This window comes from Dasypus novemcinctus, chromosome 7, assembly GCF_030445035.2.
Source record: "Dasypus novemcinctus isolate mDasNov1 chromosome 7, mDasNov1.1.hap2, whole genome shotgun sequence".
Lineage (NCBI taxonomy): Eukaryota > Metazoa > Chordata > Mammalia > Cingulata > Dasypodidae > Dasypus > Dasypus novemcinctus.
In genome coordinates this window covers 132965303-133036067 of record NC_080679.1, presented here as the reverse complement: position 1 = coordinate 133036067, position 70765 = coordinate 132965303, and the positions used below count along the sequence as shown (strand labels likewise).

Sequence of the window (70765 nt, the reverse complement as noted above, 5' to 3'; positions counted from 1 at the left end):
TGACGCAACAAAAAGAAACACAGATTCCCGTGCTGCTGACAACAACAGAAGCGGACAAAGAAGAACATGCAGCAAATAGACACAGAGAACAGACAACTGGGGTGGGGGGGGGAAGGGGATAGAAATAAATACATAAATAAATCTTTTTAAAAAATGCTCTAGCAGATCCCACTGATTACAGAGCAAAGTGGAAACTTTGTAACTTGTCCCTGGAGGCCACCAGTGAGCAGCCTCCTGTTTACCTCTCTAGGCTGGGCTCCTGCCACGCTTTCTGAACATGTCAATCACCCACTTACTCAGAGGATGCTAGACATGACATATCTTCACTCACCTCTTCCTGAAATTCTCCATTTGTTCTTGAGTATCTCATTAATTCCTGCATATTCTTCCAGACCTGCAGATGGAGTTACTTTCTTCAAGAAACTTTGCTTACCAATCCCTCTTTCTCCTTCCAGCAATTATCTTCCCCATCCCACCCCTTCTTGGCCATGTGTGGAAGCATCCTGTGGTTCCCTCTATTCTTCCACTCAACAACCCACCCTGCTGTAGTGTCTGTCTCTGCGACTTCTCTGACGACAGACACCCCTCTCTGCAGACCCAGGGAGCAGCCCAAGGCAGGGCACACGGCAGGCTCTCAGCACACGTTTAGTGACTTGGAATGAGCGTGGTCTATCAGTGGTGCTCTGCCTTCTCAGGGACCTGCTCTGCCTTGGCTGTGAACGAGTTCCAGACATGACTCCCAGGCAATCTCAGGGCTTTCCCCTGTCCTGCCCAAGGGCAGGGCATTTCTAGAAGGGAGTACCTCCCCCCTCCACTGCCCCATCACGACAAGACTTCCCCAGTGACGCACGGACTCCAGAAGAACAGATACCTCGTAGGGTGTCTGAGATCGTAACTGCCCTTGCCTTTGAGGGTTTCTTTGGGAAAAGCACTTCATCTAGGGATGCTTCATTAAGTCAGGGTTCTAGAGGAGCCCATTCACTTTTAGCCAGACAAAATGGGTACCTGGGAACTCTTTGAACAATTCTCCTGGTAAGCCCACAAACCCCAGGTTTCCAGAAACTCAGCATAGCTCTTCTGTTTCCAAACCAGCCATTTCTGAACCATTATGTAGAGATGAGGCACACAGGGTTAAGCCTGGGTACAAATCCTGGCTGGGTCACTTGGTGCTGGGCAATCGGGATGCATTTTTTCATGTCTCTGGTTCTCAGTTAACCTATCTGTAAAACGGGGAGAAACCTTCTGGGACTGTGGTGAACAAGTTAATAGGTGATACCCAGTCCAGGTTGAATGATCAATGAACTTAGAAATGTTAAATCATTGTGCAACATCAGAGAAGCCCTTAGCCACCTGTTTTAGTTTGCTAGGCTGCCATAATGCAATATACCCGAAAAAGGTTGGCTTTTATAACGGAGATTTATTTGCTTGCAAGCTTGCAGTTCTGAAGCTGAGGAAAATGTCCAAATCAAGGCATCATCAAGTGATGCTCTTTCCTGAAGACCAGCTGCTGTCCTGCACTCCTCTGTCACATGGCAAGGCACATGGCGGTGCCTGCTGGACTCGCCCCTCTCTTCCAGGTTTCTTTGTTTCAGCTTCTGGCTTCCCCTGGCTCTCACCCTGTTTCTCTCTGTATTCATCTAGTTTATAAAGGACTCCAGTAGCAGGATTAAGACACACCCTGGGCCACAACTAAAGTGAAGTTACCTAATCGAAAGGTCCCATCTACAATAGGTTCATAGCCACAGGGATGGATTAGTGCTAAGGACATAATATTTCTGGGGTCCGTTAAAACCTCCAACCACTACACCCCCGCTCTGAGAGCGTAGGGCTATAGACCTCTTCCATGCCTCCTGACTGTTGGGGCTCCCTGGCTCTCTCTGGCTGCATGTTCCTGGCCCCAAGACCCCTCAACTTCTAAACATGGGGGGGGGGGTATGAACAGAGCCGCGTGGCAAGGCCCAGGCTTGAAATCACTTTCCATAAAGCATCCTTTGTCCTTTGGGTGATAATCAGATGATTAGCTTCCTCTGTCTGGTCAGCCTTAGGAAGACCGGCCTTACTAAGGCAATTCACCCTGGGATTCACAGCCCCAGGGCTTTGGGTGGGGATGGGGAGGGTGTTAACCCTCTCATAGCCATGCTGGTCAGTGACTTGAGCCAAGCCTCACCTCTCCTAACCCAAGGCTCCAAATCCCAAGGACTAACCTGAATCCCACCAGCGGGACTGTTCCTAGGTGACTCTTGGAAAGAGTCAGAGGAAAGGGAGAAGGAGCTACTTTCGTTTTCTTTTTGATGGAGAGCTCTGGCTTAGCCAGGCAGCTGGTGGTGGACACAGCCTGGCAATGACCCAGTGACCCGTGTCCCATTCTTTTCCCCACCGCCAACGCCAACCCCCGTTCTTAGGTCTTGCCTGCGGTTATGACATCTCTGTGCCTTAGAGCCTTCTTGTTATAATTAGTAGGCTATGCTCCCAGGAGACTGAAGATGGATCTCTGCTCAGTCCCTCTCTTTTGGCCCTTGGCTGACCTATCACCTTGCGGCCCACTCTTGGACACTGCTGGATACTTCCTCTGGGGCTGGCCAGTTCTTCCTGTTCTTGTGTTTTTTCAAAACCTCTGACTTATTTACAGTTTCCTGAGTCTACTCCTTCCAACTTATGCACATGGAAAGAAAAACATGTCTCTGCTTTCTTTGTGCAGAAGAAGAAACGTCACACTTGCAGATGCCTGCAAAGCTCAGGGTAGGTTGCAAACAGCTCAGCTCAACCCATTAATTGTTTGGATTCAAACTCCTGAATGCCAGGTGGGCTGCTTGAGGGAAATGACACTTGGTAGGCTCTGATTTAGAGAAAGCATTTGTTTTCCTCTAGAGGCTCTCTGCACATGCCATTGGGTCTTTGATATGTTGGTCCAGCGGCCTAGCCCCTCCGGGCTTTGCTCGTCTCACCTTCGCATGGGGTTGCAGGGGTAATGTGTGTATGTGTCTGGCATGAAGCTTGCACGAGGGACACACTCCTTTGTTGCCCTGCCCCTTCCTTCTGCTAGACTCTATTGGGGATGTCACTTCTCCAAACAACATCCCCCTGGCATGAGAATATGGGTCACTAATAGCTACTTACAGCAAATGTAAAGTATTTTACAAACTTTGCTGTGCATTTTAGCATTATGCTGCTTGCAGATGAGGGATGGGGTCAAGATCTCAAAGGCAGAGTGGGACCCAGGGCAGTTTGGCGTGAGATGGTGGAGGAGCTCCTGGGTCATTTGCCTCCATACCCAAGCACCACTGTGGGAGTGTCAAACCCTCACGGCACATCCCCACTTCTCGGCAGCAGAGGCGAGCCCAGCTGCGCCAGCACCTCAGACCTCCCTGGCCCTCTAGGCTTCTCAGGACCAGCTGGGCCCTTGGAGGGTAGGCCTCTGGGAAGAGGCACCTGAGGATGTCCCATCCCAAGCAAGGAAGCAACCAATACCCAGGAGGATGGTGTTTGCTCTGCATTTAGAAGTGTGAATTCTTGGAGGGGCTCAATGAATTCATACTACTTTTTTCTGATGGTATATATATATTTAATATATTTTTAAAAATATAATAAAATTTACAAAACAATCATGGAGATGTGGAATGCCCATACAACAGCCCCCCACCAACATACTACATTGTAGTGAACATTTGTTACAAATTATGAGATATCATCATCAGACTATTACCACTAACTATGGTCCGTAGTGTACATTTGGTATATTTTTTCCATACCCCCAATTATTAACGCATTACATCTTTGGCATTGATGCAAGGATATTACAGTATTGTTGTTGACCATAGCCCACAGGTTACATTAATTCTATTTTTCCCATGCCTCTTCACATTCCTACCACCTTGCAAACAGTGGTGCGCATTTGTTCTAGTTCATAGAAGGTATTCTTGTGTTTGTACTATTAACCACAGTTCCCATCCACTTCTGGGTTCACTGTGTTGTTCAGTCCCCAGGTCACTCTCCAGCTTTCCTTCAACTGACCTTTACATCCCTAGACTACCCTCTTTAGCCACAGTCCCATTTATAAACCAGCTGTCCTAGTTCTGCTCACTATAATGTGTCATCTGATGGTATATTTTTGGCAGAAGATTTGGAAAAGAACTTGCGAGGCTGAAAGTATCAGGAAAAAATCACTCATCGTCTACCTGCTAGGTCTTCTGCAGAACAAATGGGGCAAAGCTGGAGACGGGAGTAGTCTGCAGGATCTTAGGATAATGCTGGGGCCAGTTTGACAGAAGATAAATAGCAGAGTGAGGAACCCCAGAGAGCTCTGACCTGGAGGGCAAGGAGGGAAGATGCCTGCTCTGAAGTTCCTTGCCTTGGCCTCTGAAGGGGAGAAGTCTCAGAAAAGCAGGGCAAGCTTCTCTCAACGAGCTCTGCATCCTGAGCGGCTACTGCCCGTGAGCAGGCAGGCTTTGCCAACCTTTTCTGTGACGTTTTAGCGTACAACTTGAACTTATACTGGGTATATTGCGTATTTTGCTGCTTTTCACTTAACAGTAGATCAAGCATTCTCCCAACTCACGAAAAATTCTTTGCCACCTCATTTTATTGGCTGCAGAATATCTAATTGTTAAGCCTGCATCACAATTTTCTTAACATTCCCCTAATGATGAACACTTAAATGGTTCTGCATTTTATCTTCTGTGAATAGAGCTATTATGAGCAATTTTTTAAACTGAAATTTTGGTCTGTATTTCAGCATATTTTCTCAAGATAGACTCCCAGAAATTGAATTCCTGGATGGAAAAAAAAAAAAAGCAAACATTTCCAAGACTCTTGGCACACTGCCAAATGCACTGCCCGAGAGGAAAGGCCGAAGCCCACACTCTCCGGAGCAGGACCAGCTTTGGTGGGCTGCTTTAAAATAATCTCCGCTTTAATTAAATGGTTAAAATTGTGTGTGGGTGTATGCATATCTATAATTTGTTTATATTATTTGTGCCTACCTATATTAAAACATAGTAGCGTATCTTAATTTTCATATTTCTTTAATTAGTATCGCAGCTGCACATTTTTTCCTGTTAGAATCATTTTCAACAGGGGGCAGGTGATTGATAGTGGGTGGAATAAACAAGTTAGAGACCTTCCTTCTTCCTCCCTGGGGGTAGCTGCTGTTAGCCGCCAGAAATTCCAGTCCGGCTCGGCTGTTGAAAATCTCCAGCCTTTTTTTTCCCTGAAAATCAAGCATGTCCACCATAAATAGCCCCCAAATATCTTTCTGATGGTATATTTCAAAAGAATAGTGAAAGGAATGGAAAAACACTAGCGCTATTGGGCTTTCTCCCCTCCAGAGTTCCTGCGTCTCGCGGCGCTGGCTGATTCTCACAGTTCCACAAGGCAGGGAGGGGTGGGGCTCAGCAACCCCTTTTCACAGCTGAGGGAGCCAGGCGCACGGAGGAGAGGCGTCCACTCTGCACCGTGTGACCTCCCGGGAACCAGCTGGGCCTCCCTGAGACAACCAGCTGCCGAGCTCGGGCGGGTGCACCTCAGGTGCCAGCCCCAGGTGACGGGCACTGGCTGCCTGGGGCGGGTGTGGGGAGGACGGCCAGGCCCAGCCTGCCACGGCGGGAGAAGGTGGAGAGGGCCAGCCAGGCCAGCCAGGGACTCAGGGATGGGGAGAGCGCCGCAGGGGCGCGGGTGCCCCGCGTTGCCCCCGTGCCCCGTGTGGCCCAGTTTTCCTCAGTGTTATCCAGTGCTCCCCAGAGTTGCCCAGCATTGCCCAGGTGCCCAGTGTTGTCAGGTGCCCAGTGTTGCCCAGGTGCCCAGTGTTGCCCAGGTGCCCAGTGTTGTCAGGTGCCCAGTGTTGCCCAGGTGCCCAGTGTTGCCCAGGTGCCCAGTGTTGTCAGGTGCCCAGTGTTGCCCAGGTGCCCAGTGTTGCCCAGGTGCCCAGTGTTGTCAGGTGCCCAGTGTTGCCCAGGTGCCCAGTGTTGCCCAGGTGCTCATTGCTGTCCAGTGTTGCCTCGCATTGCTCATTGTTGTTCAGCATTGCCCAGGTGCCCAGTGTTGCCCAGGTGCCCAGTGTTGTCAGGTGCCCAGTGTTGCCCAGGTGCCCAGTGTTGCCCAGGTGCTCATTGCTGTCCAGTGTTGCCTCGCATTGCTCATTGTTGTTCAGCATTGCCCAGGTGCCCAGTGTTGCCCAGGTGCCCAGTGTTGCCCAGGTGCCCAGCGTTGCCCAGGTGCTCATTGCTGTCCAGTGTTGCCTCGCGTTGCTCATTGTTGTTCAGCATTGCCCAGGTGCCCAGTGTTGCCCAGGTGTCCAGTGTTGCCCAGGTGCTCATTGCTGTCCAGCGTTGCCTCGCGTTGCTCACTGTTGTTCAGCATTGCCCAGGTGCCCAGTGTTGCCCAGGTGCTCATTGCTGTCCAGTGTTGCCTCGCGTTGCTCATTGTTGTTCAGCATTGCCCAGGTGCCCAGCGTTGCCCAGGTGCCCAGTGTTGCCCGGTTGCTCATTGCTATTCAGTGTTGCCCAGCATTGCCCAGGTGTCCAGTGTTGCCCAGGTGCTCATTGCTGTCCAGCGTTGCCCAGATCCTCAGGTTTTATGACACACTTGGAGCTTGCTTCCTCTGGAGTCTCCCAAGACCCCCTTTCTTTGTCTCCTGGGAGTCTCCCAAGACCCCCATTCTTTGTCCCCTGGGAAAGTGGGAATTTCGGACTTTAAGCTCCACCTTGGTTCTGGAGAACTTTTCTGGACATTCCTGTCTATTTGGCCACTTTCCGTCACAGTCCCACGTGGGGAAGGGGGGTTGCCTTCTCACAGTATTGGGAAGTCTCCCTTCCGAGGCCCCCTCTCCCCCCCTCCCCCCTGCTCCATGCAAACACGCCCGGCACCCCCGTCCTGCTCTCCCTCCTCCAGGCCCTGGCTGTCCTGAGTTGCTCTGAGCTTCACTTTGCCCACTCCGTCCCCATGCCTGGAAGGGCATGTGGGAACAGAAGACTTTGCAAGCCTTCACCCCCAGGAATGTAGCCTGGATTATGGAATTTCTTGCTTACTTGGGGTTGCAAGGTTGGGTAGAATGGCCTTCCCTGGGCATCTCTGATGCCACCCTGGGGCAGGCCTTGAGGGCAGCCCTTCTGGGTCCTTTGCCTGACTTTCCCCTCTGGATTTCTAGGTAGGCATTTTTTGTCCCAGAAAACCTGGCAACATGGTTATAGGAAGCTGAAGAAGTTGGCTCATTCCACGAAGATTTTAGTTACAAAGGCAGAGGAGCAGACTTCATCTACAAACCCTCGACAGGGCTGTAGTGTTGGAACTCATGGAGCCCCGTAACCAACACAGGGTCAGGCTCCTCCACACTTGTGCCCAGGGAGGCTTTGGCCTCCTTTTGGATTTATTATGTGGTGCTTTTCCCTCTTCAGGCCTCCACAGCCTGCCTTCCTTCCCAGACTAAACCTCCTAATTCCACTTCAGCTGCCAAAGTTATCAGCAAAACTGACCATATCTGCACGCCATTCCCTCTCTCTGTGCCCATCAGGGCCCTGAAGCATCTCCAAGGAAACATCCAGGCTCTGCAGCAAGACCCCATGGCCCCTCATGACCTGCAGTCTCCAGAGCCAGCCTGTGCTCCTGGAAAACAAGACACTCGAAGATTCTGAACTTGTCCTGGTCTCTCTGCATTTGCCATCCTTCACTTGGCTAATTCACCAGGGCTGCTGTAAGAGACTACTACAGACTAGTTGGCTTAAACAATAGGAATTTATTGTTCTGAAGGCCAGAAGCTTGAAACCATGGTGTCAACCAGACCATGCTTCCTCTGAAGCCATGGAGTTGTGGTGGCCCTTGCCAGCAATCGGTGACATTCTTCAGCTTGTGGCATAATTCATTCTCTGCTTCCATCACATGACCATCTCCCCCCCCGCCCCATGTCTAAATTTTCTTTCCTTATAAGGGTCACAGTCCTACTGGGTTAGGGCACACACACTAATCCAGTTTGGCCTCATCATAACTGATGACAACTTCCAAGATCCTATTTTCAAATAGATTACATTTGCTGGCCAGGACTTGAACGTGTCTTTTGGAGGCAACATGGTTCAATCCCTAAAGCTGGCTAAATGTCTTCCTCCCAGAATCCTTCCCTGGCCTCCCCGCCCAGCCCCTTCTTCTCCGCAGATCCTCAGCTAACTGAGATACTCTAACATGTTTCCTATTCTGGAGATGTTCTCTAGGGCAGCACGGGGCCTTGCTCAGCACTAGTTCTCAGGCTTTGAGTCGCCACAGTGTATGAAGTCAACGGACATCTGCAGCAGGAAGGCAGGAATGAATGAATGAATGCGTGTCAGTGCCTGCCTGCTGGGGTCCGGGTGGTCATGATAATTTTTTCCTAATATCATTACGCTCAAGAAGGTGATGTCTGATAGACAACAGCTGTGAGCTTCATGGTCCTTTCTGGGGGAAGGAGCAGCCTTACCACCTGGGGCATCTAAGCATGACCACAAAATGCTTCATCTGGAGAGGGCTGGATATAGAACATTTTCCTAAGTACTTTTTGCCTTGGAAAGAAACAGAATAATAAGTTTATTTGAGAAATAAAAGGCAGCCGATGTATTTGGCTAACATTAGTGACTGGGAAGTCTGTTATGTTGGCATTACAGGATGACCTTAGAAAGAGTTTGGCAAATTTCTCCCAGCTTCACTGCCAGGGCTCTGGATTTATGAATCCACCCCTGAACGAAGACATTCCCACCATTGTATGCCTCTATTTGTCCTGTGATAGCAAACCAATACAAACAACCAGAGCTGCAGACCTGGCCCCAGCCATCTCTCTCACGAGCAAAGGGGATGGAGAGAAATGTTCTGCTTTAAACTCCCGGATGCACCTTAAGAAGCAGAAGATGCATTTAGAGGCATGACCGTAGAACCTGTGTGTCTCCGTTGCCCTCAGGAGCAACAGTACCTGGGGTTGTATCTACTTTGGCTGTCTCTGGGATCCTCCTGAGGCGTGTGTCAGCGTGACCCCTCTGATGACCTCCTGACTCTTTTTTGAAGACTTTTAGCCATATAAACTCATTTGTCTTTACCAGTTCCCCCTTTTATTCAAGGTCTTTTTCTAGTTGATAGTAATCCCTCGGCGCCAGGGAGGCTCTTTCCCATCCTGCCATAACATTGAAAGTACTGGGGGAGAGTGTAAATTACAATGTAAACTATCATCCATGCGGTGCAGCAGTGCTCCAAACTGTATTCACCAAATGTGCCACAATGATGAAAGAAGTTGATGTGGGAGGAGTGGCATGGGGTGGGGTGTGGGGTATATGGGAACCTCTTATATTTTTTAATGTAACATTTTTTTATGATCTATGTACATCCAAAAAAAGCCAATAAAAAATTAAAAAAAAAGATTTATCTTAGCTCTGTGACATCAATTTTTTGACATGGTGAGTAAATTTTGAGAATTTGCAGTTTACAAAACAAAACAGAACAAAAAGAAGATGCAGTTAGAGTGGATGCTGAGAATGCTGGGGGACTTTAAAGTGTCCCACGTCACTAGAACTTAATGTATGTGCTCACTCAAGCACTCAGTGGGTAGCAGGCACTATTTTAGGTGGTGCCTATCTTTTGGGAAGACAGTTGTCTATGGGACTCTGGTGTTTCTCACATCTTGAGAGTAATACTAACTGTCCTTCGTTCTGGAATGACAATCAAGCATGTTGGCACAGCAGAGCATGACTACTGCTCTGTAAAAGGGATTCTGGTTCCCTGGACTCAGGGCTCCTCTTCTGTAACTCAACCCTCTGTGTTTGCAGGCATTCATCTCAGTCTACCCACTTTGCCCCAGGGGAACTGGGGGCTAGAGGAGCTGGTGCAGATATGCTGATGGCCATGTTGTTTGCTGAGCTGTGAGTAACCAAGTCCTTGGTCACTGACCTCGGAGTCTTGTGTCTTCTGTCAACATTGATAAAACTGTTCCAGGCTACCTTGCCCCCTTGAAAGTAGGGTAAAATCTCAGATCCTTCACGTTTCTTAACAAACCTCTCCAAGCATATGTCCTTAGAATTAAATTAATAATTTTTAAGACACCCTAAAATCCAAATGTTTTAAATTCTCATTTTGTTGATAAGAAGACTGAAGCATAGCGAGGTTAAGTAACCCTTCCAGTTAATGCCAGGGTGAGATTTCTGTCTGACTCTGTCCAATTCCAGAACCACCCTCGTTTCTCAACATCATGCTGACAAGTGAAATTGCAAACATTAAAACGCCTGCCCTTCTATTTGTGGCACTGGCTGGTTAAAGTCATACCCGTTGCTAGGATGATAAAAAATATTCAGGCAAGGAATGGAAAACAATTCAGCGGCTTCTCCTCCAAAGAACATAAACAAGATAAGATCATCAGGAGTTCCTTCCACTAAAAAAAAAACACAAGAAAGTTTTCCTGAAATATTTACCTAACGGTTGGCTGGAAGTCCTGACCTGTTACCTTTTCTTCTGGTGAATGGATGAGATCTATTTCCCACCAGCAGGATGGCCTAGTCATGTGCAATCCAGACTAAACAAGTGGAAAGCTAGGGCCATGGGCGTGCCCCAAATACGGAGGGGTCTACAGCCCTCTGAGCAGAGTCCAGGCCTGTACAATGTTCCCCTTTAAAATTTCTAGGGTGTAAGTTTATCTTGCATCCTGTGCATTTGATGACTGCAGTGCCCTTGTGACTGGGACAGAGCCGTCCCTTTAGTGGGATAAATCAAGATTTTTTAGCATGGGCCCAAGCCCCTCCACAGTTCAGCCCCCTCAGCATGGGGGGCTCCCTTGAGCTGCCCTTCCTTTTTTTTAAAAAAAAAGATTTATTTATTTATTTATGCCCGCTCCCCCCCCCCCCCCGGTTTCTGTTCTCTGTGTCCATTTGCTGCATCTTTTCCTTGTCCACTTCTGTTGTTGTCAGCAGCATGGGAATCTGTCTCTTTTTTTGTTGTTTTTGTTGCGTCATCTTGCTGTGTCAGCCCTCCGTGTGTGCGGCGCCATTCCTGGGCAGGCTGCACTTTCTTTTGTGCTGGGCGGCTCCCCCTACGGGGCGGGCTCCCTGTGCGTGGGGCTCCCCTACGTGGGGGACACCCCTGCATGGCAGGGCACTCCCTGCGTGCATCAGCACTGCTGCATGGGCCAGCTCCACGCAATGCTGGAGCCAAGGAGGCCCGGGGTTTGAACCACAGACCTCCCATGTGGTAGGCGGACGCCCTAACCACTGGGCCAAGTCCATTGCCTGCCCTTCCTTTCTGAAGCCTCCTCACCTCATTGCTCTTGTCGAACCTGCTCCTTCCTCCTGGGTGTTCCTAATTGACCTGTATCACTTCTCTCACAACACCTTTAACACTTTGGGGCCACTGTACATTTACAGGATTATCATCTCCATAAGGCTGGGGACCCCTTAAGGCAGGAGTTGTTGCAATCTCCAAACTTATGCAAGTGCTTAGTAACTGCTGAGGGTGGCCTCTGTGCACTCTCTCTCTCACACACACACAATCTACCTGTCTCACTAAATGCCCTGAGGCTGGTGCAGAACACTTCTCCAAAGCAGAAATCACCCAAGGAGGTCAGTGTGGCCGTTCTGGCCTGATGTAGCCCAGCTGATTACCCTCCTCTTTGACAGAGTGACCTGGAAGGCAAGACTCTTGGGTGCTTGAGGTGTGGATGAGATGGGCTGGACTTGAAAGTAAACACTATCCTGACCTTCCTAAGCAGCCCCCTGACTCCTCGCAATCCTCTCCGGTCACCCTCAGAGGTGCCTCTCCTACCAGGGCAGGCTTTCACACGAGATGGAGACAATGGCCGGATGGCGCTCCCTGGCCTGGGATGCTCTGACCCCAGCACTGAGGAGTCCTGGTGGCTCTTGCTTCTCTCCCTGGAAGAACCCCTGTTTTCTGTCTCACTCTGCTGGGTGCTCGAGGTGCCTTTCCCCGGCGTGCTGCTTGGAAGGCCTGGATTGCCCTGCTCCCTCTGATATTGCAGATTGGGTGACCTGCAGCAAGTCCTTCAACCCTTGACCTCAGGTTCCACAGGCCTACAAGGAGGGTGAGAATATCCCCTTGCCAGAGTGATTGTGAGGACTGAGGGGGGCTGCATGCAAAGAGCTGGAACTTGGCTCGGAACACACTCTTCCTCCAGCCCTTTCTTTCCCCACCTCTCCTCTCCTCTCCTCTCCCCTACATCCCCCTTCCACAGTTTGGCCAGACTTTGCTGTGTGCATATGTGTGCCTATTTCTCCCAAGCAACATTTGCTCCAGACCTGCCACATAATGACTCTGTTCGTTGTTGGAGACGGCTCATGGCTGGTAAGGGCGTGGCACCTGGCCTGAGGGGGCATTCTGTGTTTGCACATGGGGGTGCACTGGATGGGCACGCACGTGTGCACATGTGTTTGCATGCACACTTGCATCGTCTCATCACGCCGCCGGGCTCCTTGGCGTGGTGGGCTCACCTCTACGGTGAGCCTGGAGGAAAGCTTCTTTGGGTTCAATCTCAGTCTGACACAGACTGGGGAGGGGAGGACGTCCTGCCACCGCCTGTGTGTGTGTGAAGGGACAGCCCTCTCGCTTGGGGACATGTGGGCTGAGCCACCTTGGATGGCCTGATCCTGTGGCTTCCATGTCCCCTGCTGCTGACACTGTCTGGGGTCCAGGGACCAGAGGTGGAGAGCCAGACAGTTTCCCAGGACACTGGCTAGGCAAGGAGGTTAGCACAAGAGATGGAGAGGCCCCAGGGAGCAGAGGCCCCCTCTGCCAGTTCTCAGTAGAGACGGTGCTCCAAGGAAGGGTCACTGGCATTCCTTCTCCCACAGGCACCCGCCCTAGGGTGGCTCAGCCAGACAGCTCTCGGCCTGGGTTCTTACCACTTTTAGGGGTCTGGGGGCCTTCTCTGAGGGACAGTGATTTGTTCTCAGAGACCTTTAAAGCATGACCATGCAGTCTCATTAAAGCTGAAGCAATCTCCGAGCAAGAAGCAATGGGAAGAGTTGTCTGGTGTGTGTTTCCCGATGTATTCCAAGGAACACTGGTCCATGAGTTTGTAACAGGTATTCTGAGAAGAAAATGTGTTTCTGGCCAAACATGAGGCTTCTGGCCAAATGTGTTCGGAAAATGCTTCAAGCTCCCTAGTAGGCACTAGAATTGGCTGAATACCATTGATTTCCTAACTTATTTGCACATGGAAGACCCTTTTTGTTGTGTCATCCCCTGGCTGGGCAGGTGTTTTATAGACCACAACATGGGGCATTTGGAAAGAGGTTTTGCAGATAAGGAAATGGGGGTCCCAGCCGGGGTGGACTCCACAGGACAAGATCCCACCTTTTGACCGGCTCCTTGCACGCCCCAGCATCCAACGAGCCTTCCTGCTCCTCTCCCCCATCTCAGCACCTTGATTTGTCTCCTTTGGTTTGTGCCCATTCCCAACTTAGCGTGGATCCCCATCATTCTCCCCAGGAGACTTTGCTGACTCCCAGGTGGAGATGGAACGGCCTCAAGAGACTGAGCCCCAGGATTTCCTGGAGCTCCCCTGACACCCCGAGATGCAGTCTTTCTGTCTTGGAGCTGCAGGACTCTGAGTGATTGCTGAGCTGTTAGGAGTCTTGGGAACACTACCATGGAGGGGTTATCGCACATTTTAAATTGTGGCTATTCCTTTAGAAGCATTTAGAAGTGATGGCAACGGGTAATTGTTGCTAAACGATACATAATCAGTTTACGTAAAGCGCCGGTTCTTGGCACTGGGGTGTAGTCAAGGCTGAGCTCTCTGCATTTCTGTTCCTGCCATCAACCCAGTTAGTCAGGAACCATCAACATCATCATCTCCATTCTGGGGGTGAGTACATAGTAGCCAGAGAGACCAAGCAAGTAGTTGAGGCCCCAGAACCAGAAAAGGGTGGAGGTAGGATCCAAGCCTAGGGAATACGGCCCTCGGGTCTCTGCTTGCCACCACTGGAGCCACCAATGACTATTATGTGTTTGCCTTGCTAACGTTCATATCTATCAGGAAGGATACGCTCAACATGTCTATTGTACCCAACACCATTTGTCAGATAATCAATGTTTCGGCCAGTGCCCTGGGTGCCTGGACAACCCATATCTAGAAGGATATTTCCTTCTTACATTTGTTTCATGAAAGCCTCTGGGCTAGAAATGGCTCCCCTTCCCCGCCCCCATCAATATCTGAAAACAAAAATCTCAGGGGTCAAAAGAAACTTCTGGTGGCATTTTTCTCTTTCCCAAGACAACTGTAGTCATGCCATTTGATTCTAAAGGCTTGGTTACAATTCAAATTTATTTCCAAACATTTGGAGCTGGGTCAATGGGAGCCAAGGTACCTTTAAGCTCCAGGACCCGCTGCTCCCCCCAGATGTCAAGGACTGACATTTGAGGCCAGCATCCTCAGTCAGCTTAGGGATGACTCACTTCCCCGCGTCCCCCAGTCCCCTGGCCCACCCACCCACTCCGGTCCTGCGAGCTCCTTCATGTTGACAAGGGCAGCTGGGACTTCCCAGGCCCCCTGTGCCTGGCAGAGCACAGGAAGGCCCCACGCGGTCCCTGATAGAGCCTCCAGCAGCTGGAGCCCTCCTCCTCTCCACTCCGGGCAGGTGCCTGCTGTCCCGGGCTGCATCTTGGTGCTGCTGGGGCAGGGGCAGTGGGCGCACCTCCCCTCATGGGCTTGGGGGGGGGACTGGGGAGCTGAGGCGGGCCGCCCTTAGATAAAGTACTCCTTCCTGCTGCTGTCGTCCCCCAGGGCCACGTCCGCGTCCTCGGCAAACTTGCTGCCCTTGCCCTCGTTGGTGTAGTACACGCCCTTGTGCCGGCACTGGTAGCACAGCAGGACGAAGAGGAGGCAGACCAGGACGAAGGCCACCGCTGCGATCACACCTGCGGCGGGAGGAGGGCGGGGTCTGCCTGGGGCCGGGCACCACCCGGCCTGGGCCTCTGCTTGGACCCCCGGGGGTGCTGCCAAGGGCAGACATGTCACTCTAACAAACTCCAGCACCAAAGGCATTGGTGCAGCCCGGCTGACTTTCCTCTCGACGGAGGATCCTCCTCCTCTAAGACTAGCCCAGGGCAGAGCTTCCCTTCTCTCTCTCCCCTTCTCTCCCTTCTTTTGTATTCTCTCTCTTTGTCCCCTTCTTCTCCTTCTCACCTTCCTTCTTAAACCTCCCTCCCTCCCTCCCTTTTTTCCTTCGTTCCTCTCTCCCTCCCCATTTCCCCCCTCCATTCCTCCCTCTCAACCTTCTTCTCTCCCTCCTTTCGTCTTCTCTCTTCCTCCCCTTTCTCTCCTTCCCACCTTCCTTCTTTAAGCCTCTCTCCCTCTTTTCCTTCGTTCCTCTCTCCCTCTCCATTTCCCCCTCCATCCCTCTCAACCTTCTTCTCTCCCTTTCTTTTGCCTTCTCTCCCTTCCTCCCCTTCTCCTTCCCACTTTCCTTCTTTATTCCCTCCCTCCCTCCCTACTTTCCTCCTTTCTTTCCTTCCTCTCTCCCTCCCTCTCCCTCCCTCTCAACCTCCTTCCCTCCCTCCTTTTGTCTTCTCTCCCTTTCTCCTCTTCTCCTTCCCACTTTCCTTCTTTATTCCCTCCCTCCCTCCCTTCTTCCTATCCTTTCCTTCTCCCGGTCCCTTCTTCCACCAAAGTCTCTGCAGACTGAGTCTAGAATAGCTCCCCAGGATTGACCACCACTGGCAGGCTCGCCCGGGAGGCCACATGCGCGTGGATTACCGCAACGTGCACATGATTTGCACAAGGCAAGTAGGTTTGCCGGGGATGGAGCACATTCCCAGGTCTCGGGATTACCAGATTTAAAACCGGCACAATCCCACCTGGGGGAGGGAGGACGGCCCGGGCCCCTCTCCACAGGGGGTCTCAGACCCCCTCCCACCTGCCCAGCTGTGGGCGGGACCCAGACAGGCACAGCTCACCTGAAATGACCGCGATGTCCGTCTGGGAGGTGATCCCCGAGTCGGACTCTGTGGACAGAACAGAGCGGCCAAGGTGAGGCCGGGATGCGCTCAGCGCCCGCCACCCGCCGTGCCCACGGGGGGGCCGGGACGGGGTTCCTCTGGCGAGGTGGGCGCACACCCGGCCCACAGGCTGTACTTGGCCGCTGGCCAAGGTGGGGAGCGCGGTGCGAACCCCAGAGCCAGCCCGGCTCACGGCAGCCTGAGGCTGACCCGGGCTGCTGAGCGCCGCGCTCCGGCCGTATCCGCCCGCACAGGGCGCCCGCACCTGGGGACGCCCGTTCCTGCCCGGGGCCGAAGGCAGCCTCGCTGCGGTTAGCACCGGGACCCGCGTCTCAACTGATGGTGACAACGACCGTGTTCCTGCCAGGAGCTGGGGCAGTCGCCTGCCACGTGTCCTTCCTGTCATTTGCACGTCTGTCCTCCCGGGAGGTGGAGGAGTCATGAGCCCATTTCGCAGGTGGGGACACTGAGGCTCCAGGGGTACACCTTCCTGCAGAGCGGGGCTGGGACCCAGCCCTGGCGCTCACCTCGACTCTGTGGGGCACCTGTCCCCTGCCTGGCCGAAAGCCCCTCCTGAGTACCCCCAGCGGGCAGGGACCCCAGGGGGAGCGGCATCCGCGCGCTGACCTCCGCGGCTGCGCAAACACCTCCGCGCTCCGCTGGGAGAGCAGCGAGGATTTATCAGACCGGGGAAAGAGGGGCTGTTCCATTACTACCTCGACGCACGGTCAAACGAGAAGGCTGCTTCCTAACAGTCATTTCCGCCCAGAGAATCACTGTAATTAGAGTGCTGTGAGGTCACTCGATGCCTCTTCCTGATAAGCAGCCGCTGGAGGGGAGGGGGGGGAAGCACAAACAGCCAGTCCGGGGGTTCCCCGGGGAGGCAGCCAGGCTGGGGGGAGGGGGGGAACCAGGGGTTGGGGAGCAGGACAGAAGGAGTCAGTAGAGAGAGGCAGCAGATCACAGCAAGAGACCGGGGAAGCAGACTCGGGGGGGGGGGGGGGGGCGCTTCCAGAGGCTTCCAAGCGTGAGCCCTGAAGCAGGAGGAAGGGGAGGTGCCAGTGGACCCAGGACCTGACCCACGTGCGTGCAAGGAGAACTGGCCTATGCATATAGCACGCGCGGGTGCTTAGGGACGCTTTACTAAGTGGCCCTGGGGACACACGCACGCATGCGGGAACAAACCCTCCAGCCCTCACTCAACCCTCAGCCTCTCCTGGCTGAGAGATCAGGTCAGCACGGGACACGGCGCTCTCACACCCAGGTCCACCTGGGGAGCTGCCCAGCACCTCTCTGCCCATTTGCCCAGGGTGGCCCTGCGACCCTCCTGGGCTCGCAGGGACCGCCGTTCCCTCTTGTGAACAAGCAGCGATCGCTTACTCGGGGCAGGGGCCCCTCTCGGTCCTGAACGTGTTTTAATTGATTTGGCCCCCAGGGCGGTCTTGCTCCCGGGGCTAGTACCACAGAGCTGGAGGCCGAGTCCCTGAGGAGTGTTATGTTTTTCCCTGGGTTGTAGCACTCACACGTTGAGGTTCAGTGGTCAAGGAGTTCAGACCCAGGCAGGGCGCAATCCCCTGAAGAGGCTAGCTGAGCCCCAGACGAGGGATTTGGCTGCAGTCTCCTTGGGCGAACGTCTTGGCTTGTTTTAGGGACCTTTCACCCAAGTCTGTGTCTTGAACCACTACATGCACTCGTGGCGAAACCAACCGGGCTGAGAAGGCAGGTGGGACGCGCGGCCTCCGAGGAGTCACCCACGGAGCCTCCACGTGGGCTCCCTCCAGAGCTTGCACCACCGAGGGGCACCCTGGGCAGAAAAGCCCACTCTGCTCAAACGGCGTTCTCTGCGCCCCAGCCCCCCGAGGACGCAGAGCTGAATTCGTTCAAGGCCCCCAGCGCAACTCACTCCAGAGAAGTGACAAGTCGGCGCAACCAGAGCAGCCACCCGGGTCAGCATTGCTCAGAGGAGGAAGCGCGCGTCCATCTGAGGAGGTGTGGGATGGTATAAGCCAGCAGTTCTCAAAGCGGGGTCCCCTGGGTTCCCCAGGGAACCTGTTAGGAAAGTAAGGTCTCGGGTCCCACCCCAGACCTGGGTGGCAACAAGCCCTGCAGGGGGTTCCGATGCGGGCTCAGGGCTGAGAACTGCTGGGCTAAGAGGAGGCTTTCCAGAGGAACCACGTTAAGGTGGGTCGTTGAAGGATGCGTTTCCTGCAGAGACAAGAGTATAACCGTGCCAAGCCCGAGAGCTCAGTGTCCAGGGCGTCTCCACCCTCCCTAACTCAACCCCCGCCCCACCCCCCAGTTTATCCTTCTCCACCAGAACCCATGGCCTCCTGAAGCCTGGGGCGGGGTCCCCCACCCCAGATGGTGAGCGGGAGAGTCCTCACCGGCTGCTTCCTCCACGCAGCCTGCAGGCGACGTTGGGGGTGGTTGGGGGGGAAGGCACACGCTCTGCCCAGGAAGGGCACGGGTTGGTCTGGGGTTGGCTCGGGGAGCCTGGGAGGAAAGTCCGCCTCTTACTGTCATCGGCCGATGGGGACAGGAGTGGGGAGAGGTGTACCCTGAGTTCAGGACCGGGATGGAGTCGTCTCGGGCAGCCTTGGCGGGGAGGCCGGGGAGTGGCTGCTGATGGCCAGGCTCGGGTCTCGGGGTTGGAAACAGACCGCTGCCTTGCCCCACAGTTGGACGGACACAAGAGGCCTCGACGTTTTGCACGAAGGCCCAAGTGCCCCAGGTGACAGCTCTCGTCGAGGCTGCAAAACCTGCCGCCCGCCAGGCAGCTCCCAGGGCCTGTGCTGGCCTCGTCTCCGCTCCAGCCACCGCCCCCGGCCATGCGCCTGGCCCTGAAGGACAGCGCTCGCAGCTCATCTCCACACCGGAGCGCGCCTGAGGGGCTCTGCGAGCCTGGCGTGGGCGTGGTGCCCTCAAGCCTTGCCCGCCGCGGCCCCGGGCCGCCCGTCCCGCCCGTCTCCTCAATTAGGTAGCACTGGCAGGGTCTGCGCGGTGCCGTGTGCCCTGACGCCTGGTTCTCAACCCCCCACGACAGACACCCCCCTGGGGCCACCCCGGGTTCCCCCGGCGCCTTTGCGGTCAGAAGCCCCTGAGCCTGCGCTGCTCGGGCCCCCTGGCCTGCGTCTGTGCCAGCTCCCAGCAGCTCCCCGGGGCAGCACCTCAGCCGCTCTGCGGGGAGCCCATTTTGAGTCTTTTCGGCCTGACCTCTCTAGAGGTCAAGTAGAGAGCATCCATTCTGGTGTAACCCCTTTGACCTGTGTGAACTTTGGGCTAGGCACTCTCTGACCTCTGACCTGCAGAGTCAAAGACTGGCCAACTCCCAGAGGGGACACACAAGGAGTTCCTGGCATAAAGCAAATGTCCCATAAGCACAGGTCCCTGGGGGAAATGTCACCCCTTCTTCGCGGTCTGCTGCTCCTACCAGGGCTCCCGGAAACTCTTCTATGGATTTGCTGTACGAAAGAGTAAACAGATACTGAGTACAGAGCACAGGGCCGGGGAAAGGAAAGAACAAATCACCCCCAGGGCTTGTCGCTTTCTCTGCTGTCATCTCCTCTCCCCTTTCCTCTCTGAGCAAGATTGCAACCCTGGGGCAGGGTGCCTGAACCAGCAAGCTGCCTCACCTGGGAGCTTCCTGTCCTCTGTGAAACAGGTGGAGGAGCCCTGGGAGCCAGCTGGGAGGCAGGGGCTAAGGCCACGCCCTCCAGCTTGCAGCCGAGTCACCCAGGGGCCTCGTTAAGATGCGGGGCCTGGCCCCAGGGCTTTCGGTTGTGGGGGTGGGCGGGTCCTGAACGTGCGTCTCCAGCAGAGTTCCCCACCGCTCTGGTCTCGGCTGACCAGAAGGTGCATCTCCAACGAGCCCCCAGGTGGAGCTGATGCTGAGGGCCTGGTGGACGCGCTTTGGGAACTGCCCATCTTCCGACTGCGGAAGTGGCTTGCAGACCACCTGGCACAGTTCCAGCGCCACCACCCCACGGCCAGGGGCGATCGGGCTCCAGGAAGAAGTCACCGAACAGAATCGGGGGCCTGGTGCCCTCTGATGGAAGCCAGTAAGGAGGTGCACTTAGAGCACCCTGGCCGCGGCCGGAATTTAGTGTCCTCTCTCAGGAGCTGGGAACCGGACGTAGCTCTCACCCTCTCCCCGTATCTGCCGCCTCGGCCCGCTCCCCTGCCCACCCCGTGCCTGGAGCCGGGTGTGGGGACAGGGGCCCTCGAGCCTGGCGGGTGCCCTGAGACCACACAACTGCCCAGCCTCCTGCTGCTGAGTCAGGCCGGGCGTCCCCACCGCCCGCTGGACGCCCAGGTGTCTGCTTGGTGACCACACCGAGGACAAGGGGAGGGCGAGCGGCCACAACCGATCAGTTCCAGATAGCCGAGCTCTGCTGAGGCAGCGGGAAACGCTTCTCCACAGGAAGGCGTGTGTCACCAAACGGCAAAAGGAAATGGGCGTCCACAGGCAGCCGAGGGGCCAAACCTCCTGTATTTTTTAGTGTAACATTTTTTGTGTGCTGTACACAAAAAATACAATTTACAAAAATGATGGGGTGGGGGGTGGGGAGTGGGTTCTATGGGAACCTCTTATTTTTTTGTTTTTGAATGTAAAATTCCTTGTGATCGATTAACTTTAATTTTTAAAAATGAATTAAAAAAGGGAAAAAAAGCAGGGCTGCAGATTCAAATCAGCATCTGTTTGGCTTGTGGGCTCCTCGCTCCAGCAGAAGGGCTGGGGGCACAGAGGCTTTTGGACACAGCCCACGGCGAGGTGCGCGGTTTTCGTGACAGAAGCAGCACGTCCCACCCAGGAGTGGGAGCACGTGCCACAGGTGCAGCTCCTCCAGGCTGGGCAGGCAGGGAACTTACAGAAATGCAGCGTGGTGGCTGCTCTGCCACGACACGATGCTACAGCTCTGCCATCCCAGATCTCCAGACCCGGCGTCCCTGCGCGCAGCCCGCGGATGCTCCTACTCTATTGGGGTGTCGTGAATCCGTGTGCAACTTGGAGAGCCCCCTACAGCGCCTTGCGTGGGTTGGGCTCTCTCAGGATGACTTGCTCTTGTCACGTTAGCATAGCCTTGGTCAGATGGGGTTTCCCCCAAACCGGCAGCCTTAACGCTCTTGGAGGCGGTTTGAAAAATGTATCACCCTAAGAATTTGCAAACACACCTCCAGTAGGTGAGTCTGAAGGACTCATTTGAACTGGAAGGAAACCAAAATTTAGGCACAGGAAAGTTTATTACAATGTACTTTAAAATGGAAAATAGGGGTGAGGAAAAAACCTAAATGTATCACACAAGGGAAATGGTGATATAAATTATGATCTATCGCTAGGCTAGACCATTCCATTTTTTTAAAAACACATACCAACGATTGAGCACAGGGCCTCATGCATGTGAAGCAGGAGCTCAACCACTGAGCTATACCCACTCCCTGAGACGGGTCCCTTTTCATGATGCATGTGGATTGTGAGTGACAGTAGGAAATGCTTCTGGTGTGATGGCAGAAAGGGACAGCATCCCGTAAATGAGGCTAGACACGCAAAAAGTCCCGGAACAAGGAGTGAGAAGACATACACTTTAAGTGTTGATGATTGGCTCCTGGGGGGTGGTAGGAGCCCCTGGCAGTGTTGTTTTTACCTAGGGTCTAGTTTTCTGTACTTTCCAAACCATCCACCACAGACGTGGTACTTTCACAGCCGAGACATGGGAGTGGGTCTTGAGAACTGTCACCTCCGACTCCTTAAAGCCTGGAACTCGAGGTCCGCAGTGGTGGCGTGCACCCAGCCCTCCCTGCCGTGCCTCTTTCCGTGCCCACCCGGCACCCGTGGCCCCCCTCAGTGCTCCCACCAATGATTTTGCCATGGCTGGATGGCGGGGCCCTGGGCTGCCCTCTGTGAATGGCCTCTCCGGGTATTTCCTGACCCCTCCTGTGCCTCTGCTTCCAGGGCACCTTTCTGCTTCCAATAAAGAAATGCACAATGCAGAAAAGAGTTAGAGCCTGCCACAGCCTGGGGTCCTCCGGCCCTTCCCAGGGCTGCCGCTGTGGCTGGAGAGACCCCCGTTTCAGAGCTGGAGGTAAGTGCTGGCCCTCTGGGTGCACGGGTGGGGGCGGAGGTTAGAAATCAGCGCCCTTCCCCAGAGCTCCCCCAGGACTGGCTCCTGGGTTCTCAGCACGACCCCCTCAGAGGCGGGCACTGGCTAAGCTGGCTGCCCAGGGACCCCCCATTTGAGTGTCTCCTTAAAGACACTGGCAGGGTCCCCCCACTTCCGAGATTGGACATGCGTCCCCCAAGCCAGCGTTCTCAGGGGAAGGCCTCAGTGTCTTCTCATTTCCAGCCCATGGAATGAGGGGCTGGCAGCAGGGAAAAGGGAAGCCTCTGGGGCTGAGTCCTCTCTCGCCTCCTCTTAAAGTCACGGCCGGTGGGCTGCTCAGGACCCCACTCGACGTGAGCGAGCGCCCCTCATTGAAACTTGAGTGCACCTGCTGCTGAGTCTTTCATTGCATTCCCACATGAAAACGGCCTACTGCCCGTCACCCGCGCGCGCACCTGCAGCCCTGCCGGGCCCCCTCCCCAGGCCGGCCCACGGGCTTCCCTAGGCACGGCCCTCCAGCACACCTGGGTGGGACGGTGACCGTCTCAGGCTCAGGGACCTCAGCGTGGGCTCAGAGGCGAGCGACACCCAGATCGTGCTCAGTCGCAGGGAGGGGGCGGGTGCTGGTCCCGCCAGGAGCAGCTGTGCCGCTCTGGGAGCCGTGAGGCCCGGAAGGGCAGTGCTCGCCCAGGAAACGTGCGTTTCAGGCATGGGGAGGGAGGAGCGTGGGGGCTGGAGACCGGAGCGCTCTATTTCAGGAAGAACGGAGGCCAGTGTTGCACAGCCTGCCCCGTGGGGGCGGCCCGGGGCCTCTGGCTGCCTTCGGAGCATTATCTGAAAAGAAATGTCACCTCCCTCGGACTCCCATGAAAGCAGCTGTGCCCCCCCCCCCGCCCAGGGTCTTGGTGCCAGCCCGAGGGCAGCCTTTGTGTGCTCTCCCACTCACATCCCCGGGCAGCGGGGAGCCGCCCAAGGCCTCCGCTCTGCCAGGGACCTCGAGTGCGCTGCCGAAGCCCTAACAGCTCCTCCCGCTGGAAATCTCCTTCCTGAAGGGGCTCCTGAAGCCATTGCCACACTTGTGTGGGCTCGCTTTACTCTCGCATATGTTGTTCTCACTTCTCATGAGAATCATTGAGGTAGGGGTGTCATGCGGCCTGTTACTTGGCAGGTGAAGAGACGGAGGCTCAGAGCAGTTGAGTGGCTTGCCCAAGGTCACACAGGGGTTACTGGTGGGCGTGGGTTTGGAACCCAGGTCTGTCTGACTCCACAACTCATTCCAGATTCACCCGCTGAACAAAATATTCCTTGCATACCTGCTGTGCTCCCCAGCCTGTTCTCGTGCCTGAGGACATAAAGGCAACCTCAGGAGGCTTCCATTCTGCAGGAGGGAGCAGGCAACTGTCAGTTTAAAAATACGCAGTCATGATATATGATAAATGCTATAAAGAAAATAAAACAGGGAAAAAGGGAACAGACTGCTTCTCAGAGAGGATGGTCAGAAGAAGCATGCAATGGTGAAATTCATGTGGTCACTTGGCTGGGTCACGGTCTAGTTGTTTGGTCAAGCTCTGGCCTGATGGGAGGGTAGTTCATAGAGGGATTAGCACCTACAGTTAGTTGAGGCATCTGCAGCTGATTGCATCTACAATCAACAGAGGAGCTTGCCCTCAGCACTGAGGGGAGGCTCCTCATCCCCTCGGTTGGAGGCCTCAAAGCCAGAACTTCGGGCTTCAGAGGTCAGAAGGAAGGATTTTTGCCTCTGGTCCAGCCAGCCAGCTTCTCTTGGAGAGTTCAATTTCGCTTTCATCAGAGTTTCCAACTTGCCACCTGCCCTACAGAAGCTGGTCTTGCCAATTCCCATGGCTGTGTGAGCCAATTCCTTCAATAAATCTCGTATTATTTACAGCACGTGTCTGTATGTGTGCTTAAGTGTTATGTGTGCATTTATAGCTGCCTGTGCGTATATGTGTGCATGTGTGTACATTGTCTATGTGTGTGTGCATTATACATGTGTGTATATGTGTGTGTGTGTATCCTGTTGATCCTGTTTCTCTGGGGAGCCCTGTCTAACACAAAGCATCTCTGAGGCGCTAATGTTTCTGCTGAAATAAGACGGCGTGTGAGCCCTGCAGACACCTGAAGGAAGAGCATTCCTGGCAGAGATCAGCCTGTGCTAAGGTCCGGGGAGGGGGCCTGGTATGTTTTGGGATAAGCAAGAGATTTTGTGGCCAGAGCAGAGTGAGCAAGGGGCAAGAAGATGCCGTCGAGAGGACAGCAGGCTGCCCTGTGTGGGGCTCGGACCCAGGAAGGACTGGGCTCTGACCCCAGGAGCCATGGGAAGGCGGGCAGGGTCTCCACCGGGAACCCCGTGGCTTGCTGGCCTTCGGGGACGTCACTCTGGCCACCGTGAAGGTGGACTCGAGGGGGTCAGGGAGGAGAGACGGTGGCCAGGGTCCAGCAAAGACTGTGGTGACCTGCACGAGGGGGTGCTGGCCCAGGAAGGGAGGGAGGGTAAGATGTGGGGTATTCTCCACCCGGTCCAGAAGGCAGGGCATGGTAAGAGGCGGGGTGCATCTGGAGCACAGGGGACCCAGGAGCGGACCCAGCACCCCCTGTGCATGTGAAAGTGTGCATGCGGGGTGCGCGTGCGTGTGTGTGTAGTGTATATGGTATGAGTGGCGTGTGATGGGTGGTCTGTGTGTGTATGTGCACGTGAATGCATGTGTAGGCATGAGTATGTATGAGTGTGTAGTGTGTGTGCTATGAGTGGTGTGTGGTCATGAGCGCATGTGCATGAGTGTGTGACCGTGTATGAGCACGTGAACGCACGTGCATGACAGTGTAAGTGCATGTGTCAGCGTGTATGTGGGAGTGTGCATGTCTGCGCACACACATGCACGTGTGTGGGTTCGTGTAAGCGTGTGCAAGTGTTTGTGAGTGGGTGCGTGTGTACGTACGTGCATGTGAGTGTGTGTTTGTGCACGCAAGCCTCATTCAAGCAAGGCCCTCACCCCTGTGCAGTCTGGATTGCGGATGTGCCCTCTGCATGCCCCTCTCCCCCACTGGGGAGCCCGTGCTAATCTTTACCACTTCTCCGGAGGACTTAATTCACTTAAAATATCATATAATTGCATTTTCAGCATAATTAGGTACCTAATTACATGACTAAATGTCCTCGATCAGGCTGCATGTGTAAATAATGATGATTTAGTTAGCCATGCTTTGTTACTGGGTTTCCAGAAGGCTCATCAGCTGGTGAACAGGATGCGGAAAATGTTTTTCTCCTTCCTTCACTGGTTTGACGGGCAGGAGCAGCAGAGGCTGCGCCAGGAGAGCAGACAGAAGGCGAGGGCGGCAGGATGTGCAAGGGGCTTCTGCGGCCCCAGCATTTTGGTTAAAACCGACAGATCAACTCTCTGAGGAAAGGGCAATAAGTACCCACATTCTAAAGACAGTGACGCCTCTGCACCTGACGCGCCAAGGGGAAGCCAGCGTGGTGCAGACGCAAGCAGGACCACAGTTCACAGACGAGAAGTCGAGAGGGGCAAGAGTGGGAAGGGATGCTTCGCAGGAGGAAAGCCGAGGCACGGCATTGCCCCTACGCCATTCCCGAGAGACGCTTTTCCTCCTCCCAAGCCAGAGAGGGTCCCCAAGAGTCCTACTCAGGACCCACGACTGCCCTGTGGGAAGCGGCACTGCCTTCCCAGCCTGCAGGCCTGGTAAGAGCACCAAAGGGCAGCGGGGAATGTCAGCCAGGACCGTGCGTTTAGAAGGGACATCCCGAGGAGGCCGGCACCGGCTTAAGTGCGTGCGCGTTAGCTCTTGTTGGTGATACACTGCAATAGGCTTTTTATGTTATGGAGTTGTTTTTGAACAGAGTCCTAGGAAAGAGGGGTGGGAGAGTATTGCCCTGGTCTGCGGTGGATTCCAAGGGCAAAGCACAGCCACAAACGGCTCTCTCCAAAAATCCTTTTGAGATCCTCCAAGGGGGCAGCCTGATGCACAGGGTCACGAGGGTGGCTTTTGGTGCCAAAAAGATATGGCACTGAGCCCTGGCCCCCTGCATGGCAACAGCACGAGCCCCTCTCTGAATCCAGGCTCACTCATCTGCACGAGGGACGAGGAGGGGGCGATGCTCGCAAAGCACCTTGGCTCGCTCCTGTTTGGGCCGCGGCCGAGGCATGTCAGCTCTTCCCGGTACCTCGGTATATTTAAGGATATCTCCATCACACCTGACCTTGGGAGCCAGGTGCCTAGACCTTCAGGGAAGGCTGCCAGGGCCCTGAGGAGGAGACAGGCACAAGGGGAGACAGAGGCGCTGAGGGTGCAAGGGCCAGGCCTGGCTGGCTGCGTAGGTTTAGCCTCTGGAATAGCGAATGTTTAGACTCTGGAGGGGGTGTTTGTTTAGCTTCTGGAATAGCTGAGCTTCCTGCTTGCCTTCCCTTCTTAGCCATCCATTGTCCTCCAACTAAAGACCTCTGGGTGTCGAGCGGAAAGGGGCTTCAGAGAGTCACCACTTCAGCCCCTCACCTGGCAGCCTGCAATGGAGCCAGGAAACCGCCCGCCCAGCAGCCCTGACCTCTGGCTCATGTCCCCGTGTTTCCTTTCCTCTGTAAATGGAAGTGCTGTGCTAGGGGAAGGAAGACCCATTGTCATCCCTGCCTTACCACCCCGTTCCCCCAGCCTCCCACTATTTTCCTAGCTAACAAATACACTCCATCATACCTCTCGACCCATCCCTTGGCAAGCTCCCTGCCCCATCTGCCCAGCACCCATCCAGGTCCTGAGATTTCTGTTTCCCCAACATTAATCTTTTAAAAGCAAAGAAGCCACAAACACACAGATAACTTTGCCTCCCATCAGTTGAGTTCTTGTGATACAAATCAAGTGCTATATATATTAAATGTTTCTTTCATAGAAAGTGACAAATGCCTTGAAGATGCTACAGGGAAAACCAACAGATTTTGTTTCACTTTAGAATTGTAAGTGGTGCCAGTTAATGGCCAATGATTAGTAGGAATGGGTTAGTTGACAGGTTCCTACTGTATCAACACTGTCATATTTCTCATCCAGGATCTTAGCTTAGAGGAAGAAGGAAAAGTACAAGAACAATTTACTATTCTGTCAGACTGGTATGATAAACTTCTTTGATGAAGGGAAGAAGCCTTTGCTGAAGCAAACCAAATAAAGGAGTGAAAACAGAGTTCCAGAGGAGAAACTAGCCAACTCCTGGGTGAAACATGTTTGAGTGATCAGGATTAGGGGCACTCCAGACAGCAAGATCGTCTTAAACAGTACAGATTTCAAATAATTGTCATTTCTTTAGTATGAATGATTTCATATTGAAATGAATTCATTTTTTATATATCTTATACCTTTTGAACAATTATTTTGATTTTTGTTTTAGGAAATGCGAGAGCTATGCTTTTAGAAGGAAGGAAAAATATGAAGGATTAAACCCATTATATACTGTTAACATATTTTCCTTTATTCTGCTCCTTGTCTTATTACTTCTTCTACCATCACAACCATATTCTATATCATCAATAAACATTTATTATTCACCTGATTGGGTGAATAGTGGGTAATTCACCCACTTTGGAGTTGGCTAGTTTCTCTTTTGGTAACTCTGTTTACATTCCTTTATTTGGTTTGCTTAAGCAAAGGCTTCTTCCCTTCATCAAAGAAAGACCAGAATCAAGGAGCTGGGTCTTCTCTTGCCGGCACTGAACAGCCACTGCAGATGAGTGCTCATAGAAAGGGAGCTTCTCTAGAAATTTTGAAGTAGTACAGGCAGGAGTTTACAGTTTAGAAGAGTACTTGAGAGTTACTGAGAAAAGGTCAGCACGATACACTGAGAGGCAAACAAGGGCGATGGTAGTGGATGTGGAGGAGGAGGGATGGGTGTGAGGTGGGAGCTGCAGGAAGGCCACCCTACAATGCTGAGGCACTCAGAGAATTCAGAGTTTGTGGTTCCAGCAGGAGTGTGACTAGAAGCTAATGTAGGGGACACCAGTGTGGTGGGAGAGATGGGAGGATTACAGATGATAATTTATTATTCTGTATTTATATATATCCAGTTATTGAATCACTTCCATAATGACATTATTTAAAGTGTCTTAAAATTAAGACATGTCTCAGATTTCCAAATTCACATTAAAAATAGTTTTTTTTAACCATGGGGGAGGCATCCATGAGATGAGTGGAAAGGGTGGGTTAAGAAAGGCATCTGGGAACACTTCCTTGAGGACGTTTTATTAAGAGTGGACACACGCCATCCTCCCAGAAGGCTTTCCAGGAGAGAGGCCGGCCAGGGCCAGCGAGCTAATGGGCTCGCGTTCAGTGGCAGCCTCTTGCTGTGAGTCTCAGCCCTGGCTGCACATTAGAATCACCCGAGACACGCAAAAAGCACCGACCGCCAGGCCCTCTCCTCTTAAGGTTGCCAGAGAAAATGCATGATGCCAGTTACATCGGAACTTCAGATTAACAAGGAACAATTTTTTTTTCAGCAAGAGTCTGTCCCAGGTCTTGCCTGCCGGCCCCACAGAACTGTCTAGCGCTTGCTTTCTGAACATGCTGGGGCTTTCCTACAGGGCATCAAACCTTAGAGGGAAGCTTGGGATCTCCCTGGCCTAACCCCAGAACCACAGGCAGAGGCCAGCTTGAAGGGCAGTTCCCAAGAGGGCTGAATTCCCACACGTCTGCGCCCCTGCCCGTGCCGCGTGACCTCTCCCAGGCCACGCAGGCTCCGGCGTGCATCTCTCTCCCTCCTCCAGGCTTTTGCCCACGCCGGGACCGTGCCCGTCCCCCCTGGCCCACCCAGCAAATGTGTCCACCGGCCCACCCTGGTCCAAGGTCCGCCCAGCGAGGGCTTCTCTCCTAACCACCCAGAGTGACTGCTTTGCTCCGGTGAACAGACTGGTCAAATACATCCAGTGCGCCTGGGGGCACGGGGGCAGCCGCGGCATCTTCCTCTCCGCAGTGGCGTTTTGCCGGGCGGCTGGCACGTAGCAGGGGTCGCCTGGGGCTGGTTGAGTGGGAGGCGGCGGGGAAGACGGGTCTGGCTGGCAATGACTTGGGCAGCAGCCACTGAGCGCTGGGCGGTCAGACTTCCTCTTGCTCTCATCTCCCCACACCGCAAAGAGCTGCTACAAGGGCCACCCTTTAGCTCCAGTGGTTACCGAAGGATGGCCTTTCGGATTCCGGGCGAGAGAGCCAAGGAGCCATTGTTTCTGCCGCCCTCTCCGACGTCCCCTCCATCTGCCAGTTGATCTCCAGGATGAGCTCACTCTCCGTTGCTGGGGACTTGAGGCTCAGGCTCTGAAGCTGCCTCCCGTCCCCCCTGACCCCCTTCCAGTGAGGACCGGGATGGAGGGAGCCCCGGCTCTGCAGGGCCCTCCCTAAAGGCTCCCTGGGCCCCGTGCTGCGGGGTGCTGGCCCCTTCGTGGGAGGCTGTCACCCGGGGCCCTGGCGCCCCGCGTGCCTGGAAAGACACTGTCGGTGCAGGTGCAGCTCGGGCCTCTGTTCACACCCAACCTCCTGAGACGCCGGGAGGTCTTCTTGGAGCTAGGGCTCCCCTGACCCCCACATGCAGGATGCTTCTCGCACCCCAGACCTACTCTCACTGCACAGCCACGAAGCCCGACACAGAGCACCCCTTGCCTGAGAGCCTCTCGCTAGAGGAAACCCCCAAACCACCGTGCCAGCAGATAGTTTCACCCCTGCATCGGATGCCAGAATAACTGAGGCTTGGAGATGTCCCCGCTTGCCAAGAACAGAGAGGCGCTCCCAGACGCGTCTGATCTGAGCCAGAGGCTCTGCCTCCCGCCCCTCGCCCCCGTCTAGGGGCCCCGGCCCTGCCTCCAGGCCGGACCTGAGCCGCGTGAGTGGACCCAGCGCCCCCCATTTGCAGATCCCTGCCTCAGCCGGGCCTTCGGCATCCAGCGGCTCCGGGGAGGGGGGGCGGGATGAGATATCAACCCGTTTTCCAGACGGGGCAGCTAAGGCCAGGGAGGCCACGTCACTCCAAAAGGTACGGCCGGCTGGTGGCAGCGACCCAGTCGTGCCCTAAAGACAGGACGTTTAACAGCGGCGGAAGCGGAATGAAAAGGATTTCACTGGGACGGTAGAACTCGTCCTCAAACAGGGTGTGTGTGGAGGGGGGAGTGGGCCCGTTGGTTTCCTTGAAATCAGAGCTCCCGGAGGGAGGACCCACCACCCCTTACACCAAAGACCTCCGCTTCCCGAGCTCAGGGTCTCCCTGTAAAACGGGTGCAGTAGCGCCTGCCTCCGGGGTAATGAAATCCGGCCACGTGGGGAGGCCCCCCCACCCCGGCTCGGGGGCAGGGCTCCTTAGGCCTGAGCACCTCCCAGCGCCCCCTCCTCTGGCAGCCCCCCATCAACTCTCCATGCCCACGAGCTCTCGTCACGTGTGGTTGCTGCGGCCGCCCGAAGCCCGCCCGAAGGCGCTGGGTGACGAGGCGGTTAGGACGCTACCTGGTCTCCCGTGCTGGGCACAGGCACCCTCAGGTCGGCTCAGGCCGGGGCTGAGGCTCCCCTGCAGCTGCCCGATAAGAGGCTCTGCTCCTCCCCTGCCAGGGGGCTTATCAGGGGCAGGGCTGGGCCAAGCAGCCACTTCCAAGAGCTGGGAGGAAGGAGAGCGTACAAGGCGCTCGGGAGAAAGAGAAGGGCCTTGCACCGCAAGCCCACCAGGAGGTTGCCCACCTGGGAGCGCAAACCCTGCCTCCGCCGGTGCAGATGGGGGGCGGTGTGTCGCACCCCACTTGGAGATGGGGTCCCTGGGACTCTCCTCTGGACAAAGCACAAGCCTGCCTCCTCGGGGGTGAGCCGGGAGCCCCCACAGCCCTGGGGGCTCTGCAGAGACCTGCGCTTGAATCAGGAGTGGACCCTCCTGGGGGTCCCCCGGAGCTTCATCCGCTTTGTGGGTGCGTGTTTGGGGGAGGGCGTAGGCAGGGCAGGACACCATGTGTCCCCTTAAAACCGCAGCACATTAAAGTCCAGATGCTATCAGGATGGGGTACGCCGCAAGACTGTGGAGTGGGATACCCCGAGTCCAGGCGTGCCCCTACCATTTCTAGCGGGCTGGTCTGGGGACCCCTCCCAAACCGCCTGCTCAGAGGCCCTCAGGGGCAAGGTGGTCTGGAGACCTGGCTGGCTCTCCCTGGCCAGCTGCCCTCTATCCTGGGGGCCACAGCGCAGCCACCCACAGAGTGCCAGCTGGTCGAGGCTGAGCCCTCCGCGGCCCGGGCTGGGGGAGGTGGACGCAGGGAAGAACGTGTGTGGGCGCCGATGCCAAGGGCCAAGGGCCAAGTGGCGGCCGGGGAAGAGCCGAGCTGAGCAGGCGCTGAAGCTGCTCCAGAGGCCTGTGCTGACGCAGTATGGGAAGGGGAGGCAGGCTGGTTTAGGGGCTATGAGGACAACGGGCAGAAAGCGCGCTGTGAACCCCGGGGCCGTGGACGTCCACCTCGAAATCCTCCAAGAGAAAGACCCCCCCACACCCCCACCAGACAGTGGCTGGAAGGCCCCACGGGAATTTCCCTCCATCAAGGAACGGCCCGGGTACTCTCAGGGGGCCTTGTCGGCCTTGTCATTAACGACAGGTGGGGTGACCCATCAGAACAGCAAACAGCTGGGCCCCGCCCCCCATACCAGCGAGTGGAGGAAAACGCAAGCGCCGGGCAAAACCGTCCCTTTTTTCTCCTTCTCATGCCGGACCAGTCCACAGGTGTACCTGGGAACCTGTAACCTGTTATTTTCTCCCATTTCTATTCCCTCCTCTCATTTCCTTAATAAACGACCCGCCTAACTAAACCAGCAGGTCCTTCAATTCTTTCATGTGACGTAACCAAGAACCCAGAGGAAATCTGGATACACGCGGGGCAGGTGTACCCACGGCCAAGTGGTTTAGGGTAACTTGTCCTCCCCGAAAGGTCCCCCCGATTAAGCAGAATGGCATTCAGATACGAGAGACGGTGCCTATGAAATCGGATGAAAAGGGCCTCACCTTATGACCTCAAATGGGACTTCCCTCTCAGGCTCCTGTGATGTGGGGGACAGGGGGACTCAGCGGATGGACGCTGGGTTCCAGCTGTGTGACCCTGAGCGGGTGTCTCCACCTCTCTGATTTCAAAGGAGGAGCGCAGGCTGAGTTTCTGGGCTGTGCTTTCGTTTTGATTGGGAAGACTGCGTGAGGCTGAGCTCGGCGCCAGAGCCTTTCTGCCCCAGGGGAGCGGCAGCTCAGCCCCCCCAGGAGCCAGAGACCCTCTGTGCACACCTTTCTACCCCGGGTGAGAAAGCAGCTGCCCTGCACTCCTCGTGGGGCTGCCCACGTCATCTCCCCAGGGCGTCCATCAACGCAGGGCCGCCGGCCTCACGCGGGGCTCCCCGCTGCTCCCCCAGGGCGGCCCTGCCTGCCCTGTGGACTGCAGGCTGCTGGGGGGCGGGCAGGCACCCACACCCCTCCTTTCCCGCAGAGCCCAGGCCTTGGGGCTGCAGAGCAGCTTCGTCCAGAAGATGCTGCGAAGGAAGTCGAGAGGCTCCTGGGAGCCAGCCCCTGCGCACGTGCTTCAACCGTGCGGGGGCGTCTACCAGGGCAGCTCGAAGGAGCTGGGCGCTTGGCGAAGCCCCCATCTCAGCGCCTCTTTACAAGCTCCCCACCATGCCCTCCCTCTTTCCCAGCTCCCGCCCGCGTGCAGGGCTCACAGGGGCCTGGCTCGCAGCCTCTCCTGACAGCATCAGCGGAGAACTCCGTGGCCCCTCTCGGATCACGCGTGTCTATTTGATGGCGTGAGGACGGGGTGCCGGCAGCATTCCAGCGCTGGATGGGGGGGTGGGAGGCGGTCCCATCGCCCCTCCCCGCAGACCCCTGGGCCTCTGGCTGGTCCTCGCCTGGCAAGGCCTGCCCCTAGCTGGGGGCCTCAGTGCTGGTGCGCCCGCTGCCCGTTGGGCGTCCCCGCAGACGTCTGCGCGTTCGCCCACCTGCTGCCCCCAGGTCTTCCTCGAATGCCGCCTCCTTGCGGAGGCCTTCCCTGCTCCCGTACTGAGGTCAGCACCCTCCTGTCACCCCCTGGCACGCCTGCTCCTTCCTGGCGTGATGGTTTTCAGCACTAGCTCTATCCCGCCCCGTCCGTCTGTCCCCACTAGACTGCAAACGCCCATATCATATCCCCAGGGCCTAGAGACAGGGTGGCCCCCGAGGGTGTCCAATGACCATCCCAGAGCCACCAATAATACCCCCCCCCCCCCCGCTGTATAACTGCTCGTGTGGACACACGCCCGCCCCGGGGGGTCTCCGTCTCCAGATCTGAGAAGCAGGGGTGCTGTCCACATCAGGGGGTCGGTGACACACAGCGCCTGCTGCCTGGGGAAGGACTGACGGGTCCCCTCGCCCCTTTCCCGGGCTGACGCTCCTGCGCAGGGACTCGGGCGGGAAGGCAGGTGTGGGAACGCAGGGCGGGGGCCGCCAGCCCACCCCCTCCCGCAGGCCTGGTCCTGTCCCCTCCTGTCCAGCAGAGGAAGTCCTGCGGGGCAGCAGCAGGGCCCCGGGCCTGCACCCACAGAGGCGATGCGGGCACTCCAGGGGTGACGGGAGGGCGAGAGGGAGGGGAGGAGTTCAGGAAAGACCCTGCGGCGCGGGCAGGGCGGGGGGCGAGCAGGAACACCGGCCCCCTCTGTCCCTGGTGGCTGGGGCCCGCCTGGAGAGCTCGGGGGCTGTTGGCTGGCCCCAACCCCTGCCCTGCTCCTCCTCCAAGGCTGCTCTCTGAGCATGGCGGTGTCCGTGGAGCAAGGCGCGGCAGGCTGGGGCACAGGCTCCCCTCGCCCGGTTGCAGAGCCTCCGCTTTGTCAGGAGTCGGCTCGCTTTTTCCATAAAGGGCCAGAGCCAAGATTTTAGGCTCCGTGGGCCATTCGGTCTCTTCCTGCCCTTGTACACAGAAAGAGCCGTGGGCAGTCCGCGGGAAGGCGGGCGGCCGTGCGCAATAGAACTTTATGTACACAAGCAGAAGCGGGCACAATTCGGCCCTCGGGCTGTGTGCCCACCCCTGGGTAAGCCTCTGGGTCTCTGAGTCTCTCTCCACTCTCAGGTTACACTGAGTGCTTGCCGCATGCTTGACCCGGGTCGGTAGTAAGCTTCGCCTCCATCTCGCCATTTAAGGGGCCAATAGGGACGGGGCCCCTGAGTGGCCCCACTGGCCTGGGACCCAGGTCGGTAATGCTGGAAGCCTCTGCTTTTATCCCTGGTTAGAATGCGCCTACCTCTTCCTGCTTGGCCACGCCCCACAGGCCAGAGCCCGTTAGCTGTGAGTACACAGGGTCTGCTGGGGAAGCTGAGGCCGAAGAGGCGGCGCTCACTCCCCAAAGTGGTTCCCAGCCCCCTCCCCATTGCCCGGATCTGCAGCCAAGGCAACAGATGGAGAGGGGCATGGGGGCGGGGGCGGGTGAAGGTTCCGGAGGGCCCCAAGGTCAAGGGCCATCTCGGCCTCAAGGCCCTGGACTTGCCTCTGCCTACCCCTCTCTGGATGAGCACGCTGCATGGGCAAGGCCAGGCCACAGAGCCCTCTCCAGGGAATACCGAGCCCAGGGGTGGCGGCAGTGGCCAGAGCCCGGCTAAAATAAGCACGTGGGCAGGCAAGGCCGGAGGAGTGGGGAGCGGCTTCCTGCTGCAGCGGCAGGGTCCCTGAAAGGGCCGTTGTCTTAGGATGGACCCCGCACTGGGCCAGCAGAGAAGGCCGCCCTGCACCCACTCTCCTTGGGGAGGCCATGGGGAGCTTAGAGGAGGACCACTGGCGCCCCCGGGGCAGGGCACAGGCCGCGAGAGACCAGCCCTTTATCGGCCCACACACTCGAGCCACTGTTCCCGCAGCCCCTGCTCAGGGAGGGCAGGCTGAGCACAGAGCGCAAATAGATAATTGTGCCTCCAGGAGGGTGCAGCCTCGGAGATGGCTTTTATCAAAAGCACCACCCTGGAGACAGAGGAAGAAGAGAACAGGGAAGGTTACCAGGCAGAGAGCAAAAGCCCGAAGGATGCAAAAGGCTCGGAGGAGTCCACGAGTGGGAAACACTGGCTAACTGGGCTTCTGAACTTGGAAAGAAAATGATGGATTTCATCAGCCTTTGTCCACAGTTCTCAAAGATGTATTTCAATTTCCCTTGGAATTGCCTGTTTTCTCAATGAATGACAAACATCACTGCACTCAAATGAATTGTTTAAAAATAGCCATGTTCCAAAAGGGCTTTCCAGAAGCACCATGATTCTTAAATAGGAAGTGACCTAAGGGCAATTACTAAAGCCTGATATAAATAACAGAGCCAAAGAGCCCATTTGAACCAATCTTTTCATACCTCCTACCCAAATAAAAAACAACTTTGTATATGCCACGACACTCCCCACTTCCTGCACATAGAAGAGGTGCTGCGCTATAGCAGTTAAAAGATGAACCAGTACACTTAATGGGGAAAGATTAGTTTCTTCCACAAATGGTGCTGGGACAAATGGAAATGGAAAAGAATAAAATTGGACCCCTACCTCACACCATAAAAATAATTAACTCAAACTGAATCGATAACCTTAATATAAAAGCTAAGCCATAAAATTCCTAGAAGAAAACAGAAAAAAAATTTTGAACTTGTATTATGTAATGTATTCTTATATATCAAAATCATGAATGACAAAGGAAAAACAGATAAATTGGATGTTACCAGAAAAACTGTGCGTCAAGGGAAGTGAATTTGACTCAACTGATATAGCACGTCCGTCTACCATATGGAGAGTCCATGGTTCAAACCCAGGACCTCCTGGCCCATGTGGTGAGCTGGCCCACATGCAGTGCTGATGCGCGCAAGGAGTGCTGTGCCACGCAGGGGTGTCCCCCATGTAGAGGAGCCATATGCACAAGGAGTGCGCCCCGTAAGGAGAGCTGCCCCATGTGAAAAAAGTGCAGCCTGTCCAGGAGTGGCACCATGCACATGGAGAGCTGACGCAGCAAGATGATAAAACAAAAAGAGACATAGATTCCTGGTGCTGCTGACAAGAATACAAGTGGACATGGAAGAACACACAGCAAATGGACATAGAAAGCAGACCACTGGGAATGGGGGGGGGGAATAAATTTTTAAAAAATTGTGTATCAAAACACATTATCAAGAAAGCCAAAAGACACCTATAGAATGGGAGAGAATACTTGCAAGGCATATGTCAGATAAGAGCTTAATATCTAGTATCTATAATGATGTGTTACAGCTCAGTAAGAAAATCACACACAACTCAAATTATAAATAGGCTAAGAGATGAATAGACATTTCTCCAAAAAGGATGCACAGGTGGTCAATAAGCGCATGAAAAGATATTCAACAGCATTAGTCATTAGGGAAATGCAACTCAAAACTACAATGAGATACACTTCATACCAACTAGAACAGCTAATATTAAAAACAAAACAAAAACAGAAAGTAACAAGTGTTGGTGAAAATGTGGAGAAATTGGAACCCTTGTAAACTGACAGGACTGTGAAATAGTGGAGCTGCTGTGGAAAGCACTATTTCAGTTCTTCCAAGAGTTGAGCAAAGAATTATAAAATGACCTGGCAATCCTATTCTAAGATATGTACCTCAAAGAATTGAAAACAGGGACTCAAACTAATACTTGTACACTAATTTTCATAGCAGTGTTACTCAGGATAGCCAAAAGGTGGAAACAACCCAAGTGTCCATCAGCAGATGAATGGATAAACAAAATGTGGTATAAACACACAGTGGAATATTACTCAACTATAAAAAGGAATGAAGTTCTGATATATGCTACACCATCAATGGACCCTGAAAATATCCTGAGTGAAAGAAACCAAACGCCAAAGGACAAATGCTGTAGGATTCTACTAACATGAACTATCGAGAATAAGCAAATTCATAGAGACAGAAAATAGATTAGAGTTTACCAGGGACAACGGGGAGGGGGAATGGAGAGTTATTAATGGGTAAAGAATTTCTTTGGGGTGATTAAAAATTTTCAGTAATGGATGGTAGCATAAATTTGTGAACCTAACTAATGCCACTCAATTGCACAGCTAAAAATGTTAAAAATGTGAAATATTATATATGTGTTACCACAGAAAGAATACTTTTTTAAAAAAGATTATTATTTGTTTATTCCCCCTTCCCCAGTTGCTCTCCGTGTCCACCTGCTGTGTGCTCTTCTCTTTAGGAGGCACTGGGAACTGGACCTGGGACCTCCCATGTGGGAGAGATGTGCTCAATCACTTGAGCCACCTCAGCTTCCTGTTTTGTTGGTCCTCTCATTGTCTTTTCTCTTTGTATCTCCTTGTTGCATCATCTTGTTGCATCAGCTTGCCGACCTGCCTTTTGCTCCAGCTTGCTGTCTTACTTTGTCTTCTACAGGAGCCACCGGAAACTGAACCCGGGACCTCCCGTATGGTAAGCGGGAGCTCAGTCATTTGAGCCACATCTGTTTCCCCAAAATAATACTTTTAAAAACAATGCACCAGGTGTCAGCCTACCTGTGTGGGTCCTAACACTCACTTATCCACACACAGCACGTGACTCTGCCTTGCTCTTTGGTTTCTGGGCTCCTAATATGGGGGTTCTATCCATTACATCATCTCATAGAGTGAGAAGATAGCTAAAGATAACAGATAACACAATAACTAATGACCAAGGGTGAGTCAGAGGACCCCTGGTGCTAGCAGAAACTCTATGCATTCAGACTATTCTTTTTCCCAGTTGACACACTTGCAACTTGCCTTTACTTAAAGTTGTTCCCTACAGTTTGGTCATTGATCATGGACAACTTGTCTTTTCAAGTTCAAGATTTCAATTCAAGCAGATGAAACTGTATTTAGTTCAAAAGGAATCCATTATAATCTAGTATCACCAAGAAATGAAGAACCCTGGAAAAATCCTGTTCTTGATCTTACTGCATTTCTGTGGGTGAGAAGCCATTGCAAAGAGAACCTTTTGAAGATGCTAGCTTTAGTTAAGGTGGGGTCCAACTGAATGAGTTTGGGCCTTGACCCTATGACTGAAGGCTCAATCAAGAGAAAGCAAAGCACAATAAGAACCTGGAATCTGGAAGAGAAAGGAGAGGAGGCTGCCGTGTGCACTGCCACGTGACAGAGAAGCCAAGGAGCCATGGATCGCCGGCAGCCAGCTCCACAGCACACAGCCTTGGGGAGCAAAGCATCGCCTTGATGGCGCCTCCAGGGTTTCTTCTCCTTGTCTCAAACCGTAAGCCAAATAACTTCCTCTTGTTTATCTAACCCATTGCATGGCATTTGTCTTAGCAGCCAGGAAACCAAGACAAGTACCAATTTACATGATGGTTACATGGAGTTTTTCTTTATCTAAATATTTATTTAGTTTTCAAATTTTCTCCGTGGAGGCTGAATTTAGGATTCCCCAAGTTGGATAAAATGTTTTCTCGTGGAATTCACTGGTAAAATGATAAGCAGTTGCATGGATGTTGCATTCTAGCTATGGACAAATATTTAACTGCTGTGGGAGCATTTTATGGCTTCCACTGGAGATGCCAGATCATGTGCTTGATGCGTCTGACATAGAAGGACCCTCTAAGATCACAGCCCCAAAGCATCATTGCTGACAAAATAGGGACCGGGCTTCAGTTACCTACTCCAGAAGGCACCACACGGGCGTTTTCAAACTTGGATATATGGGGCCCTCGGAGTCCAGCACTGCCCTGGGAGAATGTCATCACAGTGGGCATTGGATGCAACTGGATGACCCAACTGGGTGCGACTGGATCAGGTGGGCTTTTATCTCTTATATTTCTAGACTTCCTGTACAAGTTAATTTTGTAAAGATGCCGCTGCTGCTAACACATAATCAAATATTAAAAATTATTGCCGTGGAGAGTTGTAGCTGTGATGCCCTATTTTGTGCATTTCAAGATGGGGCACGGGATGGAGGCTCAGGGGTCTGCAGCCCTCCTTCCAGGGGGGAGCAGCCCTGCCCCACCTGCCCGAGCCAGTCTCAGCCAGCCTAGAGCTGAGCCAGGGAGCTCTGAAGGCCGCTTCACCTCGTTTTGCTCACCACTGACTTGGGCGGCCTCCAGAACCGAGCGGAGCACTGTGACGACAGGGTCTGCATCCCCTGATGTCTCCAAAAGCACGTGGCACAAGGTCGGCGCCGGCTGGGTGAAAATCAAAGCGCGGCGCGCCGGGCCGTGCTGATCGGAGAGTTGGGCCCTTGCTGCCGTGGCGGGAACTGGACGGAAGGCCCAGGGCTCAGGCTCGTGCCGCCTGCCCCCCGGGCCTCCTCCGGCCGGGGCTGGGGGTGAGGAAGGATGCGTGCAGGTCCCGAATCTGGAAAGCCTGGACCTGGCCTCAGCATTTACCTGCTGGGGCATGCGTCAGAGAGAAAGTGCTTCCGGGGTCTTTAGTGACAGACTTGAGATGGGGTCCTGGGGGCGGCGATCGGGGACTAACGCTGAACCCAAAATAAACACAACCCAACGAGCTTGCCGAGCCCTCCAAACCCCGCGTCCTCGTCTGCCACGCGGGGCTGATGCGCTCTCGCTGGGGACGGCGCTGACCCCAGCCCGAAGGGGCGTGGGGAAGCAGAGAGCGTTGCTGACAGTCTGGGTGGGATGCAGAGATCCTGCAGGAGGTGGGAAATGGAGCGGCGCCCAAAACAGAGCGGCAGAAGAAAAAAGCTTCCAAAGGCACCTCCTGCTAAAGGCCAAAAGATGCTGCAGGCCCGGCTCTGACCTGGCTTCCCGTTATCTCCGGGCCGCAGGACTGTCTGCCGTGCCGCAGGCCAAGTCGGGTCCCTGGGGACGCCCCCTCCGCCTCAGGCCCTACGCGATCCCTGCCTGTTGCAGAAGCACACGGAGGCAGTGTGCGCGTGCGAGCGCGTGCACGCGAGAGTTTGTGTGTGCTTAGGCACCTGCGCGTGTGTTGAGTGTGCACACAGGCGTGCATTCCCATGTGCATGTGTTCATGCCTGCACGTATGTGCACATATGTACATGCACGTGTGCGCACAGGGAGGGGAGGGGCGAGGGCTGCTTCCGAGAAGGAAGGGCCGGCCACCGTTCCCACGCCTTCCTCTTGCCGCCCCACAGGTCCCGGCATCGCTCCTGGCATCCCCTCCCCACACGCAGATGTGAGAGGTGCCCTCCTGCCGCGCACGCACACCCGGGGAGCCAGGGGCCTGCGCCGCAGCCTCGCTCCGCCGACTGCAGCCTGCTGGGTGATTTCTTACAAGTCCCTTAACCCCTCTGAGCTTTGCTTATCTGTCCCAGAGGGAGGGTAGAGCCTCTCCAACGAAGACAGGAAGTAGGTTTGCAAGGACTACAGCAAGAGAAGGGCCACCCAGAACGTAGTCACGGGTGGCCCAGGTCCTGGCACGGTTATGCTTTTGGCGGGTGGGGAGGCTGTCCTGGGAACGTCATTATCTCCCAGCGTCCCCAGGGTGGCCCTGAGGGGCAGCGGCCGCCGCCTCCCCTGCACCGGGCCGGCCTGGACTGGCAGGATTCACGGTCGCGGCCCGGCCCTCAGGGGTCCCCCTGAACACAGTTTTGCGGTCACTGGGTACGCCTGGCGCTGGCGAAGGAGGGCGGCGGGAGCACCCGGGCCCAGAGAGTGGAGGGGCAGACTCAGATGTGGGAGCTCCTGGGGCGGCCTGGGCGCCTGAGCAGCCGCCACCCAGCCTGGCGCTGCAGGGTCCTGGGGGGCGGGAACCACCTGCTCAAGGGTGGGCATTCCAAGGAGGCAGTGAGACCTGGGGAAATAACCTCCCTGAACCGCAGCCTCCACTTCTTTACAGCGGAAGGAACGACATCTCCATCTGTGCTCTGCCTCCAGTGTTAACCGACGGGACCTGTAGCCTCCGGCCCAAGTTAGGAGTGGAAGAGAGAGGGGCTCACCAAGAGCTCCCCCCCCACTGTTGGCCCTGCACAAAGACCCCAGCCTCTTGGTTGTGCTTTGAGCCTTGTACCCAGGTCCTGAATGACCATGGACCCCCAGCAGGCTTCTCCTGCCTCTCCCCCCCATCCCCTAAGCCCCTGCTGGGGGGCCTCTTGTCCCTGGGTCTTTATCTCAGTCCTGGAGATCAACTTCTCCAGGGCCTTCTGGGCATGCCCCAGTTGTCCCATCGGCATCTTGACCTTACCCCCTGCCCAGAGAGAGTCTTTCCACGCCCCTCCTTACACTGGTAACTGGAATTTCTACAGTGAACACGGATTGCTTCTGTGATAATGAGACAGGGCGCAGAGAAACTTGCTTTTTACACTTTTAGGTGAGGAGCAGCCCCATTTCATGGCTTAGACACGATAGAAAGAGAAATAGAGAGATGGGAGAGAGAGCACACGAGTGAGCACGCGAGCGTGCCGTTCAAGGGTCCTGGCTACATCGGAAACACCAAGTTCTGCCCCTGAATCTCTGCAGCGTCAATCAAGGCGCAGAGAAGAGCCATGGCCGCCGCCCAGGAAGCCCTGGTGCGCGGGACCCCTACTGAGCTGTGAAAAGCAGAGCCCTGCGGTGGGACAGACAAGCAGAGGGTCAGCCCGCGGGCAGGGCAGCGTCGGGCAGGGAAACGGCTGGGCCGTGCGGCGGGACCTGCAGGGGCTCGGGTGGCCCGTGGCCTTTGTGGGCCCCCTCCACCACACAAAAAAGTAAAAATTACAGTTTACAGCTGTGTTGGGATAAAGATGAAGACACTGCTAGCCCTTAAAGGCTCATTGTCTTCCCCTTCTGGGTCTAAAGGAACACAGCCCGGCTGAGCACCAGCTCTGCATTCCGGCGCTGCCTGCAGAGCCCGGGGCGCGGGCGGCTGTGCACTGCCCGGTTCCCCGTCGCCCTCTCTAGCCTCTCCAGTTTCAGCAGGGTCACATGCAAACTGGAGATAAAAATACGTCCTGCGGGGCTGTAGCTGGTGAAACGAGATAACGCAGGTCAAGTGGAGCGGGCCTGGCCGCCTCCAGCCAGGAATAAGATTATCATGCAAGGGGCGGGCAAGGGCAATTTCTAGAACTGGTGGGAAAGTAGAAGAAATTTTGAAATGAAAAAAAAAAAAGGAGAGCCAGAAATTCCAGAAACAGCTGAACTTAGTTTCACTCGAATGAGAAATTTTGTTGAGGCTGAAGGAGGGCGATGGTAACGGCCTAGTCAGTCCCAGGGCATGGCCAAAAGAAGTGAGGGGGGCGTCCCTGGCCCCAGGGAGTGGCCTGTAGGCTGACAAGGGTCAAAAGGGGTGTGGAGGGCCTTTGTGGGTTGTGTCCCTGAAAAAGACATGTCCAAGAACTCCCATGGGACCTTACTTAGAAATAGTGTCTTTGAAAACGTAATTAGTTAAGGTGAGACCAAACTGGATTATAGTGGGTGCTATTCCAACATGACCGGACTTCTTACAAGAAGAATAGAAGAGACCCAGAGAGACGGGGGGAACGCCACGGAATGCCAGCAGGCTACCGCCGGGGGCCAGGAGGGAGGCCTGGCCAGGCTCTCCCCACAGACCTCAGAGGAGGCAGAGCCTTGCCGGCCCTCAGCCTTGGCCGTTCTGGCCCCCAGAACTGGCAGATAATACATTTTTGTAGTTCTAAGCTTCCCAGCTCGTGGTGCTTTGTTACTGCAGCCTGGGGAATGAAGACAGACGCCTTCCCAGGGGAGCTGGAAGTGAGAACTTACAGGGCAGCTGAGGACCTTCCAGCTCTGAATCCCAGCAGAGGCGAGCGTGAAGGAAAAGCAAAGGGCACTGGTGAGGAAGACACTGGACTATGGAGCCAAAGAGGAAAGGAGGGCATGTCAGGGGAGGGCGAGGAGGGAAGGAGGGCCCCATCTGCACACAGGCTGGGAGGACGAGGAACATGGAGGGGCCCAGTGGGCAGAGGGGGACTCAGAGACCCCTGCCAGCTGCTGAGAGTCAGGGCAGGACTAAGAAAGGGAGTGAGTGAAACGAGGAACCAATGGCACTCTCTGTTTCTACAGAGCTTTGCCATAGAAGGTCCATTGGTTGGACCTTCGCATTGATTGATCCATCCATCCATCCACCATGAACCTGGGAACCAATGGCGCTCTCTGTTTCTCTGGAGCTTTGCCTACACTGGCTGGACCTTCACAGTGATCCTTCCATCCATCCATCTGTCCGCCCATCCATCCATCCATCTACCCATCCATCTGTCCGTCCATCCATCCATCCATCCACACACCCACCCACCCACCCACCATGAACCTGGGAACCTATGGCGCTCTCTGTTTCTCTGGAGCTTTGCCTAGACTGGCTGGAACTTCACAGTGATCCTCCCATCCATCTGTCTGTCCATCCATCCATCCATCAGTCATCCAGAGTGCTTTCAAAGAGCTTCTCTCTCCTGTACTGCTAAGGGTACAACGAGACCCCCACTGTTAAGAGGCTGCTCTTACGCGGTGGGAAGCAGCGATGCCACCCCAGGCGGCTTACCAGCAAGGTGGGCTTCCGAGGGGACAGGGTTGGTGGCTCAATGCCCACAGCCAGCACCCTGGTGGAGCCCTCCACCACACATCGCTGACTCTTGGGTGAAGTCGTGAGAGAGCCGAAGTGATGGGGTGGATGGCACAGCTCAGATGGGAGCCGGTGACGGGTGCTACGGAGGAGAAGCTCCCTGTGGACCTGCGGTCTCTGGGACCGGGGGCAGACAGTGCTGTCCTTGGGTCCTATGTTCAGTTGTAAACGGGCAAACAGAGACCAGGCTGGGGACAGAGGACGGAGGTGGGAGAGCGAGCCAGCACTTACCAAGGACACACCCGGCAGGCGGCAGTTTTTAAACGTAATTATTAATACGTGCTGGGCGCTGGGTGAGGAACTTTTTAATCCTCCGAACAAGTTTCTGAGGTAGAAGCAATCATCGTTCCCATTTACCAAATCAGGACCAGCTGTAGAACTGGTGAGGCCCAGGGAGAAAGGGAGACGTGGGGCCATGTGGCCAAAGGTTATTATGTGTTTCCAGGTGTGACAGCAGAGCGTGGGAGCCCTGGGGGAGCAGGCCCTGCAAGAGGAAAGAGACGCGGCCCCTGGTTCAAGGCCACGGCTAACTCACGGCGGGTCCACATTCAAACCCAAACCTCCCACTCCACACCTGGGGTACTTCCCTTGTCACCGTTAGCAAATGGCCACAAAGCATGTTCAGGCTGAAGGGCTTCAGAAAGACACAGAGCGGGCATCTGAACTTGAAGCCTCTCGCACTGCTGAAGGATTCCAGCAAGGTTTTAGCGCCAGCGTCTCCAGAGAAGGCGGCACTTCACTGCGAGGGGATGTCACTGCTCAGAGGACAGAGGAGAAGCCACAGATTTGAGGCTTAACATCCAAGGCAAGCAGGCATGGGCCTGATCGGGCAAACCGTAATTTCCTTCCCTTTCTGAAGGCTGAGAGTGCGTGTGCCCACCAGCTGCCGATAAAACAGGAACGTTTCCTGTTCTAGAGCTGGGGCGGGGGACGGTGGGGGCCTGGAGCCCGCTTCTAACGTCCCGCGTTCACGGGGCAGAAGGGGGTGCCCCGGCAAGCTGTGTGCCTGCACCGCATGGCCAAGGCGAGCTGGGGTAGGTGGCCTGCCTCAGGGTGTGCGCAGCTGCAACAGCTGGGAGCCAGGGCTCCTCCAGGGCTTGCCCCACTCAATGCCTTCCCTGGGATTCTGGAAGGGCACCAGGGGTGTGGGCTTTGACCTTGGAAGGCGTGGCTAGAGAAGCAGGACGAGGGCCTACGCTAAGTGCAGGACAGGGCTACTGAGGCGAGGTGGGGCCAAGGAAGACCCCACTGAGGGCCTGAGACCTCGGGACGGGAGAAGGGGAACTCTCGGGTCCGCTCTGCTGGCCCCGGGATCCGGGCCAGGCCAGTGTCCCCTCCTGCTCCCCCAGAGAGAGCGAGGGGAGAGGTGAAAGCAAGAGGGGGGAGGGAGGGGGAGAGAGGAGGGAGGGGAGGGGCTCGTGGGGAGAGGAAGGGCAGAGAGGAGGGGGAGACAGAGAGGAGTGGGCGTGAAGGCCTGGGCTGGAGGCGACGCGGCTGTGCTCCGGTGGATGGATTTGGTGTGACTTTGTCTGTTCTGACGTGTTATGTGCTGACTTCTGCATCGAGGCTGACTCTGGACTAGGAGCTGTGTCTACTTTTACAAAGTCCTTTTGGCATTTGAAATGGACTAAATGCTGGGAGCACAGACCCTGGGGTCCTCCAAATGGGCACCCATTTGTCTGAAAATGACACCCTGAGCAACACTCTGTGCCGGGTCCCAAGTGGTGGGTGGGGGCCGGTGGCGCTGTGTTGCTCCTTGGGAGACTGGAATTCCAGGCAGAGCCCACAGAAGGGCCTGGCGACCCGTCAGCCCTAGCATCAGCTCCTCATGTGCCCCCCGCCCACGAGGACGTGTCCCAGGGCAGTGGCTCTCAGGGGCTCAGGGAGGGCCCGGGAAGTGGGAATGCACACATGGGACCTGGACAAACTGACGCACTATCAGGCCGGTGCCAGGCAGAAGGGGTGAGGGGCGGGGGACCCCAAGAGCCTGGGGTGGGGCTGCAGCCTGCAGAGGTGGGGGCTGAAGCTGGAGAGGCAGACGGGCAGGGCTGGAGTCCAGACATGAAGCGGGACCCTCCAAGAGGCAGCCCGGGGGGTCGCCGGAGGCAGGCGAGCAGGCGGCCAGCATGGGCCAGGCTGACACCAGAAGAGGGGGTGACGGCGGCCAGGTGGGCCTGCAGGGGAGGGCCCAGCAGCACGCAGCCCTTGCACGTGCAAAGCTGCCGCGTGGAATCCCAGCGTGCTGCTCCCATGGAGGGTGGGCAGCGCGCACACCTGGCACAGGTGTCTGCAGGCCCGCAGCCTGACGCCCGCTCAGCCCTCCCTCGTGGCTCTGCGGTCTGAGCGTCCACAGCCCAGCTCTGCCCCCAGAGCCCGGGAGCCTGCGATTCTTGGGCCATATACTCGGTAAGAAAACGCTCATCCTACCTGGCTGCGGAGAGTGACCCCCGCAAGGCCTTAACCAGGTTCCATCAGAAGCCGCTTGCCGGGAGGCCCTGAGATCCGCGGCTGTCCTTGACCACTCGTGCTGATGGCCTCCACCGAGACCCCCGCGGCCCGGCCGACTCCACCTCCCTGAGCAGCGGCACGGCTGGGTCAGCCCCACTTACCAGGTGAGAGGACCCGGGCCTGAGGTCTTGGGGAACTTGCCCAAAGCCAGGAAATGTGGGGTCACACCCAGGTCCCGTCCCCAAGCCTCCAGCCCCCGCCCTGCCCCTAACGTGCCCTGTGGCCAGGACGGACCGTCGAGCAACCGGGACACGTGCCCTGCACGAGAGGCTGGGACCTGGTGGCAAACGGGCATTGGCCCTGCAGGACCTCCCAGGACAAGAGGCACAGTGCCTGCGGGAGGAAGACGCATGCTCGGAGGTTCCAGGGGCCGTTCAGAAGTGAGCACCACGTGCCTTCTGCAGTGCCGAGACTGAAACTGAGAAACGGGGACTGTCACAGCTGCCGGTGGGTGAGAACCTGCTGTGACCTTTTTAGAGAGCGTTTGCTTACATCTACTAACACTGCAGATGCACACACCCTTTAGTCCAGGAGTTCAGTCCTTAGGGGGTTTTATCCTCAAGGCATTCCCACCCTCAGTGTAAAACCCCACTTGGCTACGGAAGCACTTGGTTTGGTTAAAATGATAATAATAATAATAAAGACCCTACACAAGCTCACGTGCATGGCAGAGGAACTGGCTGAATAACCTAACCAGCTCGTTCACACATTCCTACAAGTCACACTTCACAGCCCTGAAGAGAACGAGTGTCTAGATCTGCTGATAAGACATATATTATCTTTACGATAGATTCTTATTAAAAAAGGGAGATGAAGTCGAATATATAAAAGAGGCTTCATTATGTAAAATAAAAAGTAATTTTATATTCCTACAATACTTCTGGAAGGATGCTCATAAATCAATAAAGGAATTGTCCGTGGTGTGGAAAGGAAGTGTTTTATGCTCTCCTACTCTTAACTCTTCATTCATTGTCCACATTTTTTTTTCTGGAATGTGCTTGGTGGGCCTATTGTCTTCACTCAGTCACTGGAAGGGTATCAGAAGGGCATTTAGTATAAAAGCCTCCTCCCCAAAAGGCAAAGGGCTTGGACTGCCGCACCCGCTTCGGTGGGTGACCAGTTTCTCCCCACGCGGTTTGGACGGAGCCGTGCGACCTCACTGCCCACACGGACGCCTCTCCCGCCGGAGCCCTCTCTTCTCCAGTGCGCGGCAAGGCCCGGAAATAACTGTCCAACCTGCGCCCCCTTGGGAGGGTGCAGCTGCTGAATGCGCCACCGACCCGTGACACCCACACCACCGACACCCCGAGGGGCTGGGCCACGGCGGAGATGGCCTTTCCGCTGGAGCTTAAAGCTGCCCCTTCTGCTGCTGCCGGGCAGCGAGCTGCGCACGAATCTGCCCACTGGCCACCTCCGCCCGGGCCCACGTCCCTTTTCCATCCTGAGGCCGGGATGGCAAAGACTTGCGGGCTCCGGCTCAGGGGGTGGCCCGAGCCCGGCTGGGCAGGACTGGCCAGCCGGAGCAGGTCCTCCAGACTCGAAACTCCGGGGTTGTGAGCGAGCAGCGGTGCGAGTCGGGCAAGCTAGGGGCGCTGTCCTGCTCGAGGGAGCCGCTGGCCGGGGCGCCCGCCGTCCCTGCCATTTCACGGAGCCAGACGGGCCATCCCAACCGCCCGCCAGTCAAAGCTGCGTCCTGGCCAGTCCCCGAGGGCAGTGCTGGCGGTGCGCGGTCGAGGCCGGAAGGAAACTCGGATCCTGGAGGAGCACGGGGGCGGCGGGCTGGCACGGGCAGCGGCCGGCGGTGTCACTCACACACAAGGGCACACCACACACACTCTCGCTCACATGTACTCATGCACACGCGCACGTGCACACTCATGCCTGAGCCCCCCCACTAGTGTAAACATGCTAAGGTGCATCAGGTCCCAGGAAAACCAACACAGAATCCCTGGCACCGGCGCAGCCCTTAGTCTCTGCAAGGAGTGACTAGGTAGTTAAGCCTCAAAACCCAAAAGGGCACTTACTATTTGCATTTTGCCGGTGACAGAACTGGAGCTAAGGGAGGCCTCAGGGGCTTGGCTAACAAAGGGCACAGACCCTGCCACTGCGGGCAGCCAGGTCCCGGCTCCCCGACCCCACCCGTGCCTACGCCACTCAGACCCACCCGAGCACGCCCCCCCACTGCCCTGCACACGCAGGCGTGTTACACACACCTACAGGCCTGAGACACACTCACTGCCCCCAGCCTCCGCCCTGGGAGGCCGCCCCGCCCCTGGAGTTTAAAAACTGACAGGAGAGCCGGTGCCTCCTGGACCCGTATCCTTACCGTATTAATAATTTAACCCGATCCCATTAGAGGCCAGCACAGCTCCTGTCTGACAGGCTAAACTTAGCCAGGGATTGCTGCGTGGGGTGGGGGGTAAGAGGGCTAAACGTCCACTTTAAAGAATAAAGGACAATGTTAGTTTTTACGCAAAAGCCCAGTGACCCGGTGGAGGCGGGGGCGAGGCCCGGCGCTGTTTGGGAAAGTCCTAAAGAACCTCTTCACATATGACTTCCTGGCGGCATGAACGCACGACGTGCCGGCTTTAAAAAGAAAGGAACCACAAGTCCCGCAGGTGGAGCCCCGTCCCGGCTGCTGCCGCGGCCCCCCGGCGGCGCCGGCAGAGCTGACTCTGCGGTTACTTAAGAAGTTCCCTGCCGGGCGGCGGGAAAACATCTTGTGACTTTCACTCTCGCTCGGCCTCTCCCCCCTGGGGGTGCGTTCTTACTCTCTTAGGGGAAAGGTTCTTGCCCCAGATCCTCGGCACGCAGGAAAGAGCCAGAGGCCGCACTCGCTCGGGGGACGCGGCGAGGCCGGGGCAGCCCCCTCTGGCTGGGGACGCGGGGAATCGCGGCGCCAGAGACGGGGGACCCTCCACCCCACACCGCGGGGCCGGTCCCCGGGACCCGCCGCGTCCGCACCCGGAGCCCGGCGGGCCCTCCTCTAGGGCAGGCCCGGGCGGCCGGGGACCCGGGGGCTGCGCGCCGCGGCCCGCGCCTCGGCCCTGCGCGCCCGCTGCGCCCCCGCGGCTCCCGCGCCAGGAGGAGCGCCCACCCCTCCCGAGGGCGCGGACCCTTACTCACGGTCGGGGGGCGGCGCCGTGCCGTTGGGGCTGCTCATGGCCGACGGGTCCTGGGCCCCGGCAGAGGCCGCGGCGGGGGTCGTGCGTGCCCACCCGGCGCCTGGAGGAGACCGCACGTGTCCCTCTGCTCCGCGCAGGCCCAGGGGAGGGGCCGTCTGCAGATAGGCAGAGGGTATTTATTTGTTTTTTTCTGCGGGGTTGGCCGATGGGGTTTCCACCCTTTTTTTTTTTTTTTAAACACCACCCCGCCCACTCCTGAACTCTTCTGGGCTCCAACTTTCCCGGCGCAAGAATCACTCTTTTTCGAACTCTGTTTGTGTTTCCCTCTGCAACTCCCCACCCGGATACAGAAGTTGTGGCTGAAAATTCCCGCCCCCCCGCGTGGAGCTCGAAAACTCCCAGATGGGTTGTGCCGGGCGCCTCTGGGCCAGGCACGGTCAGGGTCAGGGATGGTGACACAGCAGGGACAGACCTGCCTTGGGATCCTGGCCAGCTGCGCGGCCCCTGGACAGCTGGCGGCCTCTGCGCGCAGAGAACTCGAGTCTGGGAAGAGTGCCCGTGCGCTGGCCGCCAGGGTTCCAAGAGACGACGTCTGTAAAACGCCCGTGGGACGGAAGAGGCGTGCGGTAAGCGGCAACAATTACTGTAACGGCCTCAGCATTTTGGTCTGCGATGCCCATGTATCCACGGTGGGTAGTAATATGCCTTATATTCAGAGTTCATAAGATATGTAACAACTTCCCTGATCTGCAATGCAGCTGGGGAGCTGGAAGGAAGCAGAGAGACCCTCAGGAAACGAAATCACAAATCGCCAAGTCTGCACCTCACTTCGTTAGAGGAGCTCGGAGAGGCCCACTTGGAACCCAGGGATGTTTAGACATTCTCAGAAGAGGCTGGCTTATTTAATTTCTCAGGCTAGCACGGATCCAGAGCACCAAGAGGTAACAAGAATTCCTTGCAGAAAGGAAGCCAAGGCACGAATTAGCCGGCTAACTTAAAGGTAGCAAGCCCTACAGTCTGTGACGGTCAGGCATAAGCACAAGATGGCATTTATTAAACCGCTGAAGAGAGCCCTGTTAGCAGGCGGAGCAGCTCTCTTTTCTGCAGGGCGAGTCGCCATGGGGCCACCAGGGAGCCCAGGCTTTGGTGATGGTGATCTGTGTGCGAGTCTTCACCGCCTGCAAAGCCCTTTACTTAACCTCGCTGAGCCTCAGTTTTCTCATCCATGAAATTGGAGCAATCTGCAAAGTTAGATAGTCTCTAACCCATTAGATAATTACAACGCCCCACTTAGCACCCGGAGTTACTTGGCGCTGTCACCTTTACCTGCCAGGAGGCACTTGCATTGTGTTTATAGTAATGATCCTAGACCATCCAGAGGAGAAGGTAAAGCATTTTTTAATTGTGAGTAGTAGCTTAACCGGAAACATTTGCTATTTTCTTTTTTAAATATATCCGTGGAAGTGTCTAAAATTTTTTAAAAGTAAGTACTATTTTAGAAAAGTAAACTAGTTACCTGAAAGATTCCATTATTTGGTACGAGTTCAGGAGCGACGGAACAAACGCCGAGTCTTTGCGCCTCACTTATTTATGAGTAGCTCTTACAGGTGCAGGTAGAACCCACTGATTTAGAAATGGGATATTAGTGTGCCTTCATGTGTTGGATATTTTTTGATGAAATAGAATTCAGCTGTATCCTGTAATAATAAAACAGTTCTTATCTTGTTTTATTCCTTTAAATATCCTCAATTTGGATATTACCAAGTACTCATTTTAAAAGTATTTTTGTTTTCTTATTTTTTTATTTTTAAGGAAACTTTAGATTACGTAAACATTACATTAAAATATAGGGGATTCCCGTACTCCCCAGCCCCTCCACCTCCCACACTTTCCCACATTAACAAATCTTTCATCAATGCCCCACTAAATTATTTTTTTTAACAAATCATTTGTATTGGTACATATTAATAAAGCATAAATCCATCCAAAATGTACAAAGATATTCAGTGTAACCACATATTTGTGTATTCATCACTTCAGTCATTCTTAGAGCACTTTCATTATTCTAATAATAATAATAAAGAAAAACAAACAAAACTCATCATCTCTCAGTCTTTCTATGCTTCCCCTGCTGTACATAGCTGCTATTCTTTTTCCTTCTCTCTAGTACCTTGTTATTGATATTTTATAAAAACAGTGTTATATAGGCAGGCAGTTTTACTGTCATAAACAGTACCGTGTTACAGTTTTAGCTTTCCTTCTAGTAATTTACATGACCTTAGACTTTCCCTTTCCATCACTGTCAGAGCCATACAATAGCACAGCCAGTCACCAACACGGGGATGTGCTTTCACCATTTCTATTCACTTCTAAAGATTTACAAACAGCCTTTTTACCAGTTCTGCACAGATGAAAACTCAGCTGTCCGTTCTTCAACCTCCTTCCATTTGCTGGCAACCTGTATTCTAATTATTAACTCCTTGAGTTTACACCGTATATTTAGTTCATAATAGGGCAACCATGCAGAGGTAGGAAAGTCGATTCACGGCAAAGCTGCAACTTGTCCAAGGCCACTCGTCCGCAGTCGGTCCCAGTGCAACCAGCGTGGAGCCTCAGCTCTGCGGCCTCGCCTGGCTGGCAAAAGTGCTGCGGAGTGCCCCGAGGATGAGAGTCAGTGACCAGGTCTGGGAAAACAGCAGCTCCTGGGAAGGGGTCTCCGCCCCCACACGCCGCCAAGCCAGCACTCTTAGGGCTGGTTCTTCTTGGGAGGGAGCTGGCAGCCCTGTCCTGCGACAGCTCTTACCCCTGGTTATGAGTCCTAATGGGCAGAAATGGGTAGATTTTATTTTTAAAAATTTTTGATTAAAAGTTTTGCACTTTATAAAAGCAACAGAGGCTTCGTGTAAACATTTTTGAGAGAGGATAAAACAACAACAACAAAACCAAGCTCTTTCTCACAATCTCTAGGACCTGAAAGTATGTTTACTTCTAGTCTTCTTTTTAAACACATCTATGAATATTTGTTTTATACTATTGGGATTGTACTGACAATGTGATTTTCGCATGCTGAGGTTTTCACTACTAAACATTGTCACAAACCTTTCTCCATATAAAAGGATGAAATCTCTTTAGTTAGTTTTAATTACAAGGTTGTTGCCTTTTTCTTTGCTAGTTAAATCGACACTGTCAAATCATGCGAACATGTATCTTTATCTGAATTTCTTTTTTTTTAATCTTACTTTTTGTTGTTGTTGCTTCTGCTCCAAGTGTCATTACTAGATCGAAGGCCAGGAATGTGTTTGAGGCTTTTGCTACATCCGTGAGTCGTTTCCTTAATAATTTACACTCTCCTTGATCAGAGAAACATGCTTATTTTAGAGCCTTTTCACGGAAATAAGCATGAGATTTTAAATAATTGTTAATACTACAGGACATATGTAGTATTCAAGTTTTCATTTCCTTGGCTACCAGTGAGCTCATATATACTTTCAGAGCTTATTAACAGTTTGCCTTACTCTTAGGTGAAATTTTTGTTCACTGTTTCTTCATTTTGGAGGGGTGACTAAGTGTTGTTTTCTTCCTTGGTCTTTTTACCTACAAAAGACACCACCACCTTATCATATGTAGTGCCACTATTTTCTCCTTGGGGCCTTTTTCGGGCTTTCTCCCATTAACCCAGAAAAAGAGTTTGGCTTATCTGATTGGCAAGTTGGCAGCCTTTCAGAAAACCAGACTGTGGCTATGCAGATTTCCAGAGGGGTGGAGAGAAGCCATGGGGGCTAAGCTGTCACAAGCCTGGAAAGCAGGGAGGGGGGCTGTAGAGAGACAGCCCACACCTGATACGGCAAAGAGGCATCAGGGCTGGAGGGCAGGCAGCCCACCAGCAACCTCTCCCCTTGCTAGCAGGGCATAGGGGCTTCCCTAGAAGAGTCTGGTGTAGGCTGAGACGAGCACCTCCAGGCAAGGGAGGGGTCCTGGTTTGAAGCTGTATGTGCCGAGAAATGTTTGTTCTCAAAGTTAACACGTTCCTCTGGGTGTGGATCCATTGTAAGTGGATCTTCTGGTGAGCAGGATCTTAACCTGAGATGTCACCCACCGGGTCTTAGTCCTCTTACTGGAGTCCTTTATAAGAGAATGAAATGCAGACAGAGAGAGAGAGACAGAAGTAAGAAGCTGAAAGCATGGAACCTGGTGGAGAAGGGAGAGCCCAGCAGATGCCACCACGTGCCTCGCCATGTGACAGAGGAGCCCAGGATCTCTGGCAGCCGCTCTGTGGGAAGAAATCTTTCGATGGTGCCTGGATTTGGGCATTTTTCTCAGCCTCGAAACTGTAAACTTGTAAGCGAAAAAATGCCAGCTGTCGAAAGCCCACACATTGTAGGGTATGTGCATCTCAGCAGCCTTGTTAATTAGAGCGACACTATTGCCAGCCAGGGCCCAGCTGCGGGGTCCCCTGTCAAACAGCTGTCCCCCAAGACTGACTCCAGCCAGGGCGCCTCCGCGGTGGAAGGCAGAGCGCCCTATCCTCGGGAGAGGCTGGGGAGCTCCCATCAGGCCCAAGGTCACGGCCCAGGGCCCTCTAACTCTACAGCAGCACCTCAGTTATCCCAAGGTACACCTTTTTTTTGACGCATCCAGAACGGGCCCACTCCTGGAAGCTTCCGAACCCCACCCCAAAGACAAGAACCACATAACACCGCACGGGGAATGCCCAGTGGTCTGTGCCCGCTTGATGTGATGTACAAGCAAACCTCATCCCCTGGCATCAGCTCTAGGAGTATCCCGCTAGGATTAGGGTGGAGAAGAACAGGGTGCTTCACGCTGGGAGGTGGGGCGGGGGAGTGCAGAGAAATGCCGGGGCTTGAGGAGAGAAGAGGAGGGTCAGTGAAGAGGAGGACAGGGGTAAGAGCCTTTCATCGGTTGTATCTATGTACCACACTGACGCAAGGGGCTGGGAATAGGGGGATACTTGGGAACTCTGTATATTCTGCATGATTTTTCTGTAAACCTACAACTTCTCTAAAAAAAAAGGAGGGAAGTTCAGCATATAGGTAAGCTGGGTGGTCCAGCCACTTCAAGAGCTGAATAATTCTCTGTAAATAGACCTCCCAGCAGACATGGGCTTCTACAGAGAGGGGCAATCTCTGGAGCCCCTGCAGTGGGCCAGGCAGGGTGCTGGGCTGAGTCCAGCACATTGGGTTATGGCTAGTTGTCACAGGTATTCTCATAGAGCGGGTGGTGCTTCGTTTGTTTGTGTGTTTGTTTTTTTCCCTTTTCTCTCCTCTTCCCAGCTTCATTTCAGATCCTTGGAGTCTTGGTGCAAATGAACTCTGACTATGGAAAGTGCAGAAAACAGAGGAGGCGAGGTGAGAGCTAGAATTCAAATTCCAGTGCTCGTTTGTAAGGGAAGTGCTCCCCACGGCCTCCACTTCCGTCAGCACCCGCTGTCCCTGACTCCTGTCACTCCGGCACGCATCATCGCTGAGACACAAGGAAAGGAGGCTCCAGCTGCCCACGGAGTCCCAGGTGGTTCCCCTCGGAAAGGAAGGATATGGACATTGTCCAGCAGTTACAGAGTTAACAACCAACTCTCACAAAAGCCCTGGTTTGAGCCACAAGCCCTTTTCCCTTTGGGTATAAGATGTTGGTGGGAAACTGAACTAAAAAGCAGTATCTCCAGCTGCAGCCAGCTGAACTCTTAAGCCCTGTTAGTGAAGGAAGCAGCTTCCTCCTTACTCGTTTTTGTTGTGGCTTTTATTCTCGTTGGCCACCATGCGGGAGGAATTTGGGTCAGGTAGCTTTGAGACTAAGACAGGCATGTGGTAACTGCGTTAGCGAAATATTTGCTATGAGTGTTACCTATTTTATCTCAGGTCACCCAGAACAATCTTGTGAGCAAAGAAGCACAAGGTGTGGGCTCTCTGGCAGGCACAGCTTCACATTCCTGCTGCGCCACCTGCCTCTTTGCTAAGAGACCCTGCCTCAGAAGCTTCTCATGAGCTCAGTGGGGTTGGGAGTTCCCAGGGGCCTTGGAAGACAGCACAATCATGGGTGATCAATAAAGATGGAAAACACTGCAGAAAAAATGCCTACGAAAATTCTGTGCGAAAGAAACACGCACACACAGGTACAGGTGTGAATGGTCAGGTATGGCTAGTTCACCTTCCCACAGGGAAGTTTGTGCCAAGGCCGTGGGGACATGTGGGATAATTTAGTTATTTATTTCTGTCATCTTTTAGTTCCTTAAAATTCATGGCCATAAAGTTTAAGACAATAGACCAAGCTTATCTTTATGCTCTCCCTTTTGATGGCCCATTAAAATTATACTGAATGAGTGATATAAGAAGCAAAATGACACGGTAGAGTGGTTATCAGGGGTTCCTTCATCATGTGTGAGATTTTAGGCATTCCCAGAAGATGGATGGGTGTGGAAGCACAGGGCAGAGAAGCCCCAGAAGGAGGGTGTAGGGGAGGGCAAGGACCCCCCAGAGCACCGGGGCCCAGGCGCCGAATGGCAGGTGGAGGTGGGGATGAGGCCGAGAGGACAGGTTGGAGGCGCATTTGAGCAGCTGCTCCAGGCACCTCTTCTTCCACTGCTCCCCCCCCCTTTGTGTACAGAATCCCAGGCAGGCCACAGGTGTTGGCTCCCAGAGAACAGAAGTGTGGCTGTCTCTAAAGAATTAAGGAACTGTGGGAGAGCATCAATGTTCCTAGTGTTGGAAAGGACCCCTCTCAGGAAGATCCCCCTTTTCCTGGAATTTGGGAGTCTGTAGCATGCCAGACAGCTCACCTCCCACTCACTGGAAAGCAAAGACCGCAGAATCCACACACACAGCTCTCCCAGCCCAACTTCTAATTTGTAGAGAAACTGGTCTCAGGAAATAGATGGATTAAGACAATAGAAGAGGAAGTCCTTAACAACCTTTTGGAATAAACAGCCTGCTCCTTCATTTAAAAAATTGATAGATTAACTATATGTGACAGCCGTGTCATATACAAAAACCAGAACATAGAAGAAACAGGCCAAGTTAACAAATGGGAAAAAACTAACCTCAGTGAAAGAAACAAAAATAAAGAGGACAGAGGAGAACTTAAAGGAAACAAACAAACAAAGCAGAACTCTAATATACTTGGAGATTTAAAAATCATAAAATAAGAACAGTATGCTATGAAAAAGGAAAAGCAAATAATAAGAAAGCAATGTAAAAATTAACAATATAATATTTGAAAGCAAAAATTCACTTTAAAGACCTGAAAGTTAACGTGAAACAAATTCTCCTAGGTGGAAACAATCCAAGTGTCCATCAATAGATGAATGGGTAAAAAAATGTGGAATATAAGCACAACAGAATATCACTCAGCTATGAAAATTCTGATATACACTACTACATGGATGAGCCTTGAAGACATTATGTTGAGTGAAATAAGTCAGACACAAAGGTACATATTTTGTATGATTCCACTTAAATGAAAAACTTAAAATATGAAAATTCATAGAGACAGTAGATTACATGGTATCAGGGGCAGGAGGCAGGTGGGAAGTGGGGAATTATTTCTTAATGGGTATATTAAGAGTGTTACGTATGATAAAAAGTTTTGGTAATGGATGGTGGTGATGGTAGTACAACATTGTGACTTTAATTAGCACCATTGATTTGTATACTTGAAAGTGGTTAAAATGGAGAATTTTGAACTGTATACATAATTACCACAATAAAAATTTATTTAGAAAGATAATTCTCTTGGATTGAGAGAAAAACAAGATAAAATAAGGGAGAAAAGATGGGAGATGATACAGGAGGTCCAGCTAATAGGAATTTATCCAAGAAAGAATGAAGAAAATGGAAGGGAGAATGAACAAACATAAGGGGGGACTGTAACTATGGAACAAAGTAGATTTATTACTATTATAATAATGGAAGAAATTGTAACATTGCTATAAGATAGGTTTTGAGGGAAAGGGAAGGGAAGAACAGGTGTAATATGAAATGTTTTTGGGACATTGGAATTGGTCTGCATGATATTGCAGTGACAGATGCAGGCCATTATACATTTTGTCAAAACCCATACTATTGTTGGGGACAAAGTGTAAACAATAATGTAAACTATAGACCATGGTTATAGCAAAGCTTTAATGTTTGTTCATCAATTGTAACAAATGTACCAGACTAATGAAAGATGTTATAATAGGGGGAAATGTGAGAGGGGGCGGGGGAGGGTATATGGGAATCCCCTATAATTTTAATGTAACTTTTCTGTAATCTAAAATTCCTTTTAAAATAAAGTTACACAAAACAAACCATCAGAACCACCCTCAATAATACGGAATGGTAGAAGGACAACAGAAAAATGCTCTCAAAGTTCTGGAGGTATGGTGGGGTTGGGATGACTTTGAACCTTAACTTTTTTTTTCTTTATTTTTTTTAATATTACATTAAAAAATATAAGAGGTTCCCATATACCCCCCAAATATCGGCTAAATTATCAGTTGATTGTGAAAGAACAATAAAGACACCTTTGGAATATAAGAATTGCAAGTTTACTTCTTTCTTAAAGAGAGCTCCAGGGGATGAATTCCGTTCTCACAAGGTGGATGGCAGGAAAGAGGAGCCCCAGGCCCCAGGCACCTGTGGGCTCTGGAGGGCAGACAGGGGGCATCTGGGGGCAGGCCTGGGGCCATGACAGAGGCTTAAGTTTAGTACCCGAGGATGGACTTCAGGAGGTATAATGCTGCAGGAAAAAATAAAAAGAGATCTCCATGTACTAGACCAGATTACTGAAGGGCTGGATACACCCAAAAATAGGGTGAGTATGCACACATTGTTTCTCCATGAGGAAGAAATGAACGGGCTAAAAACCCAGGAAAACAAACACAAAGCTGTACAAGTAAGCCATGGTCCATGTGTGAGGCTAACTAAAAGACGGCACAATCTTGGGCCATTAATGGAACATAAGAAGAGATAATTCATCACAAGTCCAGGGACATTTCCCTTTGGGAAATTCAGGGGGCAAGATACTGGACCCCAGAACAGCAGAGGTAGCTTCCTCCAACCTCTTGGCTCTGCAGTGGAAATAGCTATGTCGTTGTCACAGCACACAAAATCACTTCTAGTTGGTGGGTGGTGTTTCGAATCAGCTAATAGAATTAAACGTGGAAGACGGTTGGGATGATGGGATAGACAGCCTGACCCTGGAAAAGTGCAGGTACAGGAGTGACAGAGGTGGGAGGGGAAGGCGGTGAGGAGCATAGAGGGAAGGGGTGGAAGGAAGGGAAGGGGCTGATAGTCTCACGCTCCACAGAGCGGGTCGAGATGCATTTGGTGAAACAAGGAAGTATGTGCTAAGAAAGATCAAAAAGCTGGCTAAACGCACAGGGGCCATTAGCCAAAAGAAGAGACAACCATCCTAAGAAAGAGACAACCATCCTAAGAAAGAGGTAACCAACCCTAAGAAAGAGAAACCATCCTAAGAAAGAGACAACCATCCTAAGAAAGAGGTAACCATCCTAAGAGACAACCATCCTAAGAAAGAGGTAACCATCCTAAGAAAGAGAAACCATCCTAAGAAAGAGAAACCATCCTAAGAAAGAGGTAACCATCCTAAGAAAGAGGTAACCATCCTAAGAAAGAGACAAGCATCCTAAGAAAGAGGTAACCAACCCTAAGAAAGAGAAACCATCCTAAGAAAGAGGTAACCAATCCTAAGAAAGAGGTAACCATCCTAAGAAAGAGGTAACCATCCTAAGAAAGAGAAACCATCCTAAGAAAGAGAAACCATCCTAAGAAAGAGGTAACCATCCTAAGAAAGAGGTAACCACCCTAAGAAAGAGGTAACCATCCTAAGAAAGAGGTAACCATCCTAAGAAAGAGGTAACCATCCTAAGAAAGAGAAACCATCCTAAGAAAGAGGTAACCAATCCTAAGAAAGAGGTAACCATCCTAAGAAAGAGGTAACCATCCTAAGAAAGAGACAACCATCCTAAGAAAGAGGTAACCAACCCTAAGAAAGAGAAACCATCCTAAGAAAGAGACAACCATCCTAAGAAAGAGACAACCATCCTAAGAAAGAGACAATCATCCTAAGAAAGAGAAACCATCCTAAGAAAGAGAAACCATCCTAAGGAAGAGGTAACCATCCTAAGGAAGAGGTAACCATCCTAAGGAAGAGGTAACCATCCCTAAGAAAGAGGTAACCATCCTAAGAAAGAGAAACCATCCTAAGAAAGAGGTAACCATCCTAAGAAAGAGAAACCATCCTAAGAAAGGACACCTTGTTGGAGGAAACAGGGCAAGGGAAATGGTGCTAAATCAACTGCTTTTCTTTTGGGAGCTCGCGTCAGTCAGAACCCTGGGAGGAAAAGGAGAGTCGCTCTGGAGAGATGGAAGTGAAGGAAGTGGGGTGTAGAGAGGGGGCTTATTTCGGGGGGAGGGGGTGAAGGGTGGTGCTCCCAGGAGGGCACCCTGCTCAGGACTCAAGGAATTGGGGGACAGAAGTTTTAGAGCTGGGCAAGGGTGGGCCTGCCCTCGCCTCTGGGCTGCTGGAAGCCACGCGGCAGACAGGCTGGCCTTTACGGTGGGGGCTTGTTAGCTCACAGGCTCGTGGTCCTGAGCCCAGAAAATGACCACGTCAGGGCAGCCTCAGGAAACGCTTCCTCTCTGCAGACCTGGAGGCCGCCACCTGCCCTCCCGACTCTCTGTCACGTGGCAAGACATGTGCGCCGGCTGCTGGTCTCTCCCTTCTCATTCAGATTTTGTAGTCTTCAGCATCTTACTTCTGTGGCTTTCTCTCTCTCTCTCTCTAGCTCTTTAGCTCTCTCTCTCGCACTCTCTGTCTACCTCTCTAGCTCTCTCTTCCTCTGTATTCCTCCCAATTTTAAAGGACTCCAGTAAGAGGTACTGGCCCACCCCTAAACGAAGTAACGTCCTCAAAAGGTCCCACCTGTAATAGGCTCACACCCACAGGAATGGACTAGTTTTAAGAACACGATTTTCTGGGGTCCACCAGCCTCAGACTAGCACTTTGCGCGCGGTCCTTCAGGCGTGGTCACTGTGTGAAGCAGAGCACTTCACAAGGCGCAAGGCGGAGGGGAGCAGGGGGAGGCGGGGGCCGCCTCACTCTCCTTTTTTTCACTGGGCGCTTTTTGGAACAACCCGGCTGGGAGCTGGAGAGCAAGAAAGCATGCCAATACAGAGCAGGGGGAAAGTGGATCTAGGGTGGAAGGGAAAGGAAAAACACCCAGCCTGAGAAGTCAATAGATGTTATCAGGGGTTGGAAAGGGAAAACCTGGGATACTAAGCATATTATCTAGAGAAATGAAGTGACCAAATAGAGGTCTTCAGTCAGAAATAGTGAAAAGATATTTGGGGAGTAGGGCTGTGGGTGGGGTATGATGTGCCAGGAGATGGCTGCATTTGAATCAGAAGTCCTCTGTACTATTTGAATTATTTTTTCAAGTTTTGAGGAATATTGTAAACCACAGGGAAAGCATAAAACATCAAAGAGACCTCAGCTGACTGAGAAAATGTGCTTGATTTAGCAAGATAAAATTTATCAGGAATTAATCTAAATCTCTAACCTTTTTTTTTTTTTAAAAAAAGTACATGGGGGAAGCAGACTTGGCCCAGTGGTTAGGGCATCCGTCTACCACACGGGAGGTCCACGGTTCAAACCCCGGGCCTCCTTGACCCATGTGGAGCTGGCCCACATGCAGTGCTGATGCACACAAGGAGTGCCCTGCCACGCAGGGGTGTGAAGTGCGCCCTGTAAGGAGAGCCACCCAGTGTGAAAGAACGTGCAGCCTGCCCAGCAATGGCACCGCACACACGGAGAGCTGACACAACAGGATGATGCAACAAAAGAGACACAGATTCTCACAGAAGAACACACAGCAAATGGACACAGAGTGCAGACAACTGGGGTGGGGGGGGGGAGGAGAGAAAAAAAATTAAAAAGTACATGGGCAGCATCAAGGAGACAGCCCTAGCCCCGCTTCCCAGTCTCCACTTGGCTTAGAGCGTGATTTAAGTGGTGAGTATGAGGGCAAAGCTCTGGATCTCCTGGAAGCACTGACCCAGCTGCCTGCTCTCCCCACCCTCCCCACCCCCCAGCTCCAGCCCACACTCTAGGTCAAAGGGATAATCCACTTTCTCCCGACACACCATCCACGTTAATCTTTGTATTTCTGTTTGCTTGAGCCCACCTGACGTTAAGCTTTCCAGACACTTCCTCCCCCCAGCTCTTATATCCCCAAAGGAAGACTACGAGCCATTCCACCTGACTGTCCAAGCCCTTCTGCTAGGCACTCTGGAACTCTGGTCTTACTGGCACACTTCCTGACACCCTACACCTTTGAATCAAATGTCATTTTCATGTTTTGCTTTTCAGAACCTGTCTTTCCCCAAGGACATTGCTTCTTCTTCAGCCATCTCAAGTGGGAACAATTTTTTCTTGCTGTTTTTCTGTTTTTTCTTACCGTGAATATCATGGGGACCAATGCAGAATCCAGTCCTTCTTGTTCCTCATTGCCACTTATAAACTTTTACTTCTTGCAAAAGCTCCAGTTCTGAAAATCTGTGAGATTGTTATTCCTGCATTCCTGCTTCTTGACAACCATCTAATGAGCCTCCAGTCATTTTCCTTGGTTTCCTGAAGATACTATTGCATGGTTCCCTGTCTTCCCAGCACTGCTTCTGTCATAATTCCGGGTGACTTCAGAATGCACATGGACAATCTCCCAATAGCCTGGCTTCTCTGACTATTGCACTCAGTTCCTCGCTTGCTCACTACCTTTAGAAGTTTCCAATCCATTGGCCCTACTACACTTTCATTGCCCTTCCCATGTCATGGCCACAATTCTTTCCTTATTCAGTTGAGATATTGGGGTCCAACATTATATCTACCTTCTTCTTGCCATTTGGCAACATTGCCCTTCTCTCCTTATGATGCCTCGTCTTCATAGAACTTAACCGTGATTCACCCCACTGTTCCTCCTGCCCTTCACTTTTGCCCTAGCAGCCCGATGTGTGCTGGTTGGCCTCACATTATGTTTCTAAGCACAAAACTTACCTAAACTCCCAGCTCTGCCAGGTGATATTATATTTGCCTGGTCAGTTTTATTTTCCTGTCTGAGAATCCTATTGCCTTTATTTTCTTTTTAAATCAGACCTTTAAAGCTCTCTATTCTCACTCTTCACTCATGATCCCACATCTTATTACTCTCAAAATAGAATCAAAGAGAATAGACCCATGTAATCTTCCCACTACCAAATTTAGGATTCTGTGCGCATGGAAGGACAACTGTGCTTTTGTCATAAGCTACATTTTCTCAGGTGCATTGGATGCCATCTGTGACGGTTAGGCTAATGTGCCAACTTGCCAGGTAATTGTGCCCAGCTGTTTGGTCAAGCAAGCACTGGGCTAACTGTAATACAAGGCATTTATGGACTTAGTCACCATTGACTTTACTGCAGTGGTCAATCATAGATAGCTGATTACAATTACATCAATTAGGGAGATTGCCATCAGCAATGAGTGACGCTTAACCCAATCAGTTGAATGCCTTAAAAGGGGAAGTGATTCCAGCATTGAGAGAGAATTTCCCAGCTCGTCTTTGGACAGCCAACATTTCCCAGAACTCATCAAGAACCCTCATTGGACTTTCATTGCCTATGTGTAGAACCTGGACTTGTGCATCCCCACATCTACATGAGAGACTCATATAATTGCATACTATTGACAGACATCCCTTGTTGACTCTGTTTTCCTAGAGAACTCTTACTAATACATCATCTCTTCTCACTTTCTGAAGGATTTTGTCCTGGATCATTTTCATCAATACACAAACCTCCACCATCTTGGACTTAAACACTTCAGTGGCCAATCCATTTCTCTGTCATCCCTTATGGCAAAATTTCTTGAAACAGTTGTCCTGACCCATTGCCCAGGCTCCATCTCTTATTCTTTCTTTCTCTTTCAGCTATGCTATTTTTTTCACATTGTGAAGCATGTTACACACATACAAAAATGCAAAAAGCAAAAAGGTGTCGCTCGGTGAATTATCACAGAAAGAACTCTCATGGCTTAAGATCCAGACCATGAAAGAGAGCATCTCCTAAGCCCCCTCCTCAGTTATTACCTCCTTTTTCCCATGCGAAGGTAGCCACTGTGCTGACTTGGTTGAATTTATTTTCTTGTTTTTCTTTTGAGTTAGGCGCCTAAGCAAAAAATGTGGTTTTGTTTAATTTTTTAACATTGCATGAATGGAATCGTAGAGTACATTGTAATTGGAACCTGGATTTTTTCACTCAATTTATATCTGTGGGATTAACACATTTTGTTGTCTTTGCCTTGTTTTTTTGTATCTTAATTTATGAATATATTAGAAGTAATTTGAGCCATTCTTCTACCTGTGGACATTTGGATTATTTCCAGTCCTGTATGGGACAATTATAAAAATACTGCTCTGACAATATTTGTGATGCATCCTGGTGCACAGGAGTATGGATTTCTGTTATATATATTTATATATACACAGTTTAGTTGAAAGTTGCTCTGTTAAAGGGTCTGCATTCAACTTGAGTAGATAATGCCCAACTGTTTTCCAAAGTGCCAATTTCCATTGCCACCCGCAGTGTATGGAGTCCCCAATATGCTGTATCTTGTCAACACTTGGTAATTTGAGTCTTTTAAATTTAGTTATTCTTGGGAAGCAGACTTGGCCCAATGGATAGGACGTCTGCCTACCACATGGGAGGTCTGTGGTTCAAAACCTGGGCCTCCCTGACCCATGTGGAGCTGGCCCATGTGCAGTGCTGATGCAAGCAAGGAGTGTGTCCCGTAAGGAGAGCCGCCTAGCATGAAAGAAAGTGCAGCCTTCCCAGGAATGGTGCTGCACACATGGAGAACTGACAGAACAACAACATGACACAACAAAAAGCAACACAGATTCCTGGTGCTGCTGATAAGGATAGAAGTGGTCACAGAAGAATACGCAGCAAATGGACACAGAGCGCAGACAACTGGGGGTGGGGGGCTGGGAAGGGGAGAGAAATAAATTTAAAATTTTTAAAAAAATCTTAAAAAATATAAATTTAGCTATTCTGCTTGGTGTGTAGGAATTGTGGTCTTAATTGGCATTTATCTGATGACCCATGAGGCCAAACATCTTAAGAAACTGGAAAGAGGTGGTAGGCAATTAGATGGGCCGGCAGAACTGAGCTTGACACCTGCTTTTGGCACGAACTTATGTAGTGACACTGGACTAGTTACTTTATCTCTGATCCTCAGCTTTCTCTTATGGAATGTGGGCATCACAACTCTTAACTTACGTATAAATACATGGCAGCTGGGATATAGCAGGCGCTTACTAAATTGTGACTCTTTTTCTTATTATCTTTGCTCAGTGGGTAGTGAAAGACACTAAAACAGAGAAAGTAGGAGAACTCCAAAGGAACGTGAGGAAGCAGCAGGACCTTGGGGGTTAAATGCTGAATGGTTCCTTGTGATAGCTTGTATTATTATCCAAAAAATACTTACTGTACCTTCTCACAACATGAGCAAAGTGTGCTGCCGTGCCCTATGAATATTGGGTTTGGCCATGAGATTTGCTTTGGTTAGTGGAATGTGAGAGGATAAGACCTCTGTCACTTCCCAGCAAAGGCCCAGAATGTGCTGGCATGGCTTGGCTTGGACCCTATCCCCTGGACCTCTACCATGAGAAAAGCATGCTTGGGTAGCCTCTGCTTCTTCAGCCTGGGCCATGCTCCTGGAAGCCTCAATGGCTCTCACTAGACCATTGTGATGTCTTGGTGGTGGTGTTCATCTGTGTGTGACTGCGTGCAGAATTGCTGGCAGTCATGACATTCTGAAATATATCAGTATTTCACTGTGAATGGCAACAATGAAAAACAACAAAGTTGAAATGGATTTTAGTTTTAGATAAGAAAAAATATGACAGTGGACAGATACTCTGATACTCAGCCGCGAAACCATTAGTGTTTGTCTTCCCCCAATAATGAAACAAGAGGTATAAAATGTCTTTCTGCTCTGAAAAGAGAAAAAAGTTAAAGGAAACAGCACCATTTTAATTAGAGTTTTCTCTATACTGGTGAATCTTGAAGGATGAAAATAAGATAGAACAAAACAAGGAAATATTTGCTGAACAGTAAGCCTTAGCATCATCTAGTGCAACCTCCTCATTTACAGATAATAAGGAAAGGGTTAACATCAGTTATGAGGTATTGGGCTCCACTCTGGTACCCCATTCTCTCACCACATACATAATTCATTTTTTTGTCTATCCATGGATCCAACCACTTATCTATTCAACAATCAATTGCTGATGGTCCATTTGTGTCAGATTTGTAAATTGGGTACAGAGTTGCCATCAGGAAGAGTATAGTTGAACAGTGGAGATACACACTTCACAGAAAATTCCTGCATGGTGCTGTAGGTACTGCCTGGATGTGGAGAGGGCTATTTCTCTGGGTGTGGTGCAGTGCTCTCACAATTATTTTTAGACTCTCAGACGTAGGCAGCAGGTCTTATGCCTCTTCCCTACCCCCGCCCCCCCCAGTATTTGGTGCAGTGGAGGACACAGAGTGGTGGGTGTGGAGGTAGAGAAATCTTTCCCCATGGATATCAAATTTTAGGGTCCTCACTAGCTCAGCCCTGAGGGTTCCCCATCTGGCTCTATGTCATAGTATCCTGACCCACTTGGTTGCCACTTTCTGATCTTTTCCCACCTTTCCTGGCTCTAGAACCATTCAGCCATTCTTTTTTAAAAATTTTGCTCTACTTACTAGTGTTTGAGGCAAAAGAAAGCACTGTTTAACCTTCCAGTTTTAGCTTACTGCCTCCACTACCATTCAGGTTTTAATGCATCCATTGCCTCCATGTTACTGTGAAAATTACATGAGTTAATGACCATGAAACACTAAGAACAGTGTCTGGTAGACAGTGGGCTTTCAACAAATGTTGATATTATTATTAGCTAATGTATGCATACTTTTATGAAAACTTCTGAAAGAATTCTTAAAATGCAATTGTTGAATCAAAGAGTAGATACATTTGAAATACAGAAAAAACTGCCAATTAGGAATTTTCACTCACACTTTCATAGACACAATATTGAGAAAATCTGTTTAAAGTAACTGGAGAACTGCTAGAGCAGGCAGTACTTGAGGGGCTAGATTCCACAGAAAGAAGAAGCAAAGGGAGATGAACTTGGCACTGGGTATCAGTTTTCTCTAGGCCATTTGATGACATACTAGTGGTGGCTGAGAAATTCAAGAAAAGTTGCAATGATTTTAATGAGTTTGGAGGGAAAGTGGGGTTTATTGTCCATCAAGGAGTAGAGCCCTGTTTGATGCCACAGCTTTAAGGTGGGGTTTGGAAGGATGTATTATAAGAGTTGAGGTATACCAGAAAGAGAAAAACTTCAATTTAAAAATGCTTTAGTTTCTGTTTGGACTATGGTGATCTAGTTTACCAGAACTATCTGAAGAGAAGGGGCAAGTGTCAGAAGCAAACTCAGATACAGAAAAGATGTTAGAATTATCATACTGGGAATTTAAAATAGTTATGAACAATATGTGAGGGCAGGGGTTCTTAACAAGGGATCCATGAGCTTGAATTGAAATTCAAAAAAACATTATACTTGTGGGGACATGTTGGTATGGGTGTGATATATTTATTAAATAATACACAGTATAGTGTGGACTTAGTAAGGGGTCCATGGTTTTCACCTGAATGGCAAAGGGGTCCATGGAACAAAAAAGGTTAAGAACCCCTGTGCTAGGGGATCTAATGGAAAAAGCAATGTACAAGAACAGATGGATAATGTGAACAGAAAGATGAAAACTCTAAGAAACAATCAAAAAGAAATGCTGGAAATTAGAAACACTGTAACAGAAATGAAGAATGCCTTTGATGGGCTCATCAATTGACTGGAAATGGTTGAGGAAAGGATTAGTGAGCCTGAAGATACGTCAATAGAAACTTCCCAAACTGAAAGCAAAGAGAAAAAAAATGGTAGAAAATTAAACAGAGTATCTAAGAACTTTGTTATACAAAATGTATAACACAGGCATAATGGGAATACTGTAAGGTGAGGAATGCGAGAAAGGGACAGAAGAAGTAGTAGAAATAATAAGGTGAATTTTCCAAAATTATTAACAGACACCAAATCACAGAAAGATCATAGAACACCAAACACTAAACTTAGGCATATCATATCATATTCAAATTGCAGAAAATCAAGGACAGAGTGAATTTTGAAAATTCGAGAGAAAAAGACACCTTACCTAAAGGAACATCTATAGGAATTACATTAGCCTTTTCTTTAGAACCTATGAAAACGAGGAGGCAGTGGAGTAGAATATTTAAAGTGTTGAAAGGAAAACCCCCAACTATCCAGTGGAAAACCCCCAACTATCCACTATCCAGTGAAATTACCCCTCAAAAGTGAAGGAGAAAAAAAGACTTTCTTAGATAATAAAAAATTAAGGGAGTTTGTTGCTAGTAGACTTGTCTTGCAAGAAATGTTAAAAGAAGTCCTTCAGAGAGAAGAAAAAGGATTAAGGTCAGAGACTCAGATCTATATAAAGAAAGGAAGAGCATTTGAGAAGGAATAAATGAAGATTAAATAAAATATTTTCTCTTTCTTCTCAATGGCATAATGGATAATATTTTGTTCAAAATAATAACAGCAATAATATATTGGGGGAAGTGGACTTGGCCCAGTGGTTAGGGCGTCCAACTGCCACATGGGAGGTCTGCGGTTGAAACCCTGGGCCTCCCTGACCCGTGTGCAGCTGGCCCATGTGCGCTGCTGATGCGCGCAAGGAGTGCCGTGCCACGCAGGGTTGTCCCCCGTGTAGGGGAGCCCCACGTGCAAGGAGTGTGCCCTGTAAGGAGAGCTGCCCAGCATGAAAAAAAGTGCAGCCTGCCCAAGAATGGTGCCGCACACACAGAGAGCTGACACAACAAGATGATGCAACAAAAAGAAACACAGATTCCCATGCCTGACAACAACAGAAGCAGACAAAAAGAACACTCAGCAAATAGATACGGAGAACAGACAACTGGGGCGGGGAGGGGGAAGGGAAGAGAAATAAATAAATAAATAAATCTTTAAAAAGTATCTATATTGGATGGTCATTATAAGGAAGTAAGACTTCGAAATACCCTGTTACAATGAAATGCTATTCAGCAATGCAAAAGTGAGCTATAAAACCATGAAAAGCCATGGAGAAATCGTAAATGCATATTAGTAAGTGAAAGAAGCCAGGCTTGAAAGGCTATATAATGTATGATTTGAGTTGTAGGATTTTCTGGGCAAGGCAAAACTATAAAGCTATACAAAGGTGAAGTGATTGCCATGGGTTAGGAGGACAGAGGGAGATGGAGGGATGGAGCACTGGGCATTTTCAGGGCAGTGAAGCCATTCACTATGAAATATGATGCTGCAATGGTGGATACATGCCCTCAGGCATTTGTTGAAACCCATAGAATTGCACAACTCAAGGAATGAACCCTAATGTAAACTATGGACTTTAGTTAATAATAATGTGTCAATATAGATTCATCAGTTATAATGAATGTACTACACTAATTCAAGATGTTAATAATAGGAGATACTGTTTGTAGGGTGAGGAGGGGATACATGGGAACATTCTGTGCTTTCTGCACAATTTTTCTGTAGACATAAAATATCTCTAAAACAAAAGTGTATTAAAATTACCTAATAACTTTGCCAAACTGAAAAAAGGCATGAAGTCACAGTTTTGAGAAGTGTTGTGAACCATAAGCAAAATAAATTTTAAAAAACCACAACTCTGTCTAGATTCATCTTAAGAACACTAACAAAAGACAGGAAAAATCTTATGACAGCTAGAGCAAAAAGGACATATTACTCTCAAGCAATCAGCAATTAGACTGACAAATGAAACAGAAATAAAATTGTGAGATAACCAAAAAAATAAAACAAAACCCCACCAACCTATATTTCCATATACAATTGTCTTAATTTCCAGGCTGCTATGACAAATACCACACAAGAGATGGGATTATCACTTTGTAGGCTAGAGGGCTTGTTTCCCCAGGGGTTGATGTCGTCTGGCTGGCTGCATGGCAATTCTTGAGTTTCTTGACTTTCTCATTACATGGCAATAGTTTCTCCCTTATATTCTAGATTCTGTTGGCTTCTAGTGTTCTCTGTCCTCCCATGGCTTTTTCTTTATAAAGCGTCCAGTAATAGGATTTGACCCATCCTGATTCAATTGGCCACACCTTAACAAATATTAACATCTTCAAAAGGTACTAGTTACAATGGGTTCCGACATACAGGAATGAGATTAAAAATACGTTTGTTTTTTCTTCTCTTGGTCACATAATTCAATCTTCTAGAACAATTAGAATATCTTTCAAAGATTAAAGATTAAAGCAAAATAAAGATATTATTGACAACTGAAATCTGGTAAAATCAATTAGAAGTATACTAAAGAAAATAATGAATTGAGCTCTTTTAGAAAAAGGAAAAATGACCCCAGAAGGAAGGGTGAAGAGTAAAGAAAGAATAAAGTTATGCATAAATCTAAATGCTTTACTTTTATATTAACCATAAAAACATTAATAACAATACTGTCCTGAGGAGTTTAATATACATATTGAATTGAAATATATAACAGGAATAATACACAAAATGGGAAGGGGATAAGAAGTTAAATTAAACAGAGCTCTAATTGCCTTCCATTGTCTGGAAACTGGTAAAAGTCAAATTAATATTAGATTTTAATAAGTTAGAAACTCATAATATCTAGGGCAAAGCAAAACTCACAATAAAAAATCACACACTGGGGCTTGGACAGATACCAGGGAAGCTGTAATTAATGGCAGTCTGAGGCGCCCTCACTCTTAGCTGCTATCATCTCTAACTCTCTGGTTTTTGTTGATGGTTGGGGTTTAGAAATTTTGACCTATTACATTTAAAAAATGCTGCAGATTTCTGTGCTCTGTATCCTGGTTTGGCTTCCTTCTTTCCATTACTTTTAAATGAGCAAACCTAGTTTTATTTACCTAAGTGGGCTCTGTGTCTAGACTTCTTGTAAACATACACTTTTAAGCATTAATTTTTAATTTATTGATTAATACATTTCCAGGGATTAAAAGAAGAATATAAAAGGCAAAAAGTGAAACACATAAAAAGTTAAAAAAAAAACCTCACTCCCAACCCACCCCCTTCTCCCATCTGCCAACCTCCACTCAAGTAATAACTTTTAAAATCTATTTTTAATTTTTCATATTATTTAAAAAAATTTATTGAAGTATATCACTCATACATAAACATGCATAAACAATAAACATGCAGTAATAGTTGTGAACTTATAAAACAAGCATATGTAACATCATGCAGGACTCTTGTACCTCACCGCACCACCAACCCCTTGCATTGTTGCTAAACATATTTAATGATTAAAGAGCATTGTCAAAACATCACTACCAATCAAAGTATTTTTCCCCCAACCTGCCCTATTATTATTATTATTTTTATATCATTTCTATA

The 70765-nt window shown here is 51.8% G+C and overlaps 1 protein-coding gene across 1 annotated transcript; it reads right to left on the bottom strand.

The window, feature by feature from the left end:
• Positions 1-14254: 14254 nt before the first annotated feature.
• Positions 14255-49729, bottom strand: GYPC (glycophorin C (Gerbich blood group)). The gene is made up of 4 exons (XM_058301171.1): positions 49676-49729; positions 49205-49358; positions 15904-15951; positions 14255-14865 (listed from the first exon to the last, which is right to left on the bottom strand). Exons 2-4 carry the CDS (start codon positions 49239-49241, stop codon positions 14693-14695), a joined length of 258 nt encoding a protein of 85 aa, XP_058157154.1. The 5' UTR covers positions 49242-49358; positions 49676-49729; the 3' UTR covers positions 14255-14692.
• Positions 49730-70765: the final 21036 nt, after the last annotated feature.

Bases quoted from the DNA above. Each gene is read 5' to 3' on its own strand.
- GYPC (XM_058301171.1), bottom strand. From the start codon at position 49,241: ATGAGCAGCCCCAACGGCACGGCGCCGCCCCCCGACC. The intron at 15,952-49,204 runs GTGAGTAAGGGT...TTCTGTCCACAG, and splicing joins CACGGCGCCGCCCCCCGACC to AGTCCGACTCGGGGATCACC. The intron at 14,866-15,903 runs GTGAGCTGTGCC...CTCCCGCCGCAG, and splicing joins GGACATCGCGGTCATTTCAG to GTGTGATCGCAGCGGTGGCC.